Source organism: Periophthalmus magnuspinnatus, chromosome 21, assembly GCF_009829125.3.
Source record: "Periophthalmus magnuspinnatus isolate fPerMag1 chromosome 21, fPerMag1.2.pri, whole genome shotgun sequence".
Classification (NCBI taxonomy): Eukaryota; Metazoa; Chordata; class Actinopteri; order Gobiiformes; family Gobiidae; genus Periophthalmus; species Periophthalmus magnuspinnatus.
In genome coordinates, this window is record NC_047146.1 from 16277743 (window position 1) to 16349831 (window position 72089).

Consider the following 72089-nt stretch of genomic DNA (forward strand, 5'->3'; position numbering starts at 1 on the left):
AATGTATGAATTAGACTTGAGAATAATCTTGCATTCTCTCAAGTCTGCAATGAAAACCAATCCTAAATAACAAATGTACTTTATGTTTGGGGACAAAGGGAGTGAAGGAACAAACTGCATTAGCGTTTGTTTGGGGAAGAAGATCGTCACTGCATAGTGGAATAAACAAGTCAATGTGAAGCCATATTTGCATATTAAGATTTGGACTGTCTCGCGTTTTAACAGTAAAGTATTGTATTTCAGACGTACAGAGGGGGACCACACATGCTGTTTACTGGTGTCAGGAGGCTGTCAGCGGCGAGTCAGGGAGGAGCAAGATTCTCCTTGGGCTATGAGGCACAAAAATGGTCTGTTCTAACTGCGAGGGAAACTATTTTGGCTATGCGAGTATTGCGATTTGCGATATATGTTTAAAAAGTGTATATATTCGGCTTCAGAGCAGGGGTGGAGCCAGACATTTTTGGTTGGAGGAGCTAAGGGCTTCAAAGTGGCTGATCATGTAACATGTTAATTCAGAGTCTTAACAGTAGAACACACACACACACCCTACCAGACAAGTTTAAATGTAATTAACCCTGTAGTGACTTATTATTTTTTATAATTTATCCATTTATACAGAGGAACCCTATGAGATCACTTGGGCTCTCTTTTTCATGGGTGCCCTATGATATTTTTTTAATTGTAGTCTTATTTTGAACTTTGGTTGCCATTTGAAGAATTTTGTTGAGGTTAGATGTACGATAAAAATGGGGTAAAAATCTTTGGGGGAGGTATAGTGGAGCATTGGGGAGGCCTACAAGCCTACGCCATCCATGCTCCAACACGACAATTCTCCATAAACATACAAAATCATGATACAAAACTGTACACAGCAACTTGACAAACCTGATGCGATGTGCAGTAGTTTCATTAGTGGGATGCACGCTGATTGTGTTGTGACTGCTCCCTGTGTTAAGTCACTCCCCCTTCAGAGCACTAAGAAACTCAGAGCCTCAAAAAAATATTGTTATCAGTGAATATAGCATTTTCAAAACACTAAAATGTAACATGATGATCTAAATATGTTTTATGTTAGCAGTTAATACCCCATAGAAAACAAAAAAACGCAATCAAATAAATATACATACCCGCTGATAGAGAAATTGTCTGTCTGTGCTGTACAAGGCCCACACTGTCAGCTCAGTCCTTCTTACCTGGACCTATGTCATCAGAAGTATAATACTCCCTACAACAGAAGTAGAGCCAGTGTGGACTGGACTAGACAAAACTATCACAATGTCTCCGGGTGCTGGGTCCTGTACTGATGCTAAATAAACTTCTCCTGCATTAGAACTCCAGTCTCGTGCCTTTTCTTCCAACTCTTGGGCTACTTCAGTTTATACTACAACACCCGCAACTATTTTAAGAAAACAGCCTGAATACGAAACCCAGCAATAAGCGTATTCCATAACTCAGACTTGTGGAGGTTTAGGCTGGAGATGTACAAATAATCCGTTTACAAAATACATCTGGTATTTTACGGCTTAGTGTGACATGAAGTACAGTGATCCAGTCTTTATGATGACTAATTATGCTGCTACTGTAGGCTCCTGTGTACTGCTGATGACAGCTCTGCTCTGTAAATGGGATCTTTAGCCCACGCGTAGACCGGTCAATCACGACACAGAGTCCTCCCTCCTGCGCAAAAACGTTCTAAAAATAAACTCAAACACTGTCTTTTTTAGGAAAATACAGGACCACACCTACTATTTCTGTTACTTAAAAGGCATACTTTCATTTTTTAGTGTATGATTTGCAAAATGTGGATTAACAGTAAAGCTGAAGTTTAAGGCAGATCATTCAGAGCAGGGGTTTGCAAACAGCAGGTCAGGGTTGTATGCGAGACATCAGACTTATGATTCATTGTGCTTATTCCTAGTGTTTTCTATACAAATACAGTAGCTTTAGTTGCCACGCCCTGTGTAATCTGTCTCAAGTCCGGTCAAACATGATCGTGCAAACAGATTCGTTTTTTCAGTGACATGTGAAACAAATTGGTCTATGATTTACAAATAAAGTCAAATCATATCTCACCTCAGATTAACAGATTTTTTCCAATACGAACAGACCACGCATGTCCCCGATTGGCTAATCCACCTGTCAATCACACCCATTTGAAAACAGGGAGATTCACATGTTTGTAAAGTAATGAAGAAGTCTTTGTTTTGGATTCCAGGCAAGTATTTTAGCTGATATAAATGCAAAGTTTGACAAGTAAAATGAAAAAGCTTGAATGCTGGTGAAGACCTTTAAAGCCATCATCTGTAAATGTGTTAGATTATTTTGTACCAGTAGATGGCTGATGTGAAACCTGTTCCCTCATCACTTGTGTTCTTTGTTCTTTTGTGAGGCCCACTCTGCATGATCTGGTGTTTTATATTTCGCTATTGTGTCTGTAAATCAAGATCTGAACATTAATAACAGATAAATCAGGTGCCTTCTTTCCCCGAGGTCGCTCCCACTAGTGTTAGCAACAGATTTGATTGAAAGTGTTGCTAAGTGTCTGCTCTCTGCTAAACCAACAGTGCGGACAGGAAGGGGCATTAAAAGCCTCACTTTGGATTGGCTCTTTCGTTGCTATGATACTCCCAGTCATAGTTCCAAATATAGGGATGAATTTGGAGCTGAGTTCTATAACTGCTAGCCCCGATGAGCTTCATTTGACTGGACCGAACACTATGGGTGATATCAGACTCACTTAGTCCACTTCTTTACACAGTCTATGGTCGGACTGTATTTGACACCCCATTTGTACAAGCAGGGCTACTTGTTTCTTCAGATTTGTCCTACTTCTACCCCTCATTTATGCAGCTGAGCCTTGAGTACTTTTGTCATCTATGGAATTATCGATACGCCTCTAGAAACCATATATAAGTGACATATGACAGCTCTACACATGTGTGATGTACTTTATATACAAAATGAACTGATCTTGTTTGGAATGACAGGAAATGTATATCTATGTGGAAGTATGCAATTATTTCAAGGTTTTCTAGCAGTAAAAACACCAGAAATTGAATAAATGCAAAATGCATATGTTTAATGCAACACTATGGACCCATTCCAGGCAAAATCAGAAAGTAGATGGTGAAAATCTTCCATTAGTAGAATAATATATCCATAGACAGCGCTCAACACAGTCTCATACCAACTTCCAGATATATTCATAATTGAACATCTCCACTTCCACACATACACACAGTATTTTTTTATTTATTGGCACATTGGATGAATTTCTCGCACTTTTACATCCAGAACACCTCCCAAATAAGTACATCATTTCTGCTTTTAGAGCCATGTTGCCAACCCCCAAAATTGGCACCTCAACTCTTTGCAAGTCTTAGAAAGCTGACTGTCCAAAAAGTGTGGAAATGTATTGAATAAGTAAGTATTCAGTCTATCCTTTATACTTTAACACCTCCATGAGATGAAAGTGCATTTACTTCACACCTTTAGATAAATACTGCTATTTTTTCCTTATGTGAGATTCGTGAATTGAAAATGGACGTAAAGAGGGGTTTGCCTATTCACTGCTAGCTCCCTGTGGTCTGGCTCTGGTGTGTTTTTCACACTTTGGACATTTTGGATTCTGTCACCTTTTTGAAGAAATTCAGGTATTAGGTCTGTCATAATGCAGCGTCACATAGAGAGCCGAAAGTGCTACGATGACCAAAAGTGCAAGAGTACAGAGGAGTACAAGTCTGAGTCAAAATTGGCTCTGGGCTATGAAAATATGAAATACACAGATGTTTATTGGCCTTAAAAGAAAATAAAGAAATAACTTACACATTGAAATAAATATAATGACTATAGAACGTTCCAGGAAGGCTAATGATATAGTTTCATACATGAACTCCAATGAATTTTCAATGGAGGAGTTGTGTTAGCCTCCAAACATCAGAAACTATGATGAACTGGGACTGTTTTGGTAACTGCCACTCAAGCACACGTGAATAACACCAGTTTACCATGTGTGTAAGTGTTAAGCATAGTTCATTGACTTAGCGATTAGCGCCAAAATTAGTGTACAAGGTGATGACCATGTAATTAAAATCTAACGTCATTCAAAAATAATCACACTAATACATCATTTAAACAATGTATCTATATAAATGACTATAAATGATAAAACTAAAGCTGCCGGGTTTTTTTTTTATTTTTATTTTTTTATTCCTTATTCAATTCAATTCATCTTTATTTCAGACTTGTGGTCCATTTAAAAAAAAAACAGACAGACAATAACAATACAAACAATAAACATCTATGTTTTAAAAAGACAACCATACGAGTGTCTCCACATTCTGGATTGGTAGCGAATTGCACTGCATCTTATGCTTGTGAGTGACAGTATAATTTCATTTTCTGACTTATTCAGTCTGCAGATAAACCTGTACATTAAAGTTCTCAGTGCAGCTTACAACGTATTCACTCGTGCAGTGACAAACATTTCAGTCGCACTGGTCCATCGTGGCCTCCTCAAGAGCACCCGCAACGCGTCATTATAAGCCACCTGCAGCCTCTGGAGACTGGCTTTTTTGTACTGAGTCCAGGGGTGGGCAGTGTATAGTGGTGTGCAATATGATTTAAATAACATTAACTTTACATCATCAGAGCATGAACCGAACTTGAACAGAAGAGTATTAGCTTGTGCATACAACATCCTGCATTGTCTATAAATATCATCATCATCTGCCATGTCCGCAGTAATGATATGCCCAAGATATTTAATTTTAGCTGTAACATTCAATACAACATTAGACAGGCAAAAATCAGGATACCGCATGTGTTTATCCTCTTTAGTCCTACAAATCATGATCATGCTTTTAGTTGCGTTATACTTGATATGTTGCTCCACACCGTAAGCTGAACAGATGTTGAGTAGCTGCTGTAACCCAGCGGTGCTCGGACTAAACACAACCAAGTCGTCTGCATACATTAAATGATTAAGGACATGATTCCCAGCCACACATCCAGTTTTACATTTTTTGAGCTTTATAGACAGTTCATCTAAATACAAGTTGAACAGAACTGGGGACAAGATTCCTCCTTGTCTAACCCCATTGGTGACTCTAAATGGGGCAGAGACCCTGTTTCCCCACTTAATCTGCATTGTCTGCTGTCCATACCAATAAATTAAAATACGCACAATATATTTGGGTACACCTTTCTGAATCAACTTCATAAATAATTTTCAGTGACTCACTCTGTCAAATGCCTTGGATGCATCTAAAAGACAAATACAGGAGACAGAACTCATCAGTTTTTATGTGTTAATAATCTCTTTTAGAGCATATATACACATGTCTGTGCCCAGCAGAGCCTTAAACCCAAACTGACTGTCTGTGGATTTAATACAGTGGGAGATCCTGTCCAGCAAAATTAATTCAATAATTTTTGACACTATACTGGCCAGAGCTATAGGTCTGTAATTGTTAGAGCTGCCAACTTTTCCAGTCTTATCTTTAATGACAGGGACTAGCAGTACAGTTAACAAACAGTCAGGCAAAAATCCATGAATAAGGAAACCCGTGAGAAAGATGGAAAGCAGTGGTGCTAACCTCACATTTGCAAATTTAAATGCTCTGCTGAAACACTGTCCTGCCCACTGGCCTTATTATTAGACAGTTTGGTGACAGCTTTAAGGACTTCATGTGACAGGATTACATCTGCATGGTCAACATCAGGCATAACACAAGGCTCACTCTGAACACAGTTAAAGAATCTACTGTAGTGCTGACGCCATTATTCAATTGAATGAGATAGAACATCACTGCCAGGCTCTGCACAACAATTCTTAAGTGTCAGCGCTTTTCAAAGAATGGTCCAGCGCCCCTAGAAGTGCCTTTAGTGGCAGGGAGGTCACCACAGTGTAACAACTCTTAAGGTCAGAAAAAATCCACTGTTTACTCTCTACATTTAATTATAATGTTTTAGTGTTTTACTGTCCATTTATAAGGAAATGTGTGTTAGCATGCTAGTCGTCAGCAAAACTCTACTCTGGTCTCTGAAAGTTGTGGAAAGCACTCAAACTAGTTGTGGCGAATAATTAGGATGCTTGGGATGTATAAGATAAGTGAGGAATAACTTCGGCCCCATAACTTAGTTCTGTTTTTCATGTTTTTAAGTCAAAATCAGGTACAGAGGCTTTAACTTAAAACTTCAAATATTATTCAACTATTTGTAATTTTCTGACTTAAGATTAATTTTAATTTGACCTATTGCATAGTTCCAATAATAACAGCTTGTAATAACTTTAAATAGTATATACTGATAAAATTATACATACAAATATAAAAAGAATCAAACCAAATCATGACCCTGATAAGAAAACAAGAAATCCCACCCCCAACCCCATACCACACATCTCATTGTATAAACGAGTGTGGTTGTGAAGTACTGTTCATTTCCTCTGCGGTGCTTGTGGGGTCTGTGTGTGCAGAGTGGTACAGCTGTCAGTCACTCGGCTGCAGACGTGTGGACACAGCACTCTCTCACTTCCTCTGTTCTTTTCTGCAGATGCACCACCAGATAAGAGCCCCCAAACCACGTCATTCACACAGGACAGAAGAGGAGGAGGAGGAGGAGGTGGAGGAACCAGGGAGCTCAGACCTGCAGCTCACATGTGCTCTTGGAGATAAAGAGTGTTTAGGTTAGCGTTAGGACGGCAGAGGTGTTAAAAGGTTACAGTGGAATGCAGTGGTGTGGGGTAGAGTGGGACAGAAAGTAGGTGAATGTATGGAAGCGACAAAAGTAAAGGAAAAAAGTCAACGCCTAACAAAACTTACTTAGAATTCTAGGATTCCATTTATTTTAAAAGATTTTCTGTTGTTAGGTTGGATGACTCATATTGCAAAAAAGAAATGGTGTTTTTCTCCTAAAAAAAAAAAGTCAAAAATGCACAAAATGTAAAAATAATAAATAAATAAATGTGCATTCAAGGATGGACTTACAAAAGAATACATAGAACTCACTTTCAACAAAAATGTCAAAAAGTGCTTTATAATAAACCAACTTTTAAAACTAATAGTTTCTTCAATTGCTCCAGTAATTTGGATTCTGTTGAACCTATGAATGTTTGGATGTTTTGTTTTGATTGTACATCATGGCAATCCTCTCCTAGTTATCCTAATTTAACACAGTACTGGTGCATATACGGTTATTCAGATATAATATTTAGTTTTGAATTGCTATGACAACGGCCTTAACTTCAGCAACCATATATTTTCTTCATCTGTCTATTTGTCTTCAATACAAAAAAAATTAAATAAACAAAACCAAACATAACAACAGCAGTAAACAAAACATGCTACACACTTGTACGTTTCCATATAGTTTTGTGTAATCAAATAACTTTCCATTGTGTTTTGGTGTGCTCCACTCCCACTGGGATTTGACACAAAATCTCCACTCTCACTTCATACAATCCAACCCACAGCCGCCATGTAATTAATGTCCCTCTTTTTTTTTTTCAAGGCCTCTGAGGGATACAGAAGTGCACAGAAACGTCTCGTGTTCAGGAATAAAACCTGGAGTCAGGACTTTGTATGAAATTAATCGGTACCACATGATTTAGCAAAGCAAAGCCGTTCTGTCCCCATCGGTCCAAAAGGAAAAACTACATCAGCAGATCAGCAAGAAAACATGAACAAAAGAGGAATTAATCAAATAAGCCGGTGCTATCAGCCCGCAGTGAGCCTGACTAATTATTTCTGAATTAGGCATTTGAGACCATTTACTCTAAGCAAATAAGTACTGCATAGTCAAATTAAGGCAGTCATGAGAAAAAATGTAATTTACATAAAAAAATAGACACCCATTTCTCTAAAAAGGATGTAAGAATGTGTCATAAATTTTATTCAATTGTACTTTTTGATAAATGTCATTGGCTGTGGAGTACCCCAAGTGAGAATACTATGGCCTCTACTGTTTATCATCGCGCTCTCTCCTCTGGTCCGGCATCATTCAATTAAATTTAGCTTTTTATTACAATATCGCAGTATGGCATCACGTCATTTTTATAAACAGATCCTTATATCTACAGACACAATCTTGATAAATGAAATGAAAATTAAATAAATGCATTTTTCTACGCTGACAAGAGTAAAAGATTAGTAGCAACAACCATGGACTCTACATGTAAATGGACATAGCTAACCTGCTAGCCTCCGTGTTCCAAATAGGAGGCTAGCTTCTGGCTCCATTGACTGTGGTGTCAAATCACTTCACATTTCTCTAACTGCTGCAGTGAACCTTGTCATTTTGGTCTTAAAATGTTTGTATAAACCCGCTCTATTTGATCCTTGTATTCTTATGTCGATATTGTGTCCATAAATCAAGATATGAATATTAGTAACAGACAAATCAGGCACCTTCTTTCCCTGAGGTCGCTCCCACTAGCATTAGCAACAGGTTTGATTGACAGCGCTGCGCCCACATCCGGTTAAACCAGCGGAAGGGGCGTTACCTTCAGCAGTCTGGCTCCAGATTGGCTCTTTGGTCTGACCATGATACTCATGGTCAGAATTCGGCTCCAAATTCACCACTACATCTGTTAGTCTCAATGAACACTAGGGTTGACGTCACACTCACTTAGTCCACTTCTTTATACAGTATATGAACACAACTTTTTTTTTTTTTTTAACTTTACTTTAAAAACACTTATTTAACATATTTTTAAGCAAAACAGTAATTAACAATCCTCACTTCTAAATATCTCCTGACCACTTTCTCATCAAAGGTTCCGCTACGAGTCTGTAGTGTAAACTTCCTATAACCATTTCGCCCACTGTTTCACCATGGGAGGTAAAGTACTTTTCCATGAAACATCATCATTTTTCTGATAATTAACAACAAAACTTTCAGAATGTATGACTTGTCTCCACTAATTTCCAGCCATTTCTTCAGATATGCATCCCAGTACAACTATAATACAATAAAAAACTTGATAGAGACTTTGATACCCAAATGATCATTTTTAAAACTTTTTTTTAAAGAAAATTTTAACAATGTGGTCTTATACTAGTTCTGATAAAACTCAAGATGAAATTGTTCAGGAAAATCCAATTATGTGTTTTTTTTCAGTATCAATACTTGCTTAAATGAGTATCAATACTAGTTTTAGTATTGATCAGTAACTGTTTTTTGATACTTAAGAACCCTAGTATAAGTTGACATTTTTTTCTTTTGTTGGTGTATGCCTTCTTTCCATAACTAAAGCCATTCAAGCTCATGTGAGAGTCACAATAGGCAGTCGTATTTTATGTAACACAGACCTACCCAGTGGTCACTATATAGTCCCCCCCCCATGTCTATAATCCCTCGTCCTCCCATTAGTGCGGCTAACATGCCAGCTTGGGGTCGAAAGGTCGTGGTGGGGAATAGGTCAAAGGTCAAGTCCATTCCCATACCACAACACCACCTCACACAGTCTTCTGCTTGTCTCCTCTGATTAGCATCTTAGACAAACTTTGTTCCAGAGTAAAAGACAGCGTTTTAATCCCAGACGTGTGTTGGAGGATGTATAGACGGAGCCATTCATTGTGATAATTCTTGGGGTGGAGCAGACTAAACAGAACGAGGGTGACAGTTGTAGAAGAACACACCCGCTGGTTAAAGCAGTGTAGAGGTGTGTAATGGTTGTGGTTGCCAGATCAAATGGAACAGGATGTTATGGGGATTGGCTCCAGGCTAGACTCTTTAATACAGGGATATAAGAAACTGTGTATACTTTGAAGCCTTTGAGGGTCCCACTGTAGGTGCAATATGTTCTTTTGGTGCATGAGTTTATGACAATGCACTTTTTGTTTTAAAATTGGTAAATGGTCACATTTTTTGCAGCACTTTTCCATCTTCAAGGCACACAAAGCACTTTACATCAAGGAACTACTCGCACATTCACACACACGTTCATACACCAGTGTACACAGACACTGCAAGCAAGGTTGGGTTAAGAGTCTTGCCGAAGGACACAACAGTATTTATCTATGAGAATATAAATGTGTGTCAGTGGATCTGACTGCTCTGCCGATGATGTTTTTCAAAAACATCATCGGCAACCTTCTGATCCGAGGATAAACACTCCACCAACCGAGCTACTGTCACCACACATTTTTTTTGGTTGTTTATTGCACTGAAAACATGTGTGCTTACTGTGAGTGGGCTTGCATCTCCACAAACCTGACTCTTATTTGGCCTTCTGCTTGTTTCAGTGGAAATGCTGTTCTGGTCTTGCTCAATTGAAATTTGAAGTATAGAAAATATTTAGTTCCAAAGTTCTTGCAATTTTAAAGTCACATTCACTTTTTGATTATTATTTTTATTAAATTAAGTGCAAAACATTTGTATTAGTATACGGTTTTAGAATCCCAGGTCAATTATTTAAATGTAAAAATAGGTAATTATGTGATGCAGCATGTAGGCTTACACATTAAGTTAAATCTATATTGTTTCTATATTCTAAATGTGTGGATGCAAACAATTTCTATCACTGAAGTCAATTTAGATTAACCTAGCTAGTACTTTAACCATGACATATAGTAGTATAGTATAGTAGTATAGTAGTAGGTTTTTAAAAATTGCACAATGAGCACCTGCATAGACTACTAAAAACAAAAAGAAAAACTACTCAACAAATCTCACATCATGGCGTGCACAGACCATTAGCAAAACCAAGCTAACACAGCGACATGTTTGCTAGTCTATCGTGTCAATTATGATGCTAATGGCTCCTTATTCATTACCTCACTCACGTTTTCATGTAATCTGATACCTTGGGAGAGGATGTCACATCTTCATCCCGTTGTAGAGTGAGTCACGCTGTTGAGATGCGCGGGATGATAGTAGCAATCAGGAAGCTAGCGTGCGCCGCGTGTAGCATCTCGGCGCGCTGATCACTTTCATTACAGGGGAGTAATTAGCCTCTTAAGTGGAAGAGATGGCAACCCCAGGTGAATGCAGGTTTGAACCCAGCAAGCCGGAATATATTATTAAGAAGCGTCGCCGAGAAACTTCTGATCAGAGCCGATACACATGTAAAACAGTTTATGGATAAGAAATCATTTTAAGGCGCCGTACATGGTTTTTACCGGCTTGAAAATTTGAATTAGTTTAGTAGAAACTTTTTGTAGTGGTACAATTTTTCAAAGTTATTCCTCACTTCCTAACGTATTCCTAGCATCCTAATCACTGCAAGAGGGGCATCACATCACTGCTAACAACTAGCCTGATATTGTATGAGCAATTAGTCTTGTATCATATCCATAGACTGTATAAAGAAGTGGACGAAGGGAGTGTGACGTCACTCATAGCGTTTGGCTCCAGTCAAATGAAGCTTATCAGTCAAACCTGTTGCTAACGCTAAGAAGCCAACTGTTTTTTTCTTTTATTGAGGTTCAAATCTTGAGTTATGGTCATAATAGCAAAACAACAGGATCATGTAGAGCGGGTTAATACGAACATTTTAAGACAAAAATGAGCCTGACAGCAGCAGTTACAGAGAGAGTTTTCTAATGTAAAGAGATTTGAGCCAGAATCGATAAGGCAGCTAGCAGGATAGTTGCCATAGCAATTAACAATTCAAAATTTTATGAATTTTATTTGAATGTTGAAACTGAACTGAATTTTTCTTTGTCTATGGATCATACCTGAACAACTCATGGATTACACTGACTTCCTGTTATAAGCAACATTGAGTAGTTTTTCCCCTTTCAAAAAATACAATATTAGTTAATCGCTAATTGTTAATTGCTATGGCAGCAGTCCTCATAACTCCTAATTCTGAAGCCCATGGATATACAAGAAACTGAAACTCATGAGTAAATAATGCATATGGCGTATTCTATATAACTAGCCATGTATGTTGTTCCATGCACATGACCACTGGCTGCGTAGTAGGTCTGAACTCTTCTTGTGACCCATTGCAGAGATACCACACACGCACTATTTTCCCAAGCTCCGGTTCACGACTCCAAAACACAACCGCCCTGGGACATAATATACACGCTGACTATTGTTTATGAGAGGCAGCAGAACAAATACGCAGAAGTAAACACACAAGCAGAGATGCAGTGGGCAGATGTCAGCGCTGGCTAAGTCCAAGAGGTGGAATGTGGGCCAGGACTTCATAGGAACTGAATCAGGTTTCACTTTCAATAAACAGTGTAGCAAAAGGTACATGCACGGGCCAGGTCAGGGAAAAGACCAGATAAGAGAGTGAACAGGGTGAGATGCATTGTGGGTAATGTGATCGAAAGTTTATATAAAGGTCCTATATCGCACAGAATGTTCTTGTGAGCTTTAAGTCATGTTAAAATGTTGCTACCTCATCAAAAATAGGCCCGCAGTTGTGTTTTGTTTCATTCACACATTTCTGAGTAACCCTTTATTGTTAGTTTGTCTGCATCTCCTTAGATCAAAATGCTCTGTTCCACCTTGTGATGTCATTAAGTGGTAGTTTTTAAATTAACAGCGACTTTTTATTTTTAGTTCATTAGAGACTGGATAGTCAAGGGCTGAAATTATCCAAATGGTTCTAGTGAAAGGTGTATGGAGTTTAAAAATACAATGGAGCACCTCCTGTTTTAGCACATGACCTCACAAGGTGGAACAGAATGTTTTCCGTTTGAGAGAAGAACTCATCCTAAATATGCAGGATTTGTGTGTTAAACATGTGAATGAAACAAAACACAACTTCAGGTATGTTTTTGATGATGAAATAACATTATAACATACATCAGAACATAGGATAATATGGGCCCTTTAAGTTCAAAGGTCGTAAAGTGAGTGTTATTCGTTTTTTAAAGCTATTTTAGTGTAATGTGGTTTTTCATAACTAAATACTCATAGTAATAAGTAACTCTAAAAAGACTACAACACTGTGCAGGTAGACGTGGCTGTGACTATGTTCATATACAGTGCAGCGTATGGAATAATAACTAAATGGCAGCAAAAGACCTTCAGTGAATTGTACCAGTGAAAGAAGACATAGTAGATGAGATTCCTGTTTGTTTTCTGTTCCTGATATAGCCGGTATAGTTTTACGACTCGGTCTTGCTGGTCCTAACGAGCAGAATAAGCATAATCATGACACATTTTAAACAGGAACAGTTTAAAATCAAAACTATAATTTTATTACAGACTCAAATACTGTATCCCATTGAATTACAGGGGCTCAGTTTGTAGAGAGTTTGTCCACTGATTCAAAGGTTGACGGTTCTAATCCCGCTCTTGCCATAAAACATCATTGATCGAGCAGTCAGGTCCAATGACCCACAGGTTGACAGTGCGATTCCAGGTCCCCCTCATGAATACTGCTGTTGTGCCTTGAAGGTGGAAAAGTAAAACATGTGAACATGTGACCATACGGAATGAAATTGTTCAAACAACCTTTTTTTCTGTACTAGATTATGGAGATATAATACACAAGCAGACTTCAGCCTCTACTTTGAAACCTTTAGATACACTCTAACACTCAGCCCTTCGTTTCATAACAGGTGGTGAATTTAAGACCCACCACTGTCTGTCAGAAGAAAACAACACTGTATAAAATGTATTTATATGGGACTACTTGATAGACTGTCTGAATATCTCACTTGTTGAGATACGAGAACTTTTAATACAAGATCTCAGGATTGTATAAGTCTAAAAACTGGTAGCGTAAGGACTGAAATTGGGGGTAGATTTGGTTATTTTGCTTCCTAAAATAAAATATATTTCAAAGACATGCAAAATTGGATACATTGGTGCCACTAATGCATTTTAATAATCTGGTGATAAACATTTATAATCACACCTACACTGTTTTTTAATGAGTTAAATGAGCCTATTTTGTTAGTATTTTTCTGTATTTGAACAGGGCACCAATGAAAAGGAGAGTCTGAGTGCTCTCATCGGGCTCTCCCTGTATAAATAAAGATAAATAAAATAAATTAGCATGGGTGCAGTTCTTAAACCAGTCTATACAAATCTGTAGGCGGATCTCATCTGCACTTAGCCAATCAAAGCTCTCTCCTTTGTCTCATTGCAGCAGGGGATTATAGGAGAAATCCAATATTTGTGTGCACAAATGTACAACTGCATGATTTCAAGTGATAGAGCTCACTGTTTTAAACTCTTTAAAGGAAGGCAGCTTAAATATATTACTGGGTTTCAGACATAGACTGTATGTGACGTCAACCATAGCGTTTGGCCCCAGTCAAATGAAGCTCATCGAGGCTAGAGCAGTTACAGGGGCAAATTTGGAGGAAATTTCTTACTGCAAGAATCATAGCAATGAAAGAGTCAATCCAGAGCGAAGCTGTTGAAGGTAACAACCCTTTCCGTCTAAATCTCTGGTTTAGCAATGAGCGGGCTGTTAGCAACGCTGTCAATCAAACCTGTTGCTCACACTAGCAGGAGCAACCTCAGGGAAAGAAGGCAGCTGATTTGTCTGTTACTAATGTTCATGTCTTGAATTACAGACAAAATAGCAAAATAAAAACACCAGGATCATGTAGAGTGGGTTAAATGAGGAGGCTCACTGCAGCAGTTACAGAGAGAGGTTTGTTAATTTTTCAATGTAAAATGAACTGGAGCCAAGTTGATTGATCCGGAAGTGCGCCCATGCTCACTTCCTATTTAGAACGAGGCGGACAGCAGGTTAGCTATATCCATTTATATATACAGTCTATGGTTTCAGATGAAATCATAACATTCTATAGGCCAACAATGTTCAATACACATGGGAGGCCGCTAAAATTATTGTTAAAATGCTGATGTTTGTTGTCATACAGTGAGTTCTTGGGGCTAGTCATTAATAGAAATGACCAGATTCAGCATTCATGTATTTAACTTGAGGCTATTTCATGGCAAAGTACAATGAAAAAAATAACTGGCTCTTTCCCCCGTCTGAGAGTATGACATTATCACAATCTAGAAACAGAAAACCACCAAGAGAATTATTGAAATGCATGAATGAAACTCGTCTCTATGTGTGTATTTGATGAGAAAAAAAACATAACATGACAAAAAGTTTTAGTGCAAAATGGGAGTAATAGGAGCTGAATCTTGAACCAACGCAAATGTTCACGAAGGTCTGGCTCCTAAAGCGGCACCACAAACAAGCTAGCATATACTGTGGTACTCAGTGGTGGAAGAAGTACAGTACTCAAATTAGTAACATAAGTAAAAGTAAAAGAAGAAAAAAATTGATTTAAACAAAGATATTAAAGTACCTGTGCAAAAAAATAAATAACTCAACAGGTTTCAGACAATAATGAAAAATACTTCAACTTTCCAGTCCAGCTCAAAAATTTAGTGGAGTAGAAAGTACAGATACCTGTTCTCAAATGTAGTGAAGTAAAAGTAAGAAGTACCCACTGTAAAATCTACAGATGACACAAATATACCAAAAAGGTGTACAGTACTTTACTACTTTTACTTTGTTGCATTCCACTACTGCTAGTACTGTATTATATTATGTTTTACCTTGTTGTTTCTGCTGTACTGTCTTACTAGTTTTGCAATCAGATATGAATTGTACCCAACACTCCACGATACGGTCTACATCTAGTCCCTTTTAATTGTCGTATGAAAGTTAATCTCGCTTGCCATTATATACATTGGAATCTATAGCATGTTTAGCGTCAAAACGATATCCTTTTCCTGCCCATAGGTTGGGTTCAGTTATGGCGGGTTATATAGTGTGTCAGAATGGATACGCTTGGGAAAGGGAACGCGCTTGGATCAGGTGAAGGTCGCAGTAAGTTAGCCAGAGGAATGTGTCGCAGAATGTGGGCGCGGTCCGGACAAGATCTGCGTCTGGGTCAGTGTGGTCTGGAACAAGATTACACAGAGATAAAAATTAATTCTTTTTTTTTTTTTTTTTATTGTGGGTATAATTCAGGTTTTTATGTTTTTGATTTCATTTTTCATTATTTCTTTAGTCTATCTATCCATCTATCAATATTTATTTATTTATTTATTTTATTTTATAGGATAGGTTTGAAGCGGTTACTCTACCTGCTTGGTTGGCGGCAAAAAGTAAACCCAATGTTCTACTAACAACCAAAATTAAACAAAAAAAACAAAAAAAAAAAAATCAAGGAATAATGAAAGAACAAAAAAAAAAAGAAAAAAAATTTACAAATTTATCAAGAAAATAAATATTTCAAAAGTCAATTTATGTATTTATATATCTTATATGTATCATTTTAAATATTTTGTTATTTTTCAGGCCTATAATTGATTATTTTATTAAATATGTATTTTTATATTTTAATAACTTTGTGTTATTTGAAACATACTGGAGGTATTTATTTATTAATCCAATAAATACATATTTCAGCAGTTAGTTAAAATATTTATATCCCTTATATGTATTATTTTTTAAAGTTGTTTTTTTTTTTTTTTTTTTTTAGGTCTATCCTTGATTATTTTATTCAATTTTCATTTTTAAGTTATATGTAATTTTAATAAACAACAACTGAAAAATGTATCAATATTTTTACTACATTTTTGATGTTTTCAAAAATGTACTACTGGGTTTCAGATGTCACACTGTTCTAAAGGCGGTGGGGGCAACTAAAATTAATATTGTTAAATGTAAATTTTTTTGTAATATAGTGGGATCTAGGGTCCAGTCACAATAGAAATTTAACATTTATTAATTTTTTAACCTGTTAAATATTTCAACAAAAAGTCCAGTGTAATCAATGTTGAAAAGCGGCTCTTGCATCACATTGTAGAATCTAAAAATCACACCAATTAATTTGCTTTATCCATGTTTGCAGCTCTCCTAAGGCCACAGCTGCCAGTGACATTTTTCCATTTTATATTTGAATCACTGTACGGCCGAGACTGCATCAGGGAATTCTAGTTGATATGACTTCAGAGCTGATGCTATAATGTTATGTTTTTGTTTTTATTACCCTTCCCAAAAGATATCAAATACAATTTGTCTAACATTGCGACTCGTGATATCAAATGTTAGTAATAATCTTTGTTTGGAAAGCACACTCCCTGTTACCCAATGGGAAATAACTCCTAAATTAATAAGCAATGATATAAAAGGGAACAATGTATTTCTTTTGGCTTCTGACCCAAAACACAATCGTTTAATAAAATGTATATAAAGTACTCCCATAACTTGAGCCTTTTTGAGAAAATAAACACCATTTCTAACTCCCTAAAGTGAACTATTTGCCAACCCCATTACCACAACAATATGTCTCCAACGCTGAAGAAACAGTATTGTCCTGTGTGCATAAGGTTTTCATGTTTTTCTAATTACTTGGTTTAATGGGACTGTACCTGTGGTCAATTTTTAATCAGTTTTACACATAGGTTGTACATAATTGGACATAGCTAACCTGCTAGCTGCCATGCTCTAAACAGGAAGTGTTCTCGGGTACGCTTCCAGCTCCATTGCCTCTGGCTCCATTTCACTTTACACTGAAAAACTGTCACCATCTCCCTGTAACTGCTGTTGTGAGACTCACCATTTTGGTCTTAAAATGTTCGTATTAACCTGCTCGACATGATCCTGGTATTTATATTTGTATTTTTAATGTGTCCATTAATCAAGATATGAACATTAATAGACAAATCAGCGGCCTTCTTTCCGCGACATCGCTCCCACTTGCATTAGCAACAACTTTGATTGACAGCGTTGCTAAGTGCCCGCTCAATGCTAAATCAGTGCTGTGGGAGAAAAGGAGCGTTACCTTCAACAGCCTTACTTCGGATTGGCTCTTTGGTTGCTAGGATACTCGTGCTCGGAATTCCTGATATAAGGCTGAATTTGGAGCCAAGTTCCATAACCGCTAGCCTCGATGAGCTTCATTTGGCTGGAGCCGAATGCTATAGGTGACATCAAAATCACTTAGTCCACTTCTTTATGCAGTCTGTGGTTTTACATCAGTCAAGTGACAGTTTGTGGGGAAAAAAATGGGTAGAAAAATACAAAAATACAGGAAGCAGTGGTTAGTTTTAAAACAGAATACGCAGTTTCACAAAATAAAGGTGTTGTCATTTATTTTGATTAATCTAATTATAGCTATTGTGTAATTTGGCCTTGTTAACATTATGGTTGCTAGGTAACAGTTATAGAACTACCTCTACACATGTCACATCTGCTGCCCATGTCCAACCAGGAAGTAGATTTTTGTCTGCTCTTTAGCAAATTCTCATGTTATTGTGTTTTTATTTGTCTGGTAATCACACCAGATGCTCTTCCGGTTGTAACATGACATATAATATAAATAGATATATAAGGCAGTTCTTGTGAAATCTTTGTTTTATTTTGTATTCCTTGGTCAATGCAGTAAGACAAACATGAACATATTTTTTGTTAAATCATTAATTAAAAAATCAGGTTACCGATTCAAATTGTCTGCAGCACATTGAGAGAAAACTAATTTCTTTAGACACTGCTCATTGTGTTGTAGAGTTTGCCAGCTGGACTCATTTTGTACAGGCGTTAAAGGTTCTTTTTCCTAAGTCTCACAGATGGTGGAACACATTTAGATTTTTTTCTCACTTTTAACTTTGGTCTAGTACGCTCCAGTTATTGTGCACTTTCAGAAAACAGGTATTAAACTCCTCCCACAACCACATGTCGAAGAGAGCTGCTAAAATGGGAAGTACCAGGAGGAGAGAAGGGGGAGGAGGGGCGTGGTCTGGACAAAGGAGGGACAGCGTGATTGGTCCAACAAGTATCTACACTTCAAACTCTGCCCCCAGGTGTTTGGAATAAGAAACACCTCACTGGATGTTAGGACAGTGTTGATCCTGGAGCGCCTGTGTGTATGTGATGCGAGTGTGTGCGTGTAGATGTGCGTACGTGTGTGTGTATGTGTAGGTGCGTAGGTGCAAAGGCGCAAGTGTGTAGGTTGGGGTGTGTGTGTGTGTGTGGGGGGGGGGGGGGGGGGGGTGCTGGTGCGTGTGTGAGTGGGGGTGCACTTGCCTGTGTGTAGATGTATGTGCGCGAGTGTGTATGTGTAGATGCGCATGTGTGTAGGTGTGCATGTGGAGGTTCGTGTGCAGGTGCGTGTGTGTCTTTGCATGTGTGTCTGTGTATGCATGTTTGTGCGTGTAGGTGCGTGTGTAGGTGTGCATGTGGAGGTGCACGTGTGTGTAGAGGCGCGTGTGTGCATGTGTGTAGGTGTGTGTGCAGGTGTGTGTGGGTCAGCAACAGGAAGAGCATCCGGCTTAAAAAAATTACCACTAAAAATGTACAAGCGTCGGCTCTTGTACTCTCTCGTCTCCCTCTCTCCTTAACAGTTTTCCGGAGAAGGTGGAGAATTCCCTCAGAAATCCCATTTAATCCTCTGCTTGGATCCTATCGATTACCAATAGTGCGGGACATGGGAGGGAAGAAAAATCCACACATGAAACTGTCAGGACCTGTTTTAAACCAAAGTGTGTGAAGCCGATCAGGAGAAGTGCAACCACAGAGGAGAAACTAATGGACCAAATGGATTTCTGTAGCTGTTGACTTGAAAGCTTCATGACATCACAAGGTGGAACAGAGCATTTTGAGCTTTGGAGATGTAGACAGACTAAAGGGTTACTCCAACATGTGTGAATGAAACAAAATACAATACATCTCCAGGTTTGTTTTTTTAATGATGTAACAACATATAACGCAGCATAAAGATCACAAGAAATAATTTTGTGTAATATAAGACCTTTAGTGAACTGGTGTCAAAGTGCACTTTTAGTCCATTAGTTCCACATTTTTAAAGCAGTTTTCAGCAGCTTAAAGGTGCACTATGCCACTTTTCTGATGGAGAGTACATCAGCTAGTGTCCTTGAAGATGTTATTGCTTTGCCTATAATAGAACATTCCACAGTACTGCATTAAAGTGTTTCATTTTTATGGTAATAAGCAAGTGCCACCAAGATCTGTAATGTAAGAATGCAGGTTCTTTAAGGTTAGGTCCACCTGAGAGACTGAAATGTTGTGCTAATAAAAATAAAAGGTGAGATGGGTTTTATTTTTGTTTTGTTTGTTTTTTTTTGTCTTGATGCTAATGATAATTCTGAAGCCTTCACTATAAATTCAATCCGGTTGTTTTGTTGTATTTTATGTCTTGACACAAGTTAGCATTAGCACTGACACACCAAGACATACCTTTGTAAACACAGAAATGAGTGTCCTTTGTGAAGTGTTTATCGTGTTTTCAGTGACATCCACCCACATCTCCCTGTCCACGGTCTAATCTGTCAGGATTTATTGATTTTAGCACAACTTGACAAAAACCTGATAGGGATTACATTGGGGTGGAAATGGTTGATCTTGTGGCGTATTTTTCCCCAGTTTGCAGTATAAACCACGCAACCCACTGACAAAATGGCCGCCCACTTACACAGATAACACACCCACCCATACACACACACCCACCCACACCCACACCTCTGTCTGCGTGTCTACTCTAGGGACTACCAGCCTGCAAAAACTGTTCCTCCTCTCAAACTCCAGAGCTGATTGGAGACAGAGGCGCCTATTACCGTCAGCCCTAATGACAGGCCTGAGCGCGGCGAGTCACAAACAAAAAGCAAAAATGTTGGCACGGTCGAAGACTTGGGTGTGCGGAGTTGTTTGGGTGCATGTTTACAGAGAACAGAGATGCCATGCAAAAAGCCCCAGCAGACAGACTAAAGCATCTACTGTCAATGGAAACAGGCCCATTGGAGAGACAGTGTTAAGTGTGAAGCCAACACGTCGTACGCTAAATGCTTATTTTTGGATGTCACTGTCTAAAAAGGTTAGGTTCAGTCGGGTTTGTCAAGGAAATAGTAGTGAGTGGAGGTTATGATTTGTATAATTTTAATGTGGAACATGTTTGAGTGTGAACTGTAGCTCCGCCCACTTAGTCCTTTCTGCCACTGTGATATTGCACCATCACACTGACACAAATGTCTGATGGGAATCGTGTGTCATGCCCCCCACCTGCATGACACTATCTCAGTCTCTACCATAGACTGTACAAAGAATTGGACAGTGAGTGTGACGTTACCCATAGCGTTCAGCTCCAGTCAAATGAAGCTCATCCAGCCTAGAGCAGTTATAGGGGTAAATTTGGAGCAGAGTTCCATGTTAGGAATTCTGACCATGAGTATCATAACAACCAAAGAGCCAATTTGGAATGAAGCTGTTGAAGGTAATGCCCCTTCCCGCCCGCACCGCTGGTTTGGCAGGGAGCAGGTGCTTGGCAACACTGCCAATCAAATCTGTTGAAAACACCAGCGGAAGTGACGTAAGGGAAAGAAGGCAGTGCATTTGTCTCTTAATGTTCATATCTTGAGTCACAGACACAATAGCAGAATAAAAATACCAAGATAATGTACAGGGGGTCAATATGAACATTTTATGAACAAAATAAGGGACTACCAGCCTGTAAAAAGTCTGTGGTTGCTGTGTGTTGCTGGTCAGCAACTACAGAGAGAGGGGCCACAGTCTCACCTCAGATTAATTCTGATATGGACAGACCACGCTAATCCACCTGTCAATCACGCCCAACAGAACTCGTGGAGATTCACCGGTGACCAGAATGAAGTATTAAAGAAGTGTGTATTCTGGATCCCAGGCAACCCTCTTATTGTAACTCTTGAAAATGCACCATGACAAATCTAGCACAGAGCCAGGCAGTTGTTTTCCATCATTCTTGGCAAACAATGTTTTTGATTGGATGAAAATGAGAGAATCTGTCAGTAGCTTGTGTATTAGTCATTACCTGACAGATTGCTTTGTAAAATGCATAGGTTATGTTGTGCCTCAGTACAGATATTTTATAGAAGCAGCTCTTGGGGTAAAAATATATCCACTGCCTGCTGTCTGCATCTAATAAGAAAAAGTTTTATTATCCAGGAATTATCAGGAAGTAGCAAGTGTTGTCAGGGCAAAACTATGAAAACTCCACACTGATCTCTGAGCGTTATAAAAAGCAATTATAAAACTTTAGAATACGACAGTAGCATTTGGTAGAGCATTTGTCCATCGATTGGAAGGTCGGAAGGAAGGGAGGAAGGGAGGAAGAAGGTCGGAAGAAAGGTCTGAAGGAAGTGCCAAAGCTTGTTTAGTTTTAACTCAAACTCCGAGGAAGACCATCTTGAGCATTTAATGTTCCGTTTTCCACATTTTTCACACTGTAAATCTCAGGTACAGCTCCTTTAAATGGCTCAGTCAGTCAATAGAAAATGTAACACTAACCTTTCACTTTCAAAAGTATTCAAATTCTTCAAACTTGGATAACACCAAGAACATAAGTAGTATGTATTTTTTTTTTTTTTTTTTTTAAAGTCTTTCTCATGACTTCGCCTGACTTTGTCCCAACATGGCCTCCAGTCCCCAATGTGAAAACGCTTTTAATTAAACAGTTCATAATTAAACAGGCCCACCACAGTATGAGGAGAATCCATGAAACGCCCGCTGACTTTTTTATATTTATTTTTTCTAAAGGTACCTTGACACACACTGATGGTATGTGTCCCAATGGCTCGTACTTGAAGTCTGAGTCAACACAGTAAATCTTTCAGCACTTAATGACAACTTAAATGTTTAATATGATTCCACTTGAAACTTTTATATCCAATGATTATGGAGTCTGCGTTTACATAATGAAATTTGAAGTATGGGATTTACACTTGCAGCTGAGTCAAATTAGCAGAACTGTATTTAATCCTGTGTAGTAAATATATAACAATTAATAATTACATGTTGTGGAACATTCCAGCTAAAGTAATCATCTCCATGGAGACAAGCAGGTGGCAGACATGAAAACTTACAGTGCACCTTTCAGTCTGAATTAGTGTTGTCAATAGAATGAAAAATTATATACTAATCAATACTAAAACTAGAACCGAAAGTAGAGACTCATTTGAGCAGGTATTGATACTAAAAATGTCCCACAGAAATGTACCTGAATAGCTTTAGAATGATCTTGAGCTGTTTCAGATCAAGTGTAAAACCACATAGACTAGTATATACACCCATGGACCACTGTGGAACCTGGACGACTGAGGGATTACATCGATATAAAGCCACTATAGTTTAATGAATGTGAAAATCATATTCTATTGTCTAATTATTATCATTGTGGTTTCGGAATCAGTATTGAGTTTTGAGTCTATTCCTCAGAAGCGAAATAGAGTTTGAAATTTTAGTATCATGACAACACTTTCCTGATCTGATTTATACCCATTTTATTTCTTCTTTGAGATTTAAATTCAAGATGATTAAAATTTAAAGGGGCTGTAACCAATTAGTTTTATGTAAATAAGTTAAATCTGATTTTCTCCTAATAATAAAGTGTTGTTTTTTGTCTGCAAACCAGGAACTAAGGCTTGTGCAGTGTTAGCATACTGGAGTTAATAAGTAAGGAATATGCTTGTGTCACTGCAAACTGTTAAAATAGGATTTTTTTCCTCCGCATTTTTAAGACTGTAAAAATCAGGTATATATATATTTTTGAGCTCTACCACATTGTTCCCTCATTGTCCTATTTAAGCCCTACTCCTGTTCTTATGGTTAAGAGTACGATTCTGTCCAATACTCAGCCCACAATCCTACGCCATCCACACTACCACATGTCAATTCTCCATAAATATACAAAAGGATGATACAAACCTACACACAACAACTTAACAAACCTGATGCAATGCGCAGTAGATTCATTAGCCGGATGCACGCTGATTGTGTTATGATAGTGCTCTGAAGTGGGAGTGACTTAGCGCAGAAAGCAAAGGGAAAAGTGAAGCTTAAAACAAGTTAATATGTGGTTTTCTGCGAATACAGCATTTTCAAAACAATAAGCGGTAACATGGCGATCTAAATGTGTTATGTGTTAGCAATGAATACCCCTTTTTAAAGACATTTTATGATTCCCTGTATTTAGTAATAAACGAGCACATGTGCAGAAAATAACGTGAATATTGACTTGAAACAGGTTCATTGACTTCCTGTTGAAAATTGCAGAACTGATTTGCCCCTCATCTTTATATTTAATATCTGAACAAAATAAAATAAAAAGGAGTAAATAATTATAATAGGGCTAATGATAATAAAATATAACACTTGGCAGTAGCATTAGGTGGAACGCCTCACTGATACTTGGTCCAAGAGTGTGGTTCGACTGAGGAACATTGTAGCATATGTGGTCTTCTGTAGTGTAGAACTAGTGGACAGGGACTATACTCAGCCTCTCTACCCACTTTATAGAGCTCTGCGGTTGGGACAGGATCATAAAGATGTCTGACAGCTTATAAAAACATACAGCATATGTTTTACCAGACTGACTTCTGACCAAAGACCACTGCTATATTTAGTATATTTTTAAACTATTATTTTAGCCTTAGTTAGCTTGTCTATTATATGTCAAAGCTAATGCAAAATGATGCCAACCTTGAATATAGTAGTTATGTTGTTGGCCTTAAAAGTCCGGTGCTTGATTTTTTTTCCCATATATTTGACAAAGTTAAACTAGCATGGTAGTTGTTGTTTCAGTTACCGTCATTGCAAAACTCTGCACTGGTCTCTGAGCATTGAGAAAAGAGAGTATAAACATGGAATGCATAGGGTAAATGAGGAATAACCATAGACTGTATATATAAATAAACATAGCTAACACGCTTTACATGATCCTGCGTTTTTTATTGTGCTATTTTGTCCACGAGTCAAGATATGAACATTAATAACAGACCAGTCGGGTGCCTTATTTCCCAGAGGTCACTTCCGCTAGCGTTAGCAAAAGGTCTGATTGACAGCGTCGCTAAGCAGCCGCGACTTGTTAAACCAGCGGCGTGAGAGGTATCGGGCGTAACCTGTTTAAGTCTTGGCCCTCTGTGTCTTTTATTCCTTTTATTTCATTTATACGTTTTCTGAGTTCCATATGTACTTTTAGAGTTAAATGTTTGTTTACATTGCTGTTATGTGCAGCAATTTGGAAACTAAAAACTATGCTATATAAATGAACTCGGATTGGATTGAAGGATTTAAGATGCACTATGAAACCTTTTTAACATGTATTTTTGAGCAATGAGTTTAACTGAATGCATGTCAAATAAATTAGGTTAATGCCAGGCAAAACAATAACATCTACTTCGATACCAGAAAGGTTCCACTGTGCAACTTTAAAACAACTGTTGTGAACATTGCTGGTTCTGAGTCCAAACCACACAGAGTGACTAACCCAAACCCACACACCGTAGGGGGAATAATTATACCTATGTGGTCCCGGTTTGATCCCGGTGCTTCCTAAACGCCCTCGGTCACACGGCGTAATAAGCGGCTGTGGGTTGGTGAGCTGTTTGTACATATGCTCAAGTACTGTGTGCGCACAGGTGAGGAAACATGTAGTGGTGTAATGGGATCTGGGGGTGTGTTTGGTCAGTTCAACGACGATAAATGATAATATTGAAACTAATTTATGCTACTGACAGGATAACCTTAAAGCAGGATAGTGAGGGAGCTATAAACCACGCCCTCACACATCAGGTGTACTAACATTTCATTTGATAAACATTATTGCAACCACATCAGTTACGTCCTCAGTTTAATCGTTACCAAGTTGCCATGTTGGTTCCCCTGTTTTACAACTTTTTTCTTCCCTTTGAGGTGATTGGTGGAGGCACTCATTTGTTATTTGTTTGTTTAATTAAATAACCATACAGGAAATTACATGAAAAATAACTGCTAATGCTAAAATAACACTGTGCAATTTTAACTCTGAATGTACTTTTTTCTTATTATAAATAGTGTAATAGTAAATTCTGTAGTAACCTTCCTACAGCTAAATGTACCTGTGTCTGGGGCTTAGTAGTTTAGCCCGTTCTAAATGGGTTTTTTGTTGCACTGTGTTTGTTGCCTGTTGCCTGGGGAGATTCTGTCTGTCAGATCTACGTTGCAGTCTATTAAAAGGTGAAGAGCTCACGAAAGGTTCTTTTGTTCATTTGACCCCTCGAATGCTACGGCTTTCCTGGGCTAGTAAGAGACCAGATGACATCCATAATCTTACAAGGATTATCCCCAAAAACGATTCTAAAGACGTGAGCTGAAATAAATTAATAGTAGAATGAAGCACTTTAGTAGTTAGTTTAAATCGATGAGTTATTTATTCCACCCTCTTCATCTCAAATCTTATTATAGAACAGAAAAATACCAAAAAGTTCCCTTCTTGTACAGAGAAAAAGTCCCCACAATAAATACTGACCCCAAAAACGTATCTTTCCATCAATCAAATATTGAATCGAAGTCATGATCCAATTAGGCCTGTCATGATAATCATATCGACATATCGTTCATATTTTTGTACAAAAATTCTGTACCCTATGGAGCTCAACAGTGAGCACACAAAATTTCACATTCATTCTTGACTAATGACCACAAGAGCTATCATTTTAGACCTATTATGCAAAACTGACTTTTTAGACCTAACCATGTTATTGTTGTTTCCCGTTCTCATTTACCCTCTCAGAGTTTTTAGAAGTATTTAGAGTGATTCGTAAATGTTTGTGTAATCTTTGAATTCCTGTATTGAAGACATTTTCACCGCCACCGGTACACGTCCATTGCTCTGTACTTATGTCATTCTCCAGTTCCATTTTCTTAATCCGTGATACACATAGGATTCGGTAGCGTTGTGTGGTCATTAAAGAAACCTGCTACTCACTAGTGTGATGTGCCACTATCCATCGGAGGTGCCGGCATTCAGCGACATCGGCTCCCATTTGGCACCGCAGTTTTCTTACGTGGAAACCAACGGACTTGTTTCTTTTATTATTAAGTTGTTTAGATCAATATTGCAATTTAAAAATGTCCCAATTCTAACATAATGATCCAGGAGTGTCATAGATTATAACTATATAGCAGACTCAAGCACAATGTCTTCTTGAAAATTTGTTTCTGAAACTTTTTTTATAAACCACTAAGTTATGAAAATATTTTGCCAAATTTAAAGTTTTACATGTTTTTTTGGAAAAATGTTATGAAAATTAGTTGCCATAGGGCCTTCGTCATGCCTTTAGTCAATGAGTTTTTTGAAACGTGAATAAAGGGGAAAATGGGGCTCCACATTTTGATAGTTACTTTATGGTTCTAATAAAATCTCCCTGCACTGCGAATAAAAATGAGCTATTGATTCTTGACTAAAGGTACAAAGAAAATATAGGTTTATCTTATCTTAAAATACACTTTGTCAGACAGTTGGCAGATACGCTGAGACTGAGAGCGATCCTGTCTGCCCAACAAAAAGTGAGTAATTGTGACACCTCGGCCACAGCCAAAACCAATATTTGTAATGAGACCTCAAATCTTTTTAATGGACACTGTCATCAGCTCTAAGCCTCTGACTGTCTAATCACAAACAATGACACATTAGGAATTTCACCGGACATTAGCAAAGACGTATTAGCTAGAATCCTGAAGAAATTTGTTAGCGCTGGTCTTTAAATAATAGGGATGTAACAATTTAAGCATCTTTTTTTTCTATGTGTTTGAGCAAAATTGTCTTGTTCCAGTACAGATATGTTGTATAAGGAGCTCTTATAACTATTTATATCATGAAGAAAGTGTTTTTCCTCCACACAAAAAAAAACTTCTTGTAAGATTTTTAAACAAATCTCAATGTGCAACAAAAATATTCATTTGACCACTCAATTAACAGAAAAAATACATGTTGTCTAGTTGATTAAGAAAATATATGTTAGTTGTAGCCCCTCTAAAAGTGAACATTAATAGTAATAATAGCTTATTCAATTGTATTTATATAGCACATAGTTCATAGTCTGGGCGCTGCCACAGAAAAGGCTCTGTCTCGTCTGGTGTCGAGTCTGGCTTTAGGCACAGCCAGGAGGAGCTGGTCAGCTGACCTCTGGGCTCTGGGTGGAGTATAGGGCTGCAGTAACTCCCTCAAATAAAGAGGGCAGGCCATAGAGTGCACACATTTAAACACAATAACATTTTGAACTGCACCTGATATGAAATAGGGCGCTAGTACAGGTTACACAGCAGAGCATGACGTGCTCTCATTTAAGTTTTGTGAGTAGACGAGCTGCAATATTCTGGACATTCTGGAGACAGGGAGCCCTGGTCCAGCCCCACATACAAAGAATTACAATAATCCAGATGCTACATGACAAATGCGTGGACCTTATGTTCTACTAAAAACACAGAAACATGCTTTCTGAAGTGAATTTAAAGGATACATATGCATAACATGTTTGAGCTGGTATTGTTGTCCCCTCATTAAAAAACATACGTGGAGTTGTATTTTGCTAAATTCACACTTGCTTCATTAATCCAAAGTTGTTTCTCGGAACATTCACAAATGCTCTGTTCGTACTTTGTATCTGTGACGCAACAATTTGGGCACACTCTCCTACGCAGTTTTTAAGTCCATAAACCCTCACCTCACCCTCAGACTCATTCTATGGTCCAACTATGTTCACAACGAACACATGGCTTCATTAGCATAGCATTCACTTTACACAAAAGAACCCATTGTTCATTCCTGTTGCTGACAGCAGAGGGAGCTCCAACCTCTAAATGCGTCATTGGAAACAAAGGCGTAGTTTGTAAAGTATTACGGTATTTCCAAATGTAGACTTTATAACACTTCAAATACTAATCCCAAGGTGACCAAAAGCCACAAGAATGCATAATAAATACTGAAATAATTCTCTAGTTCTGAAAGGGAAAGGGACTACTGCTCTTTCAACCAACCTCAGCGATGAATAACTCAAGTAAACAAAACATTTAAGAAATTATATTAGCAAAATAAACCTGTTTGCACCTGATTAACTTTTATATTAGATTTTATTTATTCTTGTGGCCCCTTTTAAAGTAAATGAAGAACACTAAGCTCTTCATTACTGCTTTGGTTAATGGCCAATAAATTTTCCTCTGTAAAAACTGCCAGAATGATCCATTACTCATTTATTATGCCAACACCTGAGTAAATCAAGTTGGCAACCACTTAATCTGCCAATGGCGTTAATTCGTCTTATCAGCGGGGATGGCATAGCTTCAATTTTTAGAGACATTTAAAAGGCGCCGCTTGAGATTTTGATTTAAAACCATGAAAAACAGAACTAGTTCATTTTAATTGATTAATAATAATAATAATAATAATAATAATAATAATAATAATAATAATAATGTAATGCGCTTTACATGGGACAGACATGGGACAGACTGATGGAAGCAAGGCTGTTAATCTGTACCATTGGCCCGGCCCCTCCGACCACCACCAATCATCTGACAAAACTTGGTCTGAGTGTAAATCGATTCACTTTTGTTTCAATAAAGCAGACTGGGACTTTCACTGCAGTCTTCCTCATGTCTGGATGGGTTTCCTTCGGGTACTCCGTGTGTCCCTCCGTACTCCGGTGTCCGTCATCAACCCAAAACATGCACAATAGGTACAATCCTCCAGCTAAGGTAGTCCTGACCAAGACTAGCTCAAGATCTGGGAGATGGGTCCCCAGATGTTGCACTTCTCATGTCAGGTTGCCCCAGCAGCGTTAAAGTATGGGTCAAATGCAAAGGACAATAAGGTGCAATTCAAAATGCAATTGATTGTGTTTAAATGTCTGCGCTCTATGGGTCCCTTTTGTTTGAGGAAGGTGACGGCAGTTTTCTGAGGCAGCCCCCAGACTATGGCGCCTCCCTCTGCCTGTCAAATCCTCTTAGTCTTTAACACAGTTTTAAGTCTAGACTTCTCCCTGGCATTTAATACTCGCTAGACAGGGCATCTTGGCGTTTCATTCTTCTATCTGTATGTTTTTTGTTGACTTTTAATGTGAAGCACTGCACAGCTGAAGTTATTTTTAAATGTGGTAAATAAATACATTTGTTCCTTACCTTAAAAAAAATGTGGGTTTTTTTTTAAATCAAAAATCAAGTTCAAAATGTTTGTATCATGGCAAAAGAAGTCAGCAATCCGTCACTTGTACACTCCTCTACAACCAACTGTGGGAACTGTACATTAGCCTGCCAGAGCATCATTCATACCCTCCGTGACTCCCTCACCCTCCCTGCCTCGCCTGTCGCGCTCACGCCTTGTCAGGGAGCATTAAACACACATTTTACACTCCACAATAGGCTCCATTGTCCTGCGTTCTGCTCCGTCACATCAGGGCCATATATACATAAAAGGTTGACCGAGAGCTACTCAGGTGCTACCGCCGGCCTCAACAAGTGACCATAACTGTCAGAGTGCATTGTGGGAGTCGTTGCGGCGGAGTGGGTCAAACGTGGACGGGACAATGAGGTGGGAAAGTGGGAATAGTGTCGTGTTTGAGATAAGCGGCGATAAAGGGAGGCGGTTTGGTGGCCTTATAATTGGCTCGCAGTAAGGATCATTAAACTTTTAGAGTGCGAAAGGAAGAACTATTGTTACTAACGAGTGTGGCTTGGGTGTCACTTAGGAGCTAATGGGCTAAAGGCGGTAAGCTAGTAAACGCAAAAAGGACAAACAAAACTGGCATAAGTCTCAGATTCTTTACTGACGGATCATTTGTTATTGAAGGGCCCATATTACGTTATTTTCTGATCTATGTTATGCTTTGTTTCATTCACACGTTTGCGTATTTAGGCTGAGTTCTTCTCTCAAATTGAAAACACTCTGTTCCACCTTGTGATGTCATGAAGTAATACAGGAAGTTCTCCACAAGATATCACTAAATAAATTACTTTTCTTTTTTTTCCCAGTGACTCGTGAAATGAAGGAACTCATCGGTCACCTATTATTTACAGACGATGCCTGTCCCCGATTGGCTAACCCACCTGTCAATCACGAGAAGATTCATCATTGACCAGACTAGTATCTTCGTAGATCGAAGAATTGAAGAAATGTGTATTGTGGATTCCAGGCAGTGACAAATTCAATTCAACTCATCTGAAATCCAGCAGCATTAATCCCTTAGCATTCCTTACCACATGCAGCTAGTAAACACTCTTTGCATTGACACCATTACAAAATTATGAAACGTAGCTGTTAAATACGCTAATGAAGTCCAATCTGAACCAAGCAACTGCGCCTACACACTGCAGCGCACTTGTGGACAATGGAATAACAGGTTTGTATTGTCATATTAAACAATTCTTAATATTTATTACTGTTTTGGAGACAATTGATTTCACAAACAGATTGCACATTGGCTGCATCTGCACTTTAACAGCTTTGATCGCGTTAGCCAATTGCTTGTAGACATTTTTCATTTAAAATTTTCAAGTCAGCGGGGACTGCAGCTTGCTTTAATCGTATTTCTGGTCATTTGTATGCAAGCCTAATGCATCTGCTGCTGGAGAGTGCTTCATAACAATAGTATTAATCCAGGATGCAAGTGGAACTCAGTTACTCAGCACTTTTGAATGAGGTTTATACACAGTTTGCTCGTAATAGGGTTAAGTAGTGGAGCGCTGAAATGTAAGAGCCTAAAAGACAAACACTTTCTGCATTTTAAGTGATGTACATGATTTTTTACTGTGAGAAATGGAAATAGTTCATTTTAAATGGTTTGCAGTGGCCCAAAGTTATTCCTCATTTACCGTATGCATTCTGAATTTCCTAATTATTCACCACAATGAGTTTATAAGCGCTTTCATAACTTTCAGAGACAATGATGATGCTTGCAAAAACTAGCATGCTAACAGCCTACTTCTTATTTCTGAGCAATAAAATGCTTTATAAGTACATGCAGACAGTTGAAATCAGTCTTATTTTGATGCTGAGCTGCTTTTACAATAGCTATACTATGATATATTTATAACATATTTTACTTACTGTAATGACAGGCTTTTTAAATACTAATTTTATGTTGACTATTATGCTCCTATAAAAAGGGGTTAGGTTTATAAATCACTACTGCTATTGTTCACTATAAATCATTATTGACTTTCCCTTAGTCTCACTTTCTTTATGTTTGTTTGTCAAGCATGATCTTTATATAGCACACAATGTCAGCACATATGGAGTATCTAATCTTATTTTATAGTTAAACTTTCATTTTTAACAACAGGGACAGACACATATTGAATAACGCAACTCTGCAACGACTCCTTAAACTTTTAGAGGGAATTCCTGTATTTTTCTACACATTTTTCAGTTTTACCTGATTTGAGGTCATTTATACTGTATTTACACCAAATTAAGTCAAAATGAGTGAAGTTAAAGTGCATATGTCCGGTTAGACTATTCATTTCTGTAAAACATAGTTAACATCATTATATTTGAGATTTTACTGAAGATCTTGCCTAGTTTTTTCAAGTTTTGTCATTTTTAGCTGTTAATAATTAGTAAAGGATTTTCAAAATATCTAGCTTGTACTTGGTGTGAAAACTCCTCATCATATACACATGAACTTTGCCTCTCTACCCCACAGTCGTTTGTCAAAGTCCAACTTGTTCTGACATTGTTTCCATGTAGAACAACAAGCGGATTCCTCTGTGCGATCATTATAAAGCCATCGCCCGGCCTGGCTGGCGCTCTGTTATAACATGCGTTGCTCTCTTCCTGTCTGTGCTGGGCTCAAATGGTGGGAACCGAGCTATTTTGACCGCTCAGCACTTCTGTCACTGGAAAAACGATGAGGCTATTGTTATGTCAATCAGACGGCACGCGAAGTGATGTAGAGTACGGGTGAAAAATGTGGGAAAAATATTTGAGATTTTATAGGTGATCCGCAGTTTGAAGTAGCAGTCGAATGTTTGAGGATTTGTTTGAGGATTTGTTCGGGTATTTGGTGTTACCGTTTCCATTTATTAATTGTAAACTGAAAAATTATCCAATGAAGGTCCACTGACTTCCTGTTCAAAAACGCCCTACACTAGTAACGTTTCAGCCTAGCAAGCAGCAGATTTTTGTTTACAGTTGTCTACAAGATATTTCTGAGTCAGATTTTTTTTTTTTTTTAACAGTTGCAGGTACGTACAGAGCTGTGAGTGGAAATAGAGGTATGTGGGGTATGGGGGGAGTATGGGGTGAAAACACAGATTTTCTGAGCAGTCAAGCCTCAATTGCGAGATATTGCAAGATTACTCAAACATGAATCTATCTGAATGTGTTTTTGAATAAGATAGTCAGTACTAGTCTAACTGTATGGGTGAAGACATTACTATAAATATATGTATAGGGTTTCGTTATAGGCTCTAAAGCACAAACAGAATACTTGAGAGATGGCCAATAAGCTGCAGTTGGATGCCTAGTCTTAAAATGAGGTTAATTAGTATTTATATTTGCGTAACAGTATCGATCAGTCAGAGTCAGTGTCGGTATATTGATACTTCGATACTGATACTTCAATCTCTAGAGAGTGGTTTTGTCACTCTTGGTGTGAGTGCGGTGTTAAACGGGGTATAAGACAAAAAACGACCTTACGGTTTTGTTTTTTATGTCGTATATGCATGTTTGATTAATTTTGCAATCTCTCCTGGTCCCTCCTCACGATTAGCAGTACGATTCTGTCTAATGCTCTGCTCCACAAGCCACCCGCGCTCCTGCCCAACAGGTTTCCATAAATATACAAAAGCAAGTTACCAAACATTATACTACAACTTCACAAACCTGATGCGATGTGCAGTAGTTTCATTACACACACCGACTGTAATGTGATAGTGCTCTGAATACATTAAAACGTTATTTTTCGGCGAATATAGCATTTTTAAAAACAGTAAATGGTAACATGGTGATCTAAATACGTCATGTGTCAGCAGTTAATGTCAAAGAAATGTAATACACCCTCTTTAAGCATAAAAGTATTTCCTGCAAAGTTCTTGAATACATCTTCCCATAACCCACCATTCTTTATACCTGTAGGCTCCACTCACCTTAGATACACGTCCAAGTAAACTACATAGCACTTACCACCCACCCATCCACGTGCTTTGAATGGCTTGTGATTAAGAACAAAGTACATCTCTTCTGCGCATACTTTCACTGGGCCCTGTGGCTGCTCCCTCCTATAGTAAAACTTAAATTACACACTCAGGTTCAGTACTTGTGGCTCCGTTTCTCGCTGTTTACCTTATTGTCGACGGAGGAGCTTTGGTGAAAACCCGCAGTGCTATTGATTTCCACGTGAAACGCAGATGGCGGCTCAGTGGGGAGCGGGTACAGGGGCGCAGTAGGGACTTTGATAACAATAATAATGGTTGCCGGGGTGAGGAGTGGCAAGCGAACGTATGGGGGTGGATTTTAGGCAGAGTCATGGCAGATGCTCCGCTCGCTCCTCAGAGGTTAGGGACATGTCCTGTGGAGTGATACATCAACCAGTGGTAACAAAAGGCAAAAGGATATACTATTCGACAGGTTACTGGTTCAAGTCCTACTGGTGCGATTCCAGCTCCCACAGATAAATGTTGCTGTTGTTGTGTCCTTGGCCACCTCACTCCCCACTGTCTGCGTACACATTTTTTTTCTACACTAGTTTCTTTTATCAACATAAAACATCGTTAGGCGCCAATACAGTTATTTATTTCACCAACAAAGCTCAGGATTTGGAGAATGGATTCTGAGAACAGTAAATACATTTGTAAACTGCTTTTGACAGTTTTCCCAGTAGCGGTGAAGAATAGGTCAAATGCAGAAGAAAAACTTTCCTACAGTTATAACAAAGTAAACTCCAAATAGTTCAGTATAAGTAATGTTTCCTCAAAACACATGGGCCTGACTTGTGTTTACGTGGATGGGATTTTAATACATTTTGGGGACTAATACTCTCATAATACGCTATACGCTCATATCGTGGGGACCTGCCTCCCTTTTGAGAAGAAAAATCAATCCTTTATTATTACCTCAACAACATACCTAGTTTAAAGTTCAGAGAGTTAGGTAAAGGCTAGGTTATTTTTTTTAGATTAAGATCATAAACTATATAAAGAAGTGGAACTAAGGGAGTGTGAGGTCACCCGTAGCGTTCAGCTCCAGTCAAATGAAGCTCATCGAGGCGAGCGGTTATAGGGGCGAATTTGGAATACCAACTGGAAGTAGCAAACAAAGAGCCAATTCGGAGCGAGGCTTTTGAAGGTAATGCCCCTTCCCACCCACACCATTGGTTTAGCAGGGAGCGGGTGCTTTGGAAACCTGTTGCTAACGCTAGCGGGAGCAACCTCGGGGGAATGAAGGTTCTTGATTTGTCTGTTATTAATGTTCACATCTTGATTTACAGACACAATAATGACCAAATATAACCAAAACGACAAGCCTGACAGTGGCAATTACAGACAGAGGAGCGACAGTTTGTCAATAGAAAGTGAATTAGTGCGAGAGCCGATGGAGCCGGAAGCGCTCCCATGCTCACTTCCGATTTGTAACGCGTCAGCAAGCGGGTTAGCTATGTCCATTTATATATACAGTCTATCGTTAAGATTAAGCAAGTAAGGAAATGTCTCCAGGAAATGAATACAAGTCAATGTAGCATCCCCAAGAAGCATGGAAATCCAGTCCATGTGTGTGAGTGTGTGACAGATGACATAACCTCTCCTCTCAGCTCCTCTCACATCCTCCTGAACTCTGTCAGAGCTAGTCTGTGTCATCTCCACCTGAGGGCTCCTGACTGCCTCTCATCCTCTGTGCCTGTCATGTGCTTAAACAAGAGCTGCAGCTTTATCTAATGCAGTATCTGTGTTTAAAGGGACCAGCCATTTTATGATCTATGTTATAATGTTGTTTCATAGTCACAAACAGACCTGGAGTTGTGTTTTGTTTCATTCACATACCTGCATATTTAAACTGAGTTTTTCCTCTCAAACGGAAAACATTCCGTTCCACCTTTTGATGTCATGTGGTGATAAAAGAAGTGCTCCACTTTATTTTTAAATTCCATACATCTTCACTGGAATCTTTTGGATAATTTCAGCCCTGGAATTGCCAATCTCTACTGAACTACAAGTAAAACCTAGCTGTTAACTTAAACACTGCCGCTTCATGACATCACAAGGTGGAACAGAGCATTTTGAGCTTCGGAGATGTGGACAGACTAATAATAAAGTGTTATTCAAACGAAACACAACTCCAGGTATGTTTTTTTTTATGAGACAACATTATAACATGGCTTAAAACTCGCAAGTGTCAATTTTGCATAATATAGGACTGTAAACTATTTAATTTAGACACTATACACTTGGGAAGGAGCTTAAATTTCCAAAACATGACAAATTTCAAAAAACATGACCCATCTCGTGTCCTCATATGATGTAGACACATTCATAATCAAATATAGCTCTTACTGATGATAACAACTGTAACGCTGATTTATTCATAATTACAAAAACAATGGGAATGATACGTTATGTGTGGGTGTTTTGGTTCTCAAGACAATTATCCAATCAGAAAGCAGAATGAACCTCACATGACTCTCTCATTTGGGTTGCCAGTTTTAATGCTGAAATCCAGTTGGTTTAAACCTTAAAGGACTGATCTGAATCATTACTACCTAACCAGGACCTGCAGTCAATCATGAATCAGTGCTAGTTCAGCCTCTGCAGCCCAGTGAGTGAATTCTGGAGGTTCTGAGCTTTCACATAAGGCAGTGTCTGTCCATATAATCAGAATGAGAATAACTTATCTGTGCCCTCTACACAAGCGGCATCAGATATTTTTGGTTGGAGGAGCTATGGAGGTGCTAAGTCCTTCAATGGTGGCGCTCACTTCATCTGTTAATTGAGAGTCTTATTCACCTTATTTTGAAAGTTGCTTTGGCTGTGCAGTCATCGTCATTTGGTTGGTATTTTGTACGGAGCTGCCGATCTCGACAGCAAATAAGTTCTATAGAGACAACAGAGACTACAGCCGTTTTAAAGCTTCCCAGACTTGCAATGTTGACTTGTTGCACATAACCATTGAACATTTGACACAAACCAACCTTTATACAATATTTCAGCACCAAAACTTTTTTCCAAATTCAACCTAGCTGGAAATGCTTCTACAAAGTTGCATTTAGTTTAGTTGCAGGTTTAGTTGCATTGCAGAAAAAGTGGGCGGGGTGGAATAAGGTCAATATGGATGTGAGCGCACCCCCTCCCTCCACCATGTTTGCTTCGCTGTACTTTCCCCTGTAGTGATTTATGAAAACTAATATGAAAGTGGAGCAAAAATCTTTGGGGGAGCTATGGGGGAGCAATGGCCATTCTATGGGAGACTAGGGCCCCTCCCCCGGCGCTGGCCCTGATCCTCTATATGTGGGTTAAGGCACTGGCAACTCAGATTCAGATGTGATTGAAATGTTTTAGAAGTGTGAGAACTCAAGCTACATACAGTTCCTTTAACAGTAAAACTAATACACTTTATGAACAGCTTTATGTTTACCCAAAGAGAACCTATGCTGACATGGAGAGAACATGCAAACCCCACACTAAAAAGCTCCATTCAATCACTTCACCTCTAAAGGCATTTTATTGTCATTGAAAATTTCTCCTGCATTTCATCCAGATCTCAAACCAAGAATTAGTGATAACATGAATGTGAATGATTGGATTCTTTCAATTTTGTATGCATTTTCACACTGATTAACACCAGCGTCAGAACAGAAGCAGAACAGGCAACACGAATGAGAGCTTTGTGCACAAAATAACACGTGGCATTGTAATAACAGTTCATTTTAGTTCTATTTAGATTCTACATCATTTCAAAGGGTAAACACACTCCCACTCTCAGTTTGAATCATTCAAACAAATCTTAGTCTTGGTCATTCCTCTCTGTGATTAGTTTGTAGATAAAATGAGTTCTCACGTTGTCTTCTGTCATATAAATATAAAAAAGCCAGTCTTGAACAGCTCTTCGAAATGAACAGATCCAAAAGATTCAGATCCTGAAAAAAGGGCTGAAAGTGTCATCAGTAGCGAGATGGAGGAAAGTAGAGCACCCAGGGCACATACCACATCCTCACAGCCCTCACACCAAGTTGCCTGAAGTCAGATAAGGTTTTGACTTCACTGAGCTCTTCGCTTCCAGGGCTACTTACGCTAACGCTCCCGACTTTGTTCCTAATCTCTCCGCTGACACTAAACGCAGTTGTTGGCAGCCGACCGTTCGCGCTGTGTATTGTTCTACTGACGTAAAAATACTGCTCCTTCCTGTGGGTCTAACCTTGCCTTCCTAGCCTATGTTTTCACACCAGCCGGGCCAGATTTACGGGGGCGAGGGGAGCAGAGATAACAACCCGCCCGAAGCTAACAGGTAACATTTTAAACCTGCGTCAGATAGCGTGGAGAAAATCAAAACATCAAAGCTGAGAGCACAAGATTATACAGGCAAAACAGGGTAGAGCAGTCATTTGTATTGGTTCATAGCTGTCGGGAGCAGTTTCTGTCTCTACATGTTGTAAATATGGCGTAATTAAGGTCACTGGATGTGTAAGGCAGCGTTGGCAGCGTTGGGCGGAAGATATATCAAAAAATGTATGCAGTTGTCGTTCTGGAGAAATGCAGAATTTGTGTACTGGGTATCAAGTCTATAAATGAAACAATTAAAATGACATTAAAAAAAAAAGCTGATTAGAAACAGTGGTGGAAAGTAACGCAGTAGTAAATTACTGTATATAAGTAGAATTTTTAGGTATCTGTACTTTACTTAAAGAAGACAATGTGCTTGTGTTTGCTGTATAGCTATAATCTGACACCCGTGGATCATTATATTATAATTTACATATTTTAAATCGAAATATTCATCTAAAATAACTTAATAAAAGAAACAAGTTCGCTCACATCTGCGTTAGAAAACTGCGGTGCCTAATGGGAGTTGCCGTTGCCGTAAATGTCATCAAAGATAACAAAGAGTCCGGACCTCCAATGGATAGACGCAGATCACACAAATGAGCTGATTTTTTTTTTTTTTTTACAAAACTACTACACAACGCTGCCGAATGCTCCACATCAAAATTGGGACTAAAAAACCAGTTACTAAACCCAGCCTTGATCATGACTAAACCAGGACCACGTGTTAAGTGAACTAAGAATACACCTCTCAAACACTTCTCAAACACCCTTTCTATTGTCCCTTTGTTCCCTCGTGTTTGGCCACGTTTAGACCTCTTCATGTCTAAACCACATGTAGATAGATGTCTTATAAGATTGTACAGAATTAATAAAGTAAACCATAAGATTTTTGGTGGTGGGCGTGAGATGGAAAGTTAATACCAAACTTTGGAACATTCTCCAGATAGAAACAGTTTTATATTGCTGTTTGTCTCCATGGAGATATTCTTAAATGAAGTTCTTACCTACATGGAGACAAACGGAAACTTCCAACCATCCACCAGAAAAGTTACAAGTTTTGTAGTGCTATAAAAACAAATTAAAATAAACACAATTTGACTGAAATCTTTCCAATGGGGCTTTAATCACAATAGAAAAACAGATCCATTCTTTAGTAACAATAAAAAAGGTATTCTTGGTTAGGAGTTCTGACAATTTCCACATCAAAAGTTTCCACATCAAACCTGGGACTAAACTGGATCTGAACCAGTAACTAAACCCAGACTTGATGATGACTAAACCAGGACCTCGTGTGAAGTGAACTAAGAATACACCTCTCAAACACTTCTATTGTCCCCATGTACCCTCCTGTTTGGCCAATTTTAGGCTCCTGTTTGTGTCTAACCCATATGTAGATAGACGTCTTATAAGACTGTACAAATGTTTCTCCCTGGAGACATTCAAAAATTAGTCTGAAAAGCTTTTAAATATTCTGTCCCCTTCCCCGAAAACATGTCCGCAAAGACCTCAAACTGTCACAGGACATTAGCACAAAAGCTCATTAAAGTTTAAAACAAAGCACAGCAACTTGTGCAACTATTTTTGTCTTGTTGAATTTTAGAGTTGCTTATTTCATTTACAGAATGAAACTAAATATATTTGATCTTTGTGAGGTGAATTGAAATTGTAATCCATATTTTTGTAGGCAGGAATTACAATGCAAACAGAGACCGGTTAATATGCTGTTGAGGGTTTTATCTAAATTTATCTATAACGAACTACTTCAAAAACTGCCAAAATACCTCACCTGCTTGTTAATCACTGATACCGAAACATTTAATACCAGATCACATGACGGCATAAGGCTAAGGACTAGCCACAAACGGGAAAGAGGAATACACTTCAAGCAAAAGCAAAACTGGATACACTGACACACGTGACACAATCACAATTTAATAATCTAGTAACAAACTTTTCTTCAAGCCCCTGCACCCATTTTTAATGTTTTGTATGGACTTGTATACTTGTTTTAGTTTTAGTTTTAAACAAAAAGAAAAGAAAGAGGCGTTGCCGTTTTCACAGTTAATCTTAAAATTCATTGATAAAGGACAAACTATCAGCACTTTGAAGTCCCACCCCAACACATCCTGTTTTGACAGCATGGGGATTCTACATAAGAGAGCGCACACATATTCCCGTAGCTCTATGTTCCTACAGCCCTGTTTTCCCACATTTAAAATATATTTTTGAAAGTAAATCCATAACCCCTACCATCACCCTGGCCCTAATCATAATCTCAAAACCAGGCCCTAACTTGAAGTATAACCCTAGAGCCCAACAAATGCGGGCTGTAGAATCTCGCATGGCTACGCCTACACAACATTTGGTGCAAAGATACATTTTTCAACATTAACCTTTTAGTAATCAGTAACAATGTACCAAAGATTTGAACCATTAGATATGATGCTACACAATCATTTAGCCAAAAACTATAATGATTGTATTATCAAACCATCATGTATTGGACATGAGGACATTTTATTGTATTAACCTGATGTTTAATACAATAAAATGTTAATGATGAACTGATTTATAATTTAATTGTAATGAAATGTGTATTTTTAATGTGTTCACTTTTCCCAGGGACTGCAGAAGGAAACCAGTAGTAGCTAATTCTGGTACAAATCGCCTTTCCTTTTGTAAGATTAATGAATTTGTACATGGTCCCGGACAAAAATATAGAAAGAAAAAAATCGTCAATTGGCTGCAGTGAGAAATCCTGAGAGAACACAGGAGCCCCTCCTCTTCCAGAACAATATTGACAAGAAACATTACAGACTGTTATCACAGAGCTCGCAGTTTATTAGCTCTGTGATAGAAGTCTGGCTTTTGTATGTTAGATTGTACACTTAAAAAACTTGTACACTTAAAAAACAATAATATAAGGGGTTAATGGTAAATGGTCACATTTTTATATAACGCTTTTCCACCTTCAAGGCACTCAAAACACTTTACATCATACATTCACACACACATTCATACACCAGTGAACGCAGACACTGGGGGCGAAGTGGGTGACGCATCTTGCCCAAGGACACAACAACAGCATTCAACTGTGGAAGATGGAATTGTGCCACCAACCTTTGGGTCAAATGGACAAACACTCACACAATTGTATAATAATCATGATGTTTTTACCAGTATATAATATGTTGAACTGAATTTTTTTTTTCCCCTAGATTTTGAGAAACGTTTTTAATGGCTTTTCAAGATTAATATTTTGAATTCCACTAATTTGTGTTTAGTTTTTGTCGTTCCGTTTTCAAAGGAGTTTTTCAAAAGCAGAGCCACTTGATGTATTCATTATGAAGATGTTAGCTCAAGTCAAATGGTGATGATAGAAATGGGATGCCACACAGATTTGTTGAAGGATGTTGTGTTTAGTAAACATCAGCTAGCCAACCAAATACTTTTTACTTATTCCACTAAAGCAAGAAAGTTGACATTGTGTACCTTTAATGTTTTTTTGAGTCTGGAGTAAATGTTTTAGGAGTTTTTTTTGTTTTGTTTTGTTTTTAAGTTATTTTTGGGAGTCTTTTTTTATTTTTTTTCCTCCAGCAATGGCAGTCCGGACAAAGACTAGCTCCAGATCTGGAGACGGGTCCCTGTGCGGGGTATTAACAACCTTTCTGTCCCCCATCTTCCACTCCTCTCTCTCCATTGCCACTAACTGTCATTGGCTTTGATGCGATACCAGCAGAATGTTCTCTTCATTAACCTCAATCTAACACTGATCATGCCATTCACTACACAGGGAGGTAATTATCTCCTGGCATCCACACTTGAGTCCGCACTAGATTTGGGACACATTAACACGGCAGGTAGAGATGCTATTCCCGGTGACTGCAGCTGGTTAAACGCCTGTCGTCCTCTTTATCACCTGCACTGACCTACAAATATCCTCTTTAGGGGGGTGGGAACGGTGGACTGGTGTTGGCTGGATTTAGAAAGGACTATTTTCTGCAAGTATAGTGTTTTGCATTTGTGAAGGTAAGAACAGTGAGAGCTAGAAAGAGCACACAAGCGCTTTACATCAAGGAAACACTCACCCATTTTCACACACATTGAGACCACACTGTACACAGACACTGGGAGCGAGGTGCGTCAAGTGTCTTGTCCAAGGACGCAACAACAGTAATCATCTGTGGGAGCTGGAATCGCACTGCCAACTTGCGATTTAGTGGATCTGTCCAATCTACCAATGTTATTGTTAAGGATTCGAACCACCAACTTTTGGATCAATGGACAAACACTCCAAAAACACACTACCAAATGAGCTACTGTCGTCTCAACTGTATTAGATACATGGTCATATCTCATTTTGACTAGCTTGAAATTAAAAAATAAATGCAAAATGGGCAAAAAAAAATAAAAAAAACTACTTGGTTTCCACATCCAATAACCATCCTTCGACCATGTCCAATTGCAAAAAAAGAAAAAAAACATACATTATTAACATTAGTAAAAATGCAATGCAAGACCTCCTGTAATTGCTAACATCAATGCATGTAGAAATGCAGCTAAAAAGAAAACCTTACATTAAATATCTAAGCACACAGCACAAAAAAATGCTTTGATGTGTTTAATGTAATTCCATCCTCCATGATAATCACCGCAGTTGTCAGCTGGTGTTTATTACTAACAGAACAAGAGTCTTGACACTGGCTTATGTTGAGACTTGCCTGGAGTCTTCAAACCCACACAGGTAGACAGGGAATCACCATCCTCAGTCTCTACCTCCCTCTACCTCCACACTGCTGCTATCCGCCAAATACTTCAACATGACTCACTTATGTACTCCGTGTTTACCTCTCAGGAGATGCTGGCAGGAGCTCTCTGCTAGTTTTGAGTCATTCTAAATAGTCGGAGCATGTCGATAATGGTGCTGGGAATTCAACGTTTAAGCCACATCACTACCTGAGGCAATATGGAGGTGTATCATGCATTATTCTATCTGAAAAGTGAGGCAAAGCCAGACTTGGTTAGTACTTGGATGGGAAACGAATGCCAGGTGCCACAGTGGGGCGGCAGTGTGGAAGCTGTTGTTGTGTCCTTAGCTTTGACTGTGTAAAGAAGTGGACTAAGTGAGCAGCAACCAAAAAGCCAGTCCGGGGCAAGGCTGTATGAATCTTCCTACTCGCACTGCTGATTTAGCAGGGAGCGGGCGCTTAGCAACACTGTCAATCAAACCTACTGCTAACACTAACAGAAGCAACCTCAGGGAAAGAAGGAGCCTAATTTGTCTTTTATTAATGTTCATATGTTAATGACAAATTAGTGAAATCAATACCTCAGGATCATGTAGAGCAGGTTAATACAAATGTTTTCAGACCAAAATGATGAGCCTGACAGCAGCAGTTACAGAGAGAGGAGTGACAGTTTTTCAATAGAAAGTGAAATGGAGCCAGAGTTGATGAAGCCAGAAGAACGCCCATTCTCACTTGTATGAATGTAATGTGTGTGCAAGTGTTGGTGGTGGTCGGAGGGGTTAGTGCTGCAGATTGGCAGCCTCACTTCTGTCAGTCTTCCCCAGGGCAGTGTGTAATAAATGGATAATGCACTGTAAAAAATACAACTTTTGGAAAATTATTTAAATCCAAAAATTCCCAAATCCCAAAAAGTAATCTGTATGTACTATTTTTCAACACCGGAAATTCATTTTCACATAGAACACTTGGATCAGGTGTTCTGTGCTTTCTGCTGGCAATTGTGGGAAAATCAAATATAAGGCTAATGTCTACATGACTAACACTAGCAGATAGACGCTTTGTTGCAGAGACAGGTGGTAAAGGTGTATGGACAATAGGATTACATGTGAAAATGAAACAAAGTAGTGTAATATGATCAAAATCTTATTTGTCTAGGGTATCCCCCTCTTAAATCTCCATATTCAATTATGCATTCTTACTAGACCATAAACCTGGCATTGAAATCTTTAGTTCAACCAAAACCCTTCAAACCACAGCTTCAGTTGATGTGGTATTCATTTTATTTATTTTTTTTAGCTAGCTTGCTTGCTATTACTGCATTTCCAAATCCATTTCTTCATACACACAATTATTCACTTTGCTTTTATGTATTATATCCTCATCCCCATCAACCACAAATAAATAAACCAAAATCCGTCTTTTATACTCGTAACATGGGAGTGGCAACATATCAAAGTATAGACCAGCTGGTGCTTATCCCAATTTGTATTTGAAAAGAATAGGCTTTGAATGTAGATTTTCTAGGCACGTAGCTAACCACCAGCACTGCACAATAGCTATCCTTTTTAGCAAATCCGCTAATACGTTTATCAGGATTCGCAACCTCATAGTAAGTCAATGTTATTCTGCAACGCTATTATCCCAATGTCATTTAAATATGTGTTTTCTAGCCTAGCCGCACAATAGTATTCTTTGTCCACTGCTCATAAGTCCTGGTAAAGTAGTAGCCAATCTTTGGGGTGAAATCATTGTTTACATGTAATTAATAGAGAATGCAATAAAGCGTGTAAGGGGAGATTGGAAGGACACGGGACACTGGGAGGTATTGTTGGATGGGTTAGCATACTGGCTGTCGGTACGTAGCGGCGTCACGGATGGGCTATAGAAGACTGAGGATGAGCTAACACAGCAGCTAGATAACATTGAGAAGCGATAGTCAGGTGCGGAGGCAGAGAGAGAGTGCGACCAAGCTTGCAGAGATAGGAGTCGGAGCATTGTGGCGGTACGGTGTGAACGTGAATAGATGGGATAAAAAGACAGGGTGGGTTTTGCAAGTAAAGACAAAAATACGAATGGTTATTTGATGTTTTAACACCAATCGAAAAAAAAAAAAGAAAGTTAGTTAATTAGTGAACATGGCTCCCAAATGTGTGGCGCTGCAGAGGAAAGGGAAAGTTGCTCTGGTGAAGTTGCACATATTGTTCCCATATAGAGCATATGTGCAGGGAAATATAGGAACATTATAAATGAAGAGTTATATTCCTCTATCACAAAATGCTATGTTCAATACGTACATGAATATATTCATTTTCTGGCCTAAGACAAAAATATAAAACTAGACTTCCATATATCCAAATATTAATACCTTTAAAGGCTCGATGAACGCTAACCAGCTATGTGGTAACTAATACCCAATGTGGTGCAATTATTTAGTCCAAAAAACACTGAAAACTGGTTCATAAAGATTCAGAAAAACATGAAATGTTGTGTCTAATATCCTGTATTGTTATTATTACTATTATATTTTATTAAAATTGCACAAATCTCAAAATACATGTAGCTGAATACCCCAAAAAACATTCAAAGTTTTTTTATATATTTTTTTTCCTTGGAAAGTCTATAGGAAAAAAAAATACTCAGGAATTAAATTTTGGAAATAGATATGGGCAAAAACTGTATGTTATTCCAATGCAGTGGTGGAACTTAACAAAGTAGTAAAGTACTGTACTTAAGTACAAATTTTAGGCATCTGTATGTAGCATATACCTAGACTGTACTGCTGGCCAAAAGAATTGAAGGAGGGGATATGGGCTGATCAGAAGACAAGGAGACTCTCGGAGATGCGTGACAGTAATAATCCAAACAGAGACAGAAATATGGGTTGTGGCTTGTGCCTTATATTTAGAGTGCGAGTGAGGACATACAACATATAAACCCAATACTTATAAGATCTGCAAATGATTATCAAGCTTGATAGTTTAAGTACTTTGATTAGAAGTTCACAAATGTATTTTTCATAAATAAATCTACACTTCACGTAAACAACAATGATAGTATTCTAAATAGTCCGGAACAATTTTGCCCACCTAACACTGCGACAGCACCAAAACACTAACTTGCAGTTCACAGCAATGAATTATGTTTCAGCAAGAGCCCAAAGTTTAACTGGAGAGTTCTTGAATTGTCCGTAAGTATGAATGTATGAATGCAAGTAGTGATAAGGGTAGAAAAGTGTGGGGAGTGACTGGCTGTAATAAGCCTCTTACCGGACCGTAGAACGATGATCGCTGACAGTGATAGAATTCAGGTTCTTGAGGTTCTAGGATGGTTTCAGCTCTCCATCCAAGGATCCAAAGGCTTTGTACCCAACTGGGCACCTGGCCTGTGTTTTGACAGACAGGACTAACCATCAGTAAACATCTCACTAATTCAACCAGCTAGTATTCATAGTTTATTCACTCATTCAGTATATACACATTAAATAATTTACAGAAATTAGTATTTACATCAGTGCAGATGACATTACGGCAAGTAATACCCTTTTTGTTTAAGGTGTTGCATAAATACATCATTGAAAATAATAGCAACTTGCACTGGTAAACATTCATTAAAATGGCTCAATGCTTTAACTAAATTATATAAATGCTGCAATGGCTTGTAATGGGCGACATTAGCATTTGAATACATTATTCCAATAGACAAGTAAAACAAGTATCAAGTGCAAAATGCTAGTGGATTTTTGATGCTAATGCTAAAGGTCTTAGCATAACAACAAACAACAACAAACTCACCAATCCCCTTATGGTCCGCTCACACTAGAACCCAGCTTCTGCAGTGGTAAGAGACTTCTAAAAGCATAAAGGTACTGGCATAGTTTTAAACATTATACAAGTGAGATTAAAATGTTTGGTGTCGTAGTTACCTGTACATCAGTCCTGTAGATCAGTGGTCCCCAACCTTTTTATCACCGCGGCCCGGCCAACGCTTGAAAATTTTACCGTGGACCGGGGGGGGGGGGTCCTCTGCTCCTGAGTCCATCATGAGATCTTCACTCGGTTCCACGAACCCGTCCGGGTCCGAGATGCCTCTAGTTTAACTTGTACAAACATCCACAGTGTCCTCGGTCGCGTACTTCCTTTGTTTTGTCCGTTTCGTCATGTTTAAAACCCAAAAGTGCTGCAAAACAGTGCGTAAAATTACGCAATTAAGCGCGCGGGCCGTCGGAACGCTAAGTGGTTAAGTTGTCGGCGCTCAAGTGACGGAAATATAACCGAGAGAATCCGGTCATTTTTCAAAATAAAAGATTTTTCAAAATAAACGATTGTTCAGACTCAGATAATAACTACAACGGAAATAATTAATTATTTCTTGGACGGCCGGTGGCCCGGTACCAATTGATCCACGGACCGGTACCGGTCCACGGCCCGGTGGTTGGGGACCACTGCTGTAGATGCTCTCTCCTGAACGCTGGTCGTGTTGGCGCTGCGAAGCACGTGATTGGCTGAACCCACGTTGTGTGCGTAACGTGCCGCGCGCATGTGTCACCTGACCAGATGGCGCGTTCACAAACGGGAAATGACAGTAATATTGACCATACAGACTTTGACAAAAGTTTTGCAACTAAAATATGATATAAAGGAGGTTAATTTCTGTGTTCATGTGCAACAACAAGTCAACAATGCACCAACTCTCTGGGAGGCTTTAAAACAGCTCTGCAATCCGCATAGAACTTCATTGCTATCAAGATGGGCAGCTCCATGTAAAATAATACAACCTGAATGAAGATGGTGCCACGGCAACTTCCAGAATAAGGTGAATACATTTTATTGCTGTTTTGTAATTGTATTTTACTTAAGTGCATTTTAAAGTGGATACGTTACTTTTACTCTACTACATTTGAGAGCAGGTATCTGTAGTTTACTTTCTACATTTTTAACAAGACTGAAAAGTAAAATTTTTATAACAGTTTGACACCTGCTGAAAAGGCTGAAGGTTTCTTTTTATCATTGCTAAAATTTGAACAAAGAAATGTACGAGTAAAGCCAGCTTAAAAAAGATTGATTCACGTGTTTCTGTTGAACAAACTTCAACACAAATCTGTATCAGAATCAATGCACCTGAAATTTTATTATAGATCAAAAAATCAGCGCGAAATACTTTTACTTTTTACTCTTTAAGTGCTTTTTAAACACTTTAATGTTTTTACTTAAGTACATTTCCTTGTCATACTTTTACTTTTCGTATATTTTTGCTCCTGTATCTGTACATTTACTTAAGTAACAAACTGGAGTATTTCTTCCACCACTGTTCCAATGAAATAAAAGAAAAAAAACAATAGCCTTTGGAGTTTGCCCATCCATCACCTGTTAGCTAGCATTATCAACTTGTCTTGTGCATATGGCCCAAGCTCAATAATGATGTGAAAAATCTCAGAAAGCCTGTGAATCTGAAGTAAAGGGATCACTTTTGAGGTGAGTGGAACTTACCATTGCGTCAGTGATTGTGTTGTTGTGCACATACTCTCATTAGCAGCATGGTGGATAAATAAACTCGCCAGTGCCTTTTAGCACACGCCCCAGTGACCAAATTTAATTGAAAATCAACCACAGACATGATCCTCTCCTCGCTCTGCTCTCACTACATCCGCGAACGAGAGGACATCACGCTTTACTATATTTAAAGTTGTTGCTAGTTGCTATGAAAATCACAAAGTTTGCATGTTGTTTTTGCCTCCAATAGTTTGCAATGAAAATATGCGGCAGGTAAGCATGTGCAGTAGACCATCAAAACTGCCCTCGGCCTTCCTTCAACAATTTAACTGGAAGGGGGAAAACCAAGATTCACTACGATGACTATTTTCAACAAGGTCTGCACGCATTCTCAAGCTAGCAATCGAAACATGTTAGATCTAAGGTTCAATATTACACAAAATGGACCCTTGTGAGCTTTAAGACGTGTTATAATGTTGTTACCTGGAGCTGTGTTTTGTTTCATTCACACGTTTGAGTAATCCCTGCATTATTAGTCTGTCTACATCGCCAAATCTCAAAATGCTGTGTTCTACCTTGTGATGAGGTAGTTTTAAAGAGAACAACTACCTGAAATGGGCTGAAATGATCCAAATGACTCTAGTGAAGGTGTATGGAGTTTAAAAACACAGTGGAGCACTTCCTGTATCGCCACATGACATCAGAGTGTTAAAAACATAGCTTTGGAAGCTGGAAGCTTTGGAATGCTTGGTTTATTCATTTTGTGTTATATTCAAAAAACATGCTACAAACTTTTCATACATTGTTATCGGCAGATGTCAAGCAATTTCTGAATGTGCAAAAAGAAAGCAAATGTCCAAGGACCTTCTTGTTGTGAGGCAGGGAAGGTATTTCATGACTATGTTTCAAAAGTCACAATATGGGCAGCAGTGGTTCAGTTAGTCGAGTGTTTGTCCTCTGATCAGAAGGTTGGAGGTTTGAATCCTGCTCTTGACATAAACATCATTGGTTGAGCACTAAGATTCACTGAGCCACAGATTAGCAACGCGAATCCAGCTAGATGTTTTTTAGCGTTGATCCAAAAGTATTCTGACACTATAGTGAGATAAATGTATGAAACACTTGTATGTATATTTTTTGTCTAATGCATTTCTATAGACGTTTTCCACACTTGTACACAAATATGCTTGATTTTGCTAATAACATTTGATCCCCAGCATAAAACATTAACTTAAATATGTTCATTTTGGTTTGGCTTTGTTTAAAAACGTGAAAACCTTTTATACATATTATATATTTTATCTATTGCTCTTTTGCTTTTCTGGCCCGTGCTTAACCGTAATACCGCTCTCTATTTTTAATAAGAACATCTCGGCATTGTTATTCCGGGGATTTCCAGCAGGTATGCACTAAGCACACTACCTCGCATAGTCGGAGCGTGCTCTCGGGTCGGCACACGTTCAAAGCCACTCCACTCTAAGTGTAAAATGATTGCACTTCACTTTGGGGCGATTATGGCACGCATGTTTGAAGTGAGAAGAATCCAGCTTGGCCACTATCCTCGGGCGCATTTCTGTACCTGCTGAGAACTTCCCAACACTGTTCAGAACGCGCTCCAAGTGCTACATGTATCAACAAAGAACGCTAACGACGCCTACGAAGGAAAAGTAAAGAGACAGATTTCATGTGTCAATCAAAGTGTTAATGCTTAGAAAGGGACCAAATACAATACGCTGCTTCATTTTACGATAAATTGTCTGTTCGGGTAATAAGGTAATTCCATTTTAAATAAGTAAAACAAAAATTCAAATCGGTCAACTGGACAGAAAGTTGTAGGTCTAAAAGGTCCACCAGTAATCTGACCAGAACTGAAGAAGCGGCTTGGATGAGCAGCAAAACATCTTCACTCCTACAACTTTTTGTCCAGTTGACGGATTTGAATTTTTCTTTTACTATGGATCATACCTGAACGACAGAGGGATCACACAGACACAGACAAACATTAAAACTAATTTGTTAGCTAAAAGTAAGAACAATATTTGGTTAGTTTTTATTATGTTTTGAATTGCCAAAATGGTGTAATTATCTGACAGATAAAAACTACACTTGAGAAAAAGAATGAGATAAAAAAACAACACATTTGGACTAAAGTGATAGATAAAAGTTTATCAGCTCAAATTACGATTAATATACCAAATGCGTGTGTTTTCTTGTTGTTGTATTTTTAGAATGCATAGGATGATCAGATGTCCATTTACCCGGGACAGTCCCAGTTTTGAGCCCTGTGTCCCTTGTCCCAGTAGATTCAACCAAAACCAGTGATTTGTCCCAGTTTTATACAAGAAATGTCCCAGATGTCCCTATTTTTGACCAATTTGATACCTATCAACAGTAAAGAGGGGAATATATTGTCATTTGTTTAGCTAAAATGTATTTTAGCTAAACAAATGATAAAACTGTGCTTGAAAATGAGCATAAGGAAATAAAAAATGCACCGGCAGACGTCCCTCAGATTATAACTTAACACACAAGTGAGCCGAGAATGGACAATGTTACGCTTTTTTCATACCAACCGTCCCAACCCGGGTGTGTCCCAGGTTTTAAAATTGAAAATCTGGTCAACCTAAGAATGCACGTGTTCCTAACTAGCTAACAATGTCAGCTAGCACGACTTATGTTGAATAGTTAGCTTTTTGCCGAAACTATTAGGTGCTCTATGATTTACATGACAGTCATTTTGTGAATTAAACTCATTTTGTTAGCTAAGACTATTGTTTTTCAGCAATGTTCATAATCAGTATAGGGCCTTTAGTGTGAAAACAAAACACATTTTTAGTACATATTTTGATTCTATGGGTAAAACTCATTTTCTGTCACTGTCAATGTTGTTCCCTCATTTAAAACATGCCCGAAGAGGTTTTAGATGTCACCCATGCATATTTGTATATTTTTTCTCTCCCAGGCCCTCTTCAAACTGTCATTACGGTTTGATGTAAGGTTCTGTGCAATGCTCCGCTCACTAGTCTACATCATGCACGCTCCCACACGACAATTCTCCATAAATTTACAATAACGTGAAACAAAACTGTATGCTTGACAAAACCTGAAGTGATGTCCAGTCATTTCATTAGCACGACGCACTCTAACTGTGTTTAAATAGCGCTCTGAAGGGGGAGTGACTTAACATGGAGAGCAGGGAGGGGAGACTTAGAGCGTCAAAAACGTAGGTAAAGCTTATAAAACATGTTAATACACTGTTTTTGGCAAATATAGGATTTTAAAAGCAATAAAAGTTAACATGGTGATCTAAATATGTTATGTGTTGGCAGTTAATACCCCATAGAAGTAAAATACCCCCCTTTTTAAGTATCCTCGTCTCCTAACATAGCTGAATACAGTGTTACCTTAGCACAAACGTACTACGGCAACATCGTTTCACTGGTTACATTTTATTTGAGCAGACAGACAACAGTAAACAACATCAAATACATTCAAATCCATTTTATTTACACATTTCTACATTACAATCAAACTGCCACGGGGCCTATGTGCCAGTAATCCTTCTTCTGTTATGTGAGGTTGAATATGGATCCCTCCCCTATAGTTTAAACTTTATCTATTTACTTTTTCTTTGATGTGGACCAGCCGTACCTCTCAGTATCTTTGCATCTAATCTTTATAGCGATTCCGAAAGCTGGTTGTGCTGACTTCCTGCTGTGAAGCCTTTGTTGTTTTGGTGCACTTCCTGGTTTTTATGCCAGCTCGTATCTAAAGAGGAGCTTTCATGTGCCGACTAAAAATGTCAGGTGTCTGTGCTAACCGCTAATGGAGCTTGCATACAAAATAGTAAACGATTAGACAATAAACGTAGATATAGACATTTAAGTAGGGTAGGAGTAGTAGGAGTAGGTTTTGTAGTAGTAGTCTTAGTTGCGTTAGAAACAGGTTTAGTAATAGTAGTAGCAGGGTGAGTAGTACTAGTTGGCTTTGTAGTAGTAGCAGTAGGCAGTAGTGGTCATAGTAGTAGTCGTAGTAGTAAGCTTAGTAATATTAGATTTAGTAGTAGTCATAGTACTTGTAGGCAGTAATAGTAAGCTTTGTAGCAGTGTAACAGGGCTAGTAATAGTAGTGTTAGTAGTAGTAGTAGCAGTAGGCAGTAGTCAAAGTAGTAGTTGTAGGAGTAGGCTTAGTAATAAGAGGTTTAGTAGTAGTAGTGTAGTAGTCAGTAGAAGTCATAGTACTAGTAGGCAGTAGGAGTAGGGGTGGTAGTAGTGAGCTTTGTAGCAGTGGAACAGGGCTAGTAGTAGTAACGGTAGGCTTAGTGGTAGGGTCATAGTAAAAAAAATGCACTAAAAATCACTAAAACAGCGAGACTACGAAAGATGAACTGCAATATAAAGAGGGACCACGGTATTTTATTGAAGGCTACAGTGTTTTTACGTATACGCCGACATTACATATTATAATAAAACAGTGAAATGCACTTAAGAGTCAATTGAAAATCAGATACTCTGCTGAATGTGTCAAAAGATGAACCTACTGTCTCAAATGTATACTGTTATATTTCTACCCAGTGGTATTATAGATGACCTTTCAAATGGTGCGTTTAAATGCCATGTCCTCTGTGGGATTTTTCACAGAAATTGTATACATATTCATACTTGGAACATAATTATATGATTCAATCCTTGTCACTTGACCTTTAGCCGCTGACATGTACAAGCCAAATATAAATCGGTCTGTAAGAGGTTTTCAAAGGCTATAAATGAATGTGGAAAATTGACGATATAATTTATGGAATATAACGAAGACAAATGGAATTATGGCTTAAAATAAAACATATACATTTCAAATTTTCTGTATATTACATTTATTTTAATTCAAGAGCCCCTACTTTGTTTGGTAGAGTGTCTCCCATCTATTTGTCTTCATGGAGATGTTTTTGCTTTTCCGGGAATGTTTCACAGTATGGCATTGAACTTAACTATCTCCATGGAGACTAGCAGGTGACTCCACCACGCCAAGTTACAGGTCAGATCTGTGGAGAGGTAAGTCATTGTCCATCTGTTCATCCATTTATATTCTTCCACTTATCCGGGGAGGGGTTGCAGGGACAGCAGCCTCTATGCAGGGACTTCCAGGACTTCCAAGACTTCCCCCACCCCAGATACTTCCTCTAGTTGGGAACGCCACGGGGTCCCACTGGAGGAGCTGGAGGAAGTACGAAAATGCGCTTTTAGCAAAACGGTAAAATCTTTAACTGCAGAAACTTGCTACAAATACGACAACTCATTATGTAGCTACTTGCTAATTTTCTCTACCCAAGCACAGCAGTTTGATACATTTAAATTTCATGCACAATATTTACTGTTTGGCTGTTGTATGTCAAAAGTTTATGAATAATACAACGTTAATTATACAACGAGAACGGGAATTATATGGGGTCAAACATAATTCCTAACCGAGCATTGAAAGTTGCATAAGAAACACTTGAAAACTATTCCATTTGTTCAGCAAGCCATGATACAGATTTCAAACATATTAATGCAATTAGATCTCACAAAGTACTCCACATAGCCACATAAATATGCATATAGATTTAACTTACCATATATTACATAGCGTTTTTGCGCACAGGCAGAAGTAATAGCCAGTGATGTATAATAGATTGTCTCTTTGAAGGCACATGTCGGAGATAGCCTTGGGAGGGGAGCGCGTACAGGTTGGACGCATGCTAATTTGAGGAATGTGGCTAGGCTAATGCTGTTTTGATGAGCTGTCAGTCTGCTGCCACATTACGGGTTCTTGTGAGGTGAGGTGTGCGCGGCGGTGACAGGGGTACGGGGAGAGGGATGGGACAAAAGGTAAGAAAAACAGTGTAAGAGTGCATTTGTGAGGTTTCTAAGTTCAAATGTTAGATAGACAGTTTGTTAAATTAGTGGATATAATATTGCCATTTAAAGGTGTGCTATGTAAAGTTTCTGGTGATGTGTCTGCCACCTGTTTGTCTCCATGGAGATGCTATCGCTTTGCCTGGAATGTTCCACAATACGGCAATATATTTATATTTATTGCATTTATTCAATAACAGATGATTTTAGTGCTAGATACCTTGACGTATATTACTGGAAGTAGTCGCCTCTCCGTAGATCTGACCTGTAACTTAGTCTGGTGGTGTTGCCTGCTTGTCCCCATGCAGATAAATAAGTTTAATGCCGTATTGTGGAACATTACTGGCAAAATAACATCTACATAGAGCCTTTAGAACGACCCTTTCAACATTAATATGAGCAAATACAGCACCGAGGAACAAACCCTCATTGTACAGTGGTACTTTGTGTCACATGGGTCAAATTCACAAACCCAGTGGTGTTACAGTCGACAATTTAATACCAGAGATGCCCCGAGTGTAAATGCCATTAAAGGAATAATAACTAATTTTCAAAGACAGGGAGCAGTATGTGATCTCCACAGACCTGACTAGTCCTGATTTCTTTCTGTGGGGCGATCTTAAAGAAAAGGTGTTTGTGAATAAACCTCAGACAATAAACATCTTAAAACATAATATCGAGGATCAAATAAGAGCCATAAGCCCCAAAATGCTTTCAAATGTTATGCAAAGTTTGTTGGATTGGGCTATTCAGGGCAAAATCGAAAATAGTCGACACTTAAAAAAATCATTTTTACTTCCCCTAGTTTAAGTAGGGATAAGTTCAACTGTAAGTGAAAAATTATAAACGAATTATAGGAGCTACTGAAGATTTGTATAAGACCATTTGAATGGGAACTGGGCCTGGCACGACAACAAATTTTGAAGTGCGATACATTGCTGAAGTAAATATAGATGATAAATGAAAATATTGCAACCAAACCATAAAGCAGTTTATTCGCCCCAAAAAGTATTCTAAATGAACAAAATTGTAAAAAATAATGAACTGTAATACATAAATAACAATGCAACAAGTTCATAATTTCAACCGTCTACAGCTCAAATCACATTATCGTACAGAAAATTAACCAAACAGGCCTAGAGAGCATAACATCAGTGATGTCTTTGATGGGGCAAACATATGACCATGGTTAAACTAACATCTCCAAAAACATATACACAGCACAAAACTGATATTTTAACCTCCAGTCTTCACACATTCCTCCAACCAACACGTGTTTTCCGGTCTGAGTCGCCATCCTTGAAGTCTTTATGAATCCTGTATTATTTTAACATGTTTGATTTCTCCAACAGGTACAAAACCAACATTCACAACTATTTGAGCTACTGTTTCAAGACTACGGCACAACGCTAGCCAAGCGTAACCTTCCCAAACCGTGAACTCCTCCAGGTATAGGCTGGGTTACAGATAATAACCCGCGTTCAGCTACAAAAACAGCAGTTACAGTCCAAATATGTAGCGACATATTGGCAGGACCACTTGGGAAGAGCTCGCATTTCGACAAATCAAAGGTCTCTCAGCGTTGCAGGTGCTAGAAGAATTAGAAGGACATTCCACAACGCGCAGAAGGTGGAGAGGTCTGGAGAAGTGAACTCTCCGTGGACATGTTCAGGGCGGTTTCTATGACTTGTAGCTTTGTTTAATAAGGTTCTTTTAAAAAAATAGAAAGATGGAAAGATAGCGGGGATGGGCTCGCAAGACTAAATTAACACAATTTTGCAGACATGAGAAAAATGAGTTGTCTGGAGTTTTATCTGTGACGCAACAAAATTGGCAAAATGTAATGGAATTTTTGAATGTTCAGAGAAGAAGACTTTGGCTCGATGAATTCGTGAAACAAGTGTGATAGCTCTGTTGCTTTGGTAAGGGATGAGACGGGTACTATAGTATTTCTTCTGGAAGTTCTTTTCTGCCGTATTTCGTGTAAAAAGTTTGTAGCATTTTATCAGGTCATAGCTAGCTCCTTGCGTTGTCTTCATAGATACAGCAAAAAAACTGCAATAGTTCCCAACTTCTGCCCCTTTCGAATTAGTTGGTTTAGATCCCAAAAGAAACTGAGCTGAACAACAGTTTCTAAAACGCATGTTGCTGCACAATTTGGGAAAAGTATCTAATTGGGATTCTTGCGATTTATGCATTAACAATACGATTCTGTTCTATATTCACATTTTTAACACGCCCAGAAGAACGGACAGAAATACAGATATATGAACTGAAAAACTAGTACAAGAATCACAATTCAGAACGTTTGTACAGACTTAAACTACAGGGTCTGCAGTTTTTATGAACAATAAACAATAAAACCTGCAGCCTTTGCGATTTGCTAGTTGCGTCATCTAAATTTCGACTTTGATTGTGCTTAATCTTGCAGCCTAAGCAGGAAGACGGCATCAAAATCTGTTTAAACCAGTCCCCACCAACTGTTGAGCTCCACTGACCACTGCCCTATAATAAAGTCTCTGTTTTCCTTCTTGAACACACCCTCACACACATCAAATCCCATACCGCTTTGCTCCTCTTTTGTCTGTCTTGCTGGTGTCTTTTGCTGGAGGGGCTAGAAGGACATACCCGGGGCTGAAGATGGATGCGTGTGTCAGCAGGAGCCCTGAGCCCCACGTGTAAACAATAACCAGGGCTTTTTCATCTCCGCACCACCCCCCATCTACCCCCCCGCTCCCCTCCGCAGCCCGACAACAAGCTGCAGTCTTCACGCGTTTGCTTTGAAGCTAGCGGACACAGAGCCCAGCGGATCACAGCTGACAAAGACTGGAGATGCAAGCGACACTCGGATGCAGCGGTGGGAGAAGTACTCGATTTTGTCACTTAAGTAAAAGTGCAGGTACCTGAGCAAAAAAACAAAAAGTATCACATGCAAAAATGTACTTAAGTATTAAAGTATTAAAGTACCTGTTTAAAAATGTACCTAAAGAGTAAAAAGTAAAAGTATTTCAGCCAGATTTTGTGATCTAATAAAGCTTCAAATGCAGTGATTTTGATAAAGATTTTTTTTTCATTTTTTTTTTATTTCTAAAAACTATGAATGTATTAAAAATAAACCTTCAGACATTTCAGTAGGTCTCAGACAATAATAAAAAATACTTTTACTTTTCAGTCCTGTTTAAAAAATGTAGTTGAGTAGAAAGTTAAAAAAAAAAATCCACATTAAATTGCACTTAGGTAAAGTACAGATACCTAAAATGTATACTTAAGTATAGTACTTTACTACTTTTACTTTATCACTGTACCACCACTGCTTGGATGCACTAAAATAAAACTATAAAATGTTTGTGTATTGCCATTGGATCTGAAGTTGAGATGTATTTGTATGTATAGCTTTTTGTTTTTGTTTTTTGTTTTTATTAAAGAAGGTGGTATTTTACCTCTAAGGGGTATTAATGGGACATAACACATAACATATTTAGATCACTGTGTTACCTGTTATTGTTATTGTCTTCTAAATTTGCCAAAAACATGGTATTAACATGTTTTACTACAGCTTTACAAACCTGATGTGATGTGCTGTAGTTTCATTAAGAGGATTCACACAGATTGTAATGTTTTGTATCATGTTTTTGTATATTTATGGAGAATTGTCACGTAGGAGCATGGATGACGTAGGCTTGTTGGTGGAGCATTGGACAAATCTCACAGCTAATCGTAAGGAGGGTTTGAAATTGGCCCGGGGGAGATTGCTAAATTACTCAAACATGCATGAATGACGTCTAAAACCTCTTCAGGCATGTTTTTGACGAGGGAATAACCTTATAACACGGTAGAAAGCAGGATGATTGAGAAAAGACTGGGCATTGGTTCATATCTAAAATGCAGGGGAAGCAGGTTTTACTGTAAATAATAAGGTCCCATGGAAAGATGAAATCAACTTCGCTAGCAAACTTACCCCTTTCAGCCATAATAATCAATTCAAACATCTGGATGGCTTTGGAGGAGCTTTATGTGTCTCTATGGAGATGTAGCTGCTTTGCCTGGAAAGCTGCCAAAACGTGACATTTAACTTCTTCATAGACAAGCAGGAGATGCCACCGGGCCAAGGTCAGATCTGAGGAGTGGTGTGGCATTTTTGAGCAATGAGAACACCTGAAAAAATAAATGCAATGACCGAAATATAGTTACTAAAAAAACATTTTTAAAAGTGAAAAATCAAAGTACACGTTGAAGTGTTTTAATGTGCAACTATTATTCAAAATGAACTTTTCAGAGCTTTTAAACCTTTTAAGTTATAGTTGTTTCTCCTCAGCATACTCTCCTGAAGTTGTATTTGGAGTGATTCATGCAAGTTTGAGCAATCTTTAATCACTTACTTTCCATTTTCAAGCCATTTTGTCGATCGACCCCAATGCCCGCTCCTCTGTACTTCAAACTTCATTCTCCAATTTCATTTTCTTAATCAGTGATACGCGTAGGATTCTGCTGCATTGCGTACTCCTTTTGGTACAAATGTTGATCTAGATGAATATTGTGATTTAAAATGTCCATAATATAATAAAAGAAACATATAAGATCTGTCAACTGGACAAAAAGTTGTAGTAGTGCAGACGTAGAAGCTATCACTGCTCTAGAGAAGGACCACAGCGTCAACATTTTGCCGGCTGACAAAGAGAACTGCACCGTGATCGTGAACTCGGCTCATTACCATGTTAAGGTGAACAGCCTCCTCAGTGACACCACAACTTATGAATTACTGAAAGGCGACCGTACAAGTGGGTTCAAGAAGAAGAACATAGACTGATAACAGAATCTGGAGAAGGAAGAAGTCATTGGATGAGCAGCGAAACATCTTCAACTCCTACAACTTCTTGCCCAGTTGATAGATGTTATATTTTTCTTTTACTATGGAACATACCTGGACGACTGAGCGATCACCAGACGTCCATAAAATATAACATAATGCTCCACGGGTTTCATAGATTATAACTTCACAGCAAACACGAGCACAATAGGTCTTCAGCTAACGTTATGATTGCGTACATGTTTGTATATTTAAAAGATATGATTGTGTTTTTGCAGTGCACAAATGTACTAGTGGCTACAGCTGCAAATATCTGCTCCCTCTGCGTGATTTATGACAGCAGCAATAGCAGGGGCATTGTCTTCAGTGACAGAGCGCGTCGCCTCTGGGGCAGTGGAAGAGCCTTCTGATCTGAAGACGCATCTGATGAATAGGACACAACCGTGATGAATGTGCTCCTATTAATAAGAAAGGAATGCTATTTTTCATGTGAGGAAATTGTGTTTTGAAATACAAAGAAGTAAACTGTCTACTACTGCACTTAGAATACGACACAGCATTGGCTTAAAATTTAGCTTTAAACGTTGATTTTTACCGTCTTAAAATACAACTAGATCATTTTAAACGGTTTGCAGTCGTCCAAATTTATTCCTCATTTATCTTATGCATTTCGAGCGTAATTTATCGTAATGTATTTATAAGCTCTTTTCACAATTTTCCAAAGCCAGAATGGAGTTTTGCCATCGCGGTAATGCTAGACAGTACAACAACTAGCATGCTAACAGGCACTTCCTGATTATTGGACAATGAAAGGCTTTATTAGATGAGGACAGTACACAGCTGACTTATTTTGACCTCAAGAGCTGCTTATACAATATATTTGTGCTGAGAGTCCAAAAAAAAAAAAAAAATGTATCCAGGTAAGTAAATCTAAAATAAAATTAAAACTACTACTACTACTACTACTACTATTAATATAATTCCTATTAAAAATGTAGTCATACTGTAAAGAAAAAAATGCTGAATAAAAAAAAAATCTAAAATATTCACAGCAGAAATTTGAGTATATTTCAGATTTTTTTTTTTTTTTTTTCTCCTTTTGATTCAATTTTGACAAACCATGCTGTTTTTGCATGTTTTTTCTACTTGCTGCTTTTGAAAACTCACATAATTCAATAACAACCAAACAAACAATTCAAAATGTTACAGAAGTATTCTATAGCAACAGGCCAGGGGGATTCCTTTTTTTTTTTTTTTTTTTTTTTTTTTTTATCTTTTTGCTGTGCATGCTAAATTAAATTCTTAAAACAGCACATAACTTCCAAATGATTTCACGCTTGCCTGGCTTCGGTGACACATTGACAGTGACTGATCGTTCTTCCTTTGGCAGAACTTAAACCATGAGCTCAGAGTATTTGTATTCTTACATGCAAAGTTGGCTGCACATTACACACCCCCTTCAGTTGTTGAAATTGATGTTTGAGAGATACCAACCTGTTTGTAACTGTCATTCCTGCCAAAAAACTATATCGTCACCTGGTTTATACGATTTAAATGTAGCAAAGGACAAACTTACAAGTATGAGCATCGCTGACGTTAGCCAAATACAAGCTAGTGATGGTTTATTTATGTCATGGTTGCATTTGATTGTTGTTCAAATTTAAATACACTGTGGCAAAGAGTGTGTATGGAATCATTTGTTAATCATTTGTTGTTCATAGAATTATAGTTACAGACTGTATGTTCTATTTAGTATATTGATATTTTAGTTTATAACAGGGTATTATGCTAAATCAACTTTTTGTAACTTTCTTCATGTTATAACATTGTTCCCTCATCAAAAAGTTTGCTTAATCTAGTGATCTCTCCTGGGTAGAGATCGCTAGATTCGAACCGTCCTTATAGTTAGGTGTACAAGAACACACGTCTTGTCTAAGGCGCAGCCCACAAGTCTACAGAACCAGGAAGTTCTCTGCAGTGCTCCCCCCCCACCAGACCCTGCTCAGCCCTCCCCTCACAGAACAGCGAGCAGCAGAGCGATAGAGCGTCAAAAATCAAACTGAAACTAATTAAACTTTCAAATTTCAAAACAATAAAAGGTAGTACGGTGATCTAAATGTGTTATGTGTTAGAAATTACACACCATAGAAGTGTTAGTACTTCCTCTCAGTAGGTCTATTTTATTTGGAATATTTTGGACATTCTTACTTATTGTTGCTGCTGTAATACTGTGGTTCCCACAGTGGGGGTTGCGAGATGATTTCCTATAATTTAAAAATAACGACACTGCATTCTCTGTTTAAATTGTAACCAGTATCATTTGGTGTAATTAAATTTAAATTTAGGTTTTATCTTTCTTTGAAGGTCCTGGGTCAGTTACATTGTTATTTCGGGGGTCCTGGCCTCATAAGTTTGGGAAACCTTACTGTAGTAGGTTACTTTATTGTTGCAATATCACAATTTTCCCATTTTAGGGTAAATGAATGTTCTCTCATTTTATTAAAATAGACTCGAATAAAGCTGCTAAAACCATAGACTGTCTAAAGAAGTGGACTGAGGGAGTGTGACGTCACCCACAGCGTTCGCCACCAGTCAATTGAAGCTCATCGAGGTGAGCAGCTATGGGGTAAAATTGGAGCAATGTTCCATATTTGGAATTTTGACAGCGAGTATCATAGCAACCAAAGAGCAATTTGGAGCATGCCTGCACCGCTGGTTTGGCATGGAGCGGGCGCTTAGCAACACTGTCAATCAAACCTGTTACTAACGCTAGCGGGAGTGACCTCGGGGGAAAGAAGGCGCCTGATTTGTCTCTTATTAACGTTCATATCTTGATTTTAGGACACAAAAGTGAAATAAAAATGTATGTACTGTAACTAATGTACTGTGAATTTGAGTCGATGGAGCTGGAAGAGTTCTCATGATCACTTCTATTTGGAACGTGGCAGCTAGCAGGTTAGCTATGTCCATTTATATATACAGTCTATGTCTAAAACACAATTTGTCCATACTTACTGTATTGGAAAGGAGCAAAGAATCATGGTCCATGCAGTTATATAAACTTTTTACCATACCAGTACAACAAATCAATGCATTTTAGAGCTAAATTGTCAGCACTGATGATTTTTTATGCCCTTAATATAACAATGCTTCTGCAGTTACATCTCTACTCTTCATTTCTAATCACGAAACCTCTTAAAAAAAAAAAAAATTATAATAAATAAATCCGAGCCCTCACCTCTCTTTAATTCGCTGCGCTTCACGGGCTCAGTTTTGATGGACTCGTGGGAGTAGTGTGTGAGATTCTGGCTGGTACCTCCGCCGCGCGCCTGCCAGAGGGTGGGCATTCATGCGCTTATGATTTTTAATTAAAAACAATGATTGCCAAAGCCCCATGCTCCGTTTGAGTCTTTATCAATCAATCACGATAAGACGTTTAACTCCGCCTTTGTGTACTTCCCTTCAAATGTAGAAAAGATACTCCCCCAACTGGTTTAGCTTAGCACGGGGAAAACAGTAGTCCTTTTCTCATTCCTTACAGAGAATTAATACTATCTGATTAATTAAGTTTCGGCACAGTGGGTTGGGGAGTGTTGTTGGTGACAAAGAAAGGTTTACACGTGGATTTTGGTCATCGGACTTGAGAACATTCTAAGCCATTTTGACCCTTTATCGATGATTCACATTGACGTTCTAATGAAGCTTGAATTGAGCTTGTAGTGATGGGACTTTCGACTCTTTTATGGGAACTGAATCTTTTGGATCTTCCATTTCAAAGAGCCGTTCAAATTATGTTTCATGCTATGTTCGCTTGCATTGGTTACGCGTTAATCAGCGTAAAAATGAGAAAAAACTAGAAAGAAAAAGATTTGGTTCTTTTAAAAATGAGATCCGATTCCAACAGTTCACGTTAAGGAACCGTTCAAAAGAGCCGATGCCTTCACGAACGTCCCGAAGGTTAACAGAGTCGGGTGTTTGCATGTTCTACGAGGTTAGTGGTCTGGTTTTTCCCATCAACCTAAGAATACATTTTTGGGCACATAGGTGGTTTAGGAAAAAAAAAAATCTGATCATATAGAGGTAAATGTGTGTAAATATAGCTGTTTCTCTATGTGTTTGTAATTAATAGAATATAAAGGTGGGACGTGACGCTATATCCTTAAGGCGAGACAAGACACGTGCTGTACTTTTTTTTTGGAACTATAGCTTCTCAAGAAAAAAGAGCTTAATCCCTTTTTGTCCAATCCAAATGTAAACACACAGAGAAATAAATGTACAAGGTTGTTTTCCTCATGTGCCCAATCCAGAGGCAATTTTGTCTCACAAAACTCTTGCACCACGAGATCTTCCCCCATCCTCAATAGAATAATTAAAAGTTCTATATTACTCAAACTTGACTCTTGTGAGCTTTAACCAATTGTTTTGTTGGAGTTGTGTTTTGTTTCATTCACACAACCTTTTATTATTAGTCTGTCTACATCTTCTAAGCTCAGAATGCTCTGTTCCACCTTGTGATGTCATGAAAAGGTAGTTTTCAAGTTAAGAGCTAACTTTTACCTTTAGTTCAGTAGATATTGGCAATTTCATGGCTGAAATGGTTCAACTGATTGTAGTGAAGGTGTATGGAATTTAAAAACACAGTGGAGCACTTCCTGTATTACCACGTGACATCACAAGGTGGAACAGAGTGTTTTCAATTTCAGAGAAGAACTCAGCCTAAATCTGAAGGGTTTGTGAGTTGAACATGTGAATGAAACAAAACACAACTCCAGGTCTGTTTATAATGAGGAAAACTACATTGTAAAATAGATCCCTTTAAAGGGCCCTTTAAAGTTGCACTACGTGACTTTTCTGGCGGAGTCTTCGATACCTGCCATGGTGATGTTATTGCTTTGCCTGGAATGTTCCATAATACAGCATTTTAAGCAGGTGACACCACTAGGCTAAGTTATACCTCAGATCTGTGGTGAAGCAATCTCACCCAGTAAAAGTGCAAGGTTTTTCAAATCTATACATTTGAGCAATAACAAGCGCTGTAATCGAATAAAAGTAAAATATAGACGTCTAATGCCATACACAGGAACATTCTAGACAAAGGAATATCCATGGAGACAAGCATGGCGAACGTCTTTCAGAGAAGTCATAGAGAGCACGTTTAACACATATATAAATTATTCATAACAGTTTGATAGGGATTACTACGACTAGCAATTATTATTATTATTGTTGTTGTTGTTGTTGTTGTTGTTGTTGTTGTTGTTGTTGTTGTTGTTGTTGTTGTTGTTGTTGTTGTTGTTGTTGTTGTTGTTATTATTATTGCATTTTTATTTATTTATTTTATTTTAATTATTTGTGCTTAGTAAACTGCCAAATCAATCTCCTCCTCACCTCTACAAAGTGCTAAACAAAACGTACAGCTCTTTTAGTACGTATCTGCTAGTTTCACGTTGCATTTCTCTTGCAGTTTTTCTTTGATGACAACCAAACATGCGCAGCCTCTTAGCGCAGGTTGAAAGCGTGACATTTGACCTGCCATATTGAAGTGCACTCCATAGTCCACACTTGACCCGCTGAGTGCCCCGAGATGAATGAGGTGTGTAGCTTTAAACAGGAAGTCACCGCGGCAGGAGGGGGGTCTATCTGCTCTTTGTCCAGGGCGTTTCTCCGGTCACGGGATGGGTAGGTGTTTGTTGAGGTTTCTGTGGGTGAAGACAGGCCGCAAGGTTCAGTAAATATGACCTGGGAGAGATTATTCAGTTTGTAGTTTGAAACAGGGCCAAGCAGCAGAGTTTGGACTTCTATTTTATTTAAGGTTTTCACTTTGGAATACATGTTTGACCGTAACTTTTATTGAAATTGGATTCGCTGTCTGAAAAAAAGCAGTTTTAAGGCGTACACCAGCCCAAAAATGAGTGTTAGTGAGAGCTAGGGACAAGTTAGACAGATTTAAATGCGGTGTAACTTTTTGAGATCATTTATTTAATATGCATGTTACCTGACCAGCCAGAACCACATGCTTTGACAAAACTTTACAAAGGATCTGGAACTTCCTGTGTCCTCGCTTTGAGTTGGACATGATTAACAGGCGGATAAACCAATCAAAGACACATGGTCCCTTCGTGTTTAAACAAATACGGCACCTTATATGTAAAAAAAACAGCACAAAAACAGTGCAGATTTCTGTAGAATCAACAAACGAAGCACCAAACTCTTATTTATCTGAGGTTGGAGAAGATATATGTTTTGTTTTGAATCATACGACAGTTTTCGAGAGATGTCTTCTGCATTTGAGAGACATGTGATACAAATAAGCTGCTGTGACTGTATTGTCCCAAGTTAGGATGGCGGATTGTCATGCTCTATAGTCGTTTTTCAGACTCTTTTGGATTTAAACAGAATGTAGAAGGCGCTGACTTCTCAGGCAACTTATAAATGCACATATACAAGTTGCTGTAGACATGAAATTATTTAACTTTTTTCTTTATTTGCCTTTTTGTTTTTTCTAACCCAGTGCATTTAGCTGTTTTGCTCCCAAAATAGGTCATTTGTGTAGATTGTGAAGCTCAAACTAAAGCACGGGAGGTTAAAGTTTTAGCATTTATTGGATATTCATATGTTGCGTGCTAATGTGAAGTTTGTAAGTACAGATTTCAGTTTGTCATAATGTCATAATTTCAGAAATAAAGCCATTATCTGCTTATTGTTACTAGGATAACTAGGATTAGGCATTTTGAAAAACATTTGTACAGTGAGTCTCGCCTCTCCACAGATCTGAGCTGTAACTTGGCCTCGTGGAGTCACAGGCAAAATAATAACATGTCCATAGAAACATGCACTTGTAGGACACGTATAAGCAAATGTGTTCTGTTTTAGGAATAGAAGAATGCTACTTTTAGAATCAAAATAAGTTACTTAATCCTTGAACTTTTTTGTTATTGAAATGAAATGTCAAAAATCAGTTCCGTTAAGAACAAAATTACAATCTTAGTCTGACATCATTTCATGGTTTGTGGTGAAAGGATTAAAAATTAGCTCTCCGTGGGTGAGGTAACCTTTTTCCACATTGAACATTTGTCAACTTTCGAAAATGTCAACAAAGAAATGCAATGCTTTTAATGCAGCGAGCGCCAAACCACAGCAAACTGGAGAATCAGCTAAATGTACATGCTGGCATCCAAATGTGAATGTATTTTATGAATTAACGTCCAGGGCCAAGTGTATATGTGGATATATTTAGATGAGTGACTGCTTGTATGTGCCTGGAGTACGGCGCGCCAAAGCAGAAACACTGTGTCCATTCACACAGTGGCATGCTAACCGGGTCTGGGGTGGATGTTTAGCTAAGAAACGGTCAGAATGCTCATTGTTTTACCTCAATGTGGTAAAACTGTATATAGAAAGGTAAATATGTTATTGAGGCGACTATATTTTTACAATTTAAGTTAAATGTATGTTTATTTTATTTTCACTGGGGGTTTAGTTTGATAAAGTCTTATATTATATGTTATGTTAAGCTACTGATATTTTATTCAAACTTACTTTTCTTTATTTTTTTGATAACGCTGTTCTTCTGCTGGGCGGTTGCATGTCTGTAACAACATACCTTTGGATGGATAAATGTAATTCTGATTCTGATATCTGGTCACCACGCCCTCTGTCGCGCCTCGAGTCAGGCTCAAACACGATCGTCCAATCAGATTTGTTCATTTCAGTGATGCATGTGAAATGAAGGAGCTCATTGGTCATCTATCGTTTTGAATAAAATTATATTTCTCCCACTTCAGATTGGCTGTTAGCTTCGCCCATAGATACCTGCACTTCACAGTAAGGGGTGGATTTTTTGCCAAAATGGCTGCACAACATTGTTGAGTGAAAAAAAAAAATCAATGCCATCTTGAATGCAGGAGAATCACGATAACTCAAATAACTCTCAGCACAATTTTTGATAAATGTAAAAGGGAAATATTATCATAGTTAAAAGTTCTTAAAAGTCCATTTTCCATAATGTCTCTGCTGAGTTTTGAATAGCTTTTAAACCATATCTTTCTTGTTTCTTGTTGCCACCATCCATCATGTGAAAACAAATGTAATTTGGTTTGCCTTGAGGCTTGATCAGATCTTTCCATACATTCTGTATCTTGTTACATTCTCTCCCAATGGTGGGTTTCCATTTGTACGACATAAAAACATGTCAGGTTACATAATTGAAGCATGCACGTCTGGCTTAGCACTAAGCTCAATGCTGTATCATTTTCAGGCTTATTCTTGACATTACTACAGTTAATATTTCCTTCACCACTTTGTCTTTTGACAGCACATCTGACAATAGAATAGCTGTAGGCCTAACCGATTCTTAAACATGTCAAAAACAGAACTAGTTTATTTTAAATCGTTTTCAGTCATTTCAGTTATTCCTCTCTTTCCTAAGACACTACTGCATCCTAATTATTTAAAGTGCTGAGTATGTGAACTTTCAGAGGTAAGACTTTGGCCGTCAGAGAGATACTAACGAACATTAGCACTTTGCACAAATATTTGCAAAAGTGGAATCCACGAGACAGAAAATGAGCAAAAGTCACTATATCTACAACACAATCTGAAAAATATTGACTACTTTTGGCTGGTGCAGTGCAAAGGCGGTACGGTGTTTGCCAGGATCAGATGATTTGTTGGCGAAAGACCACACAGAGGTAAAAACGTCTGGGACAGGGGCGTGAAGAGGCGAAGATGAAAAGTTCCAGGAAAAACAAGAAGATTTGAATCCTTCGTAGGTCCATAAATCACGGACTTGCCAATTTAAAGGAGCTAAGTTCAGAAGGAACTCGAAATCAAAGGGTTGATCAAATAGAGTCTGAACAGTGTGTGTTAAATTTACAGAGAAAGAATTATTAAGTAGAGTTCGGTTTGGTAAAGTTCTAAATAAAAAACAATGAGGCAGTTTGGGTATTTCTTTTTCCATAAAGGTGATATTTCTGGATGACTTGTCGGTTAATTATGTGCATATAAATAAAATCTTTAAGAATATTAATACAGAAAAAATATGGATGTTTATAGATTAGTTTTGTGCTTTTATTGATTTTTTTTTTTTTTATGATGATTTTTATGGAAATTATTTACTGAAAAGTGACAATATAAAAATGTAATGAATCTTATCAAATTAAATTAAATACTAAAGGTACACTATGTAACTTTATGATGGGAGCCACCTGCAAACATATTTAAGTTGCATTCAGTTTCAGGTGTTTTTATCACTTGAAAAACATGCATTCTTATTGTCTCGGCTCTCCACTGATCTGACGAGTAACTTGACCTGATGGCATCACCTGCTTGTCTGCATGGAGATAGATAAGTTTAATGCTATATGGGAACATTTCAAACAAAACACTAACATCTTCATGGATACAAGCAGGGACAAAGCCGTTACCAGTAAATTCACATAGAACCTTTAAACATTCATTGAAAAATCTTTGTTATTTCAAATGATTAACTGCCACAATAAGTTAAACACTGTGGCGGTGTTAGTGACAGTAACTCAGTTGGTAGAGTATTTATCCACTGATCCAAAGGTTTTCATTGTGTCCTTGGGCAAGACACTTGCGGAGTACAGAGAACTAACACAGGACTTTGTGGACTGGTGTCAGCAGAACCACCTCATCATCAATGCAGAGAAGACCAAGGAGATGGTGTTGAATTCCGCAGACGCCACTCTACTGCCCCCTCAGTGAACATCCAGAGAAGGGACATTGAGAGAGTGGACTCATACAAGTACCTGGGTGTTCATCTGAACAACAAACTGGACTGGACTCACAACACAGACGCACTGTACAGGAAGGGTCAGAGCAGGCTCTATCTCCTGAGGAGACTCAGGTCTTTTGGAGTGAGAGGGCCACTCCTGAAGACCTTCTATGACTCTGTGGTGGCATCAGCCATCCTGTACGGTGTGGTCTGCTGGAACAGCAGCATCACAGAGAGGGAGAGGAAGAAGCTGGACAAGGTCATCAAGAAGTCCAGCTCTGTCCTGGGCTGTCCTCTGGACTCAGTGCAGGAGGTGGGGGACAGGTGGGTCCTGGCTAAGGTCTTTTCTATGCTGGGCCATGAGTCTCACCCCCTGCAGGACGCTCTGTCTGCCCTGGAGAGCAGCTTCAGTGACAGACTGTCAGACTGTACAGTGAACACTGTAAACACTCATCCATACCTATGTACAATACTCAAGTCACTTTACGGAGATGTTACATTAGAGTCTATTTTTAGTTTATTTTTTAAGTCTATTTTTTAAAGTTATTTTAAGCTATTTATCTATTATCTTGTTTTATTGCATGTACCATTTTCCTTCTGTTCTTTAACTGTGCGGTGCAATACTAGAATTTCCCCACGGTGGGACTAATAAAGGCATATCTCATCTTATCTTATCTTACCCACCTCGCCCCCAGAGTCTGCGTACACTGCTGTATGAATATGTGAGTAAATGGGTGAGTGGTTCCTTCATTTAAAGCGTGGAAAAGCACTTTATAAAGATGTGTCCATATACCATGACCATACACTTAAAACAATGGCACCACAATAACAGAAGATTGACAGTTCAATCTTTGCAACAGACAACTGCAGTGACGTTGTGTCCTTGGGCAAGACAATTCATTTCAAATCTTAAGCTCATTAAATAACTTTCTGGCACTTAGATAGATTTTTTCTATTTAATTAACATGTCTCTACAGATTGACTTTACATCTCATCGCGTGCTTTCTTCTTACAGTTACATAGTACGCTGCCAGGAGCGTGTTACAAAGTATTGTACATAGTCAGAGAGACATAAATAAATAAAAAAAAGCACACACGCAGAGTCAGCTCCTTCCATACAGATAAGGATATGATACCTGTCAATCAAAGCCACCTCAGTGCATTCTGTTTAACTGACTGTGAAGAGAAGACATTTTAAAAAGTTATTCGACTGTGAATGTGTCAGTGCAAGTGGCTGGAAAGCATTGTTCATATATGCTCCATTTTGTGTTCTTTTTGGACTATGACACTATTCAGAGCAGTGTTACCTCAAAAACAATGCAAGTGTAAATTATCCAGCTTAGATCAGGATCCTGGTTCAAGGTCTGGAGGAATTGGACAGATCCTATTTACATTCCAGGGTTCTTTGGTGAGCAATGAAGCCAACATAAACGTGTGAAAGTCTGTTGAGCCTGGCAATTGCTAATATTTCAGTGTACATGATATGGGCAGGTTTGGTCTGGGGAGTGGTACTATTGCAGTGAGTGGGTAGGTTTTCATTTTTAGACAACAACAAGAAAGCTGCGAGATAAAGTGCCACTGAAACAAATTTGCAGTTTTAGTCGTCACAATTAGCAAGTCACAAAGGTCAAAATGCCACATGTTTATTAGTTTCATTGTGTGTAAAACAAGATAACCCTGTAGTTTAGCTCTCTGCAAATGTGATATGAAATACAGGGGACATTGTTATTAATCTTTAAAGAGGGAGTTTTTTACTTGTTTTTTTTCCACTATGGGGTGTTAACTGCTAACACATAGATAACGATGTTACCTTTTAATGATATATTCACCATATTAAAGTATTAACATGTTTTATAAGTTTCATTTCAAGCTTTTCACTGTCTGAGTTATTTTCTTTGTGCTCACTCAACACAACCCGGCTAATGAAACAAGTGCACATCACATCAGGTTTGTCAAGTTGTTCTGTGCAGTTTTGACATCTGTTTTTAAGGAGGGAACAACATTATAACATGGTAGAACAAAAAGAAAAAAAAAAATTGCACAGAGCTGTCATTTGATTAAGAATTATAATTGCTTTAATTTAATTGATTGTCCTGAGTTAACTCAAAAATAATCACATTTAAATTGGCTAGTCCTTAAATGTTTTAATAACATATTGCTTTTTAAATAACATAATAATATAATATTTACCATTTTTATTTTTTATTTTTGCTTACTTTACTATTGGTTTTATTTTGTGATTACATGTGTTGTTGTTGCATGAACCCACAAGAACTCATGTGAAACTGTGCTGCTGTAGGCAAATACGCAATTGTCATAGTTGGTGTAATAGGCAATCTGTGAGAACCCGCTCAAAGTACACACTGGACCCGCCTTGCAGTTAGTATAAACTCGGTGTAAGTCTTACCTCTAAATTTTAATGCTCTGGAAGTTTAAAATGTGCACCGAGTAAATCTTTATTTTTAAATACATTTCTATCACTACAGACAACAACAAAAATTAAATACAAAAATTTTAAATATATACTGCCATAATTGGTTGAAAAAATCTACAGTCAACCAGCCACGATTATTCCCATACCATTCCCAACTACAATGCTAACCTCATAACCACCACCACTACCACAGTGTAATTAAAGGTTGGGCCTGTTTAGTTCCCATAAATTCAACTATTTGTTTGATGTTTTTACAAGGCAATCTTCTCCTCAGACAGTAACCTGGTCGTAAACCTGTGCAGCATCAGACTCTAGTAACCTGCTGAGTGATTTACGCTCGTAAAAACAGTTAATACCAGTCACACCTTTTTACCCAGATAAAAGACTGTGATTATAATGACATTATAAATTGTGGCTTTTTTCATTCTTATTTTAAAATTGGACATGTGTCATTGAGATGTTATGTTTATAACATTTATATATATTTTTTAAAATATTTTTATATATGGATGGACAAATATGTTTTGTACTTTCTGTAGAAGCATGGTGCTAATGGATACAGATGTTCTGTAGTGAATGCAACTGATCACTAAAATTTGTGGTTTTAGCTGCACTTCCTAGTTTCATTTGTTTATGTGTTACACTAGTCTTTATTGTGCACTTTTATTTTGTCCTTTGCATTTGACTCTTTCTTCAATACTACAGGTGGAACACAGAGACCCCAGATGTCATGGCCAGCTGGAGGACTACCCTATAGA